At 43.9% G+C, this 71,686-nt stretch overlaps 2 protein-coding genes across 2 annotated transcripts; one reads left to right on the top strand and one right to left on the bottom strand.

Moving 5' to 3' along the window:
- Window positions 1-25,436: 25,436 nt before the first annotated feature.
- On the bottom strand, window positions 25,437-33,943 carry XAF1 (XIAP associated factor 1). Its single transcript, XM_082493332.1, has 8 exons — window positions 33,879-33,943; window positions 31,048-31,183; window positions 29,493-29,549; window positions 28,403-28,655; window positions 27,536-27,603; window positions 26,997-27,347; window positions 26,437-26,506; window positions 25,437-25,506 (listed from the first exon to the last, which is right to left on the bottom strand). Exons 1-8 carry the CDS (start codon window positions 33,908-33,910, stop codon window positions 25,478-25,480), a joined length of 996 nt encoding a protein of 331 aa, XP_082349458.1. The 5' UTR covers window positions 33,911-33,943; the 3' UTR covers window positions 25,437-25,477.
- Window positions 33,944-41,245: 7,302 nt separating this feature from the next.
- SLC13A5 (solute carrier family 13 member 5) lies at window positions 41,246-55,192 on the top strand. Its single transcript, XM_082493023.1, has 12 exons — window positions 41,246-41,352; window positions 44,107-44,235; window positions 45,123-45,259; window positions 45,703-45,917; window positions 47,900-48,071; window positions 49,241-49,363; window positions 49,928-50,140; window positions 50,914-51,035; window positions 51,322-51,440; window positions 52,630-52,791; window positions 53,999-54,136; window positions 54,869-55,192. The coding sequence occupies exons 1-12, from the start codon at window positions 41,248-41,250 to the stop codon at window positions 54,995-54,997; spliced, it is 1,764 nt and encodes a 587-aa protein (XP_082349149.1). The 5' UTR covers window positions 41,246-41,247; the 3' UTR covers window positions 54,998-55,192.
- The last annotated feature ends 16,494 nt before the right edge of the window (window positions 55,193-71,686 follow it).

A 71,686-nucleotide genomic window follows, 5' to 3' on the forward strand; every position in this document is an offset into this window, starting at 1 on the left:
GTAAGTTTATATGTTTTATTTACATACACTCACTTCTACCTGCCCATTCACATATGTGCCTACCACAGTGCATCATTGCCAAATCTGGAAGCTTAACCCCTGAGGCTCTCTATTCTGTCCCAAGGAAATTCTATAGGTTGAAAGGGTTAACTTCCTACACCTTTTTTTGCTTTTGTTTTGCAAATTCAGTAATAAAGTGTGATTCTTCTCAATATTAAGGTAACTGGTTTTGAACATGTATATCAGCAGATTTCAGCATCAGCTGAAAATTCGTTTTCCATTCATCATTCATCTTGAGGAAAAGCACTTGTGCACACTCTTTGAGCAAGTCTTGGGAAGATACGTTAGCAAGGGAAAATATATTGGTTAATTCTTCTTTCTGTGGAAATGGTCTTTCATTCTAGGGCTCTAGTAAATATTCTTAAGTACCTTGGTACACTATTCTACTGTCATTATTATTATTATTGTCCTTCCAACTCGGTCTGAAGTCAATAAGCCACCACAATAGCAGCCTTGGTGGCTGGAGTTCTTTGTTATGCAGAGAAACTCTTGCACAGGTGCAAAGACTATAAGCTTCTCATAAGCATCCAGCTACATTTCTTCATCCCTAGCACAAAGCATATGCCTTCAGAAGATGAGAAGACGGCAAATATTCCTTCTTTCTCTGACAATGATACGCTGCAGCTCCGTTGCACGCTGCATTTTAAAACATGGGACTCTCTTCACTGTCAAAAAACCTCTAAGACTGATAGCATATTTAAGACTATTAATCTTGGTTGCAATCAAACTGGTAAACTATAAAGGAGCAACTCAAGCATTATTGCAGGATAATGGTGAAAGATCCACCCCAATCGAATCGCATTGTACAAGCCATAGGACACAGTTACCAGCTCAAAGAGCTACCACCCAGCACAGGCCTCAGGGGAAAAAGGAAACAGAACCTTGGAGACCTACATGAAAAAATGCACCAGGTGAAGTCCATCCAGAAATTGCTGTTCTCTGTCTTGAGACAGAGCCCAGTACACAAGCAACCAGCCCACACTGCCTTATTCTCCCTGCCTTTCGCATTCCTCTGCACTCTTCAGCCCCATTTCCTTTTGTACCGATGACTTCAGATTTGAAAAACAGTTTATCATCAAAGTAAATTGCTTATGCATGCTTAGAGTATACTTTCAATACAATGATAACACGTACTGGTGAGTTATAGGCAGTTTTAGAAGGGAAAGGTTCCCTTAATTGTGAGAAGTAGAGTAGATTTGTATATTGCAATGATGAAGCACATTTTATTATTGGCATCTAATAGCATAACAGATTATTTCCGTAGATATATACCTCATCTGTACTTATTAATGCCAATCTGTTATGGGGCATAACGGAGTTATTAATACAGACCAAGCTCTGCTCATTCTCACAGCTATCAGTTTCAAATACATGATATGCTTTTGTGTTTAAAACAGACCAATCATCAAGTATTGCTCAGCCAGCCTCTTCCAGAGATCCATATCCCTTTGTAATAAGTAATTTAGCTAAAGAATTTTGCTTCAACTAAAATGAATGTGTGCTTGCTATGCATTTGGGAAAGGGATAGTGTTAGACAGGGTATCAGACGAAAGCAACAGCTGGAAGTACTGAAACTTGCAGAACAAAGAGTGGTGTAGTTAGCTAAGATAACCACAGAAGTGTAAAGAATAAAGAAGCCATAAGAACGACATGGTGATAAAGACTTCGAGCCTCCCTCCGATGACCACCAGGAAGACCCCTGAGGAAGCACAGCGCCTGCACCGCTGGAAGGGAGGGGGCGTGCTCGGGGGTAGGTTGCGTTTGGAAAACTCATTGATTATGCCAATTATTTTCAAAGAAAAAACATGAATAAGTATAAGGAATATGAAATAAAAACAAGCGTTTGTAAAGGGAAAAATGAGCCACGGGAGGAGAAATCCCCTGTGTAACTCCCAGCGCTGTAATAAATATTCTTTGCTCCACCGAATTTGCCCCTGACTAAAATTCAATACAGTGAGCGTGTTTCTCACACCTTCTCCCCAGAAAGCCTGCTTTTTGCAAGTGGTTAGACTCATAAGCAACTTTAAGTGACAACCCTTTGGAGCTAACAAACAATGAATTAGAGTCTTTGTGCACCACTAACACTTTAGAAATAAAATAATTCTTATTTATTCTGCCTAGCCAGTGTTTTGAAGGTCAGAGTAGTCCTTCTCCAGCTGGAGGGTATTTTACACTTCCATGGAAATAAAACTATTCTGCAAGCACCTAAACGACAGTATGCAAATTCCCTCCGCCTTCCCATTCAATACATAGGAGTGACCGCTCATTCCCACTGAAAGGTAGATGGAGACTGGGGAATCCAAAGCTTTTGCATCCTGTCTAGGAGATCATGGTTCTGTCAAATCAACTGAAAAAATGCATAAAGCCCCACGGAGAATTGCTCATAAACACCCATTTTTAGCAGCCTGGAGCTCAGGGATTTCAACTGGTAAGAGCACACCTCTGATGTACGCAGGCACAGCATCATACAGTCTTCTCTGTAAATCAAGCCCAGCTTCTTGAAGACAGGCTCCCCCAGCACACAGGCGGCTGGGCTGGCTCTGCAACACCTCGGCTCCCATCGGAGCTGGCTTTGTCACAGAAAACACTGTACCCATCACAGCCTCAACATGGTAAATATTTGATCAATTTGCAGATTTTCATTAGCATATGTTACTCACTACTGATTTTTTATTTGTAGACAGCTGCAGCACACTTGATACGGCATTTCCAAGATCTCTCGTCTTCTGCACACAGTGAGAGCTTGTCTTTGCAGCCTTCACAAGATGGTGAAAGACCACAAGTGTGCTAGCCAGAAAGAGGGAGGTCATAGCACCTGTGACAAACTTGCTGTACTAGCCATAAAAAAACATTGCTCTAACGGTTAGAACAACAAGACACAGCAGACCCAAGCTGAAGATGTAGGCATGTCTCTCATCCATTTCACCTGAAATTGTGGGGCTAAACTCCTGGCTTGGCTTCTTGCTGGAGGTTCTCCTCTCTGCAAGAAGGTGCCTTCAGACAGGCTCTGCATTCCCCTTCTGCAGCACCTTCCCAACTCCCTGCATCTAGATAATTAGCGGGGCAATGATGTTCCCTCCCGCACATCTTCAAAAGTTTACCTGGACTCACAATGTGCTTGGAGCACTTTGAGCTCTTTCTCATCCTGCCTCTCCCATACCAGAAAAGTGGCTCACTCCCACCTTTCCTCCCCCACCACCTCCCCTCATTTTCTGAATCCACTGCAGAACAGCAAAGTGCCAGGTGAGACACCCAGCCCTGTTCCCAGCCACCGCACAGATGGTGGCTAGCAGAGGACAGTACCAGGCAGCTCCTCTGGGAAGCTCTGGGACTGAGGGTGTTCACGTCTGGGAGACACTGTGGAGATGCTTGCTTGCCAGGCACAGCTTCCCCCCTGGCCCAACTGGCTGTGTCCCCACTGGGACTCTGCACTGCAGCGGTACCTCGACCCTCTTGTCCCCGCAGCACTGGTTGGTTCGCGAGTCTATCTTTTCATACAGTGATCAAGCCATAAAGCTTTATAATTATACCCTGTTATCTTGCAAATTGTGCACCTCAAGAGAGAAACTAAAATCCAATAAATGACAAGTAAAATACACTGTTTGCATCATATTAATTTGCAAGGTGGGAAGAAATTTGCTTTGGGGGGGTCTTAAATGCAAGTTGACAGAGTATTTTTTCTAAATGTGTTTCCGTATTCAGTACTGATTTCCTCTTTGGTAATAGTTTAATGATTTGTAATAAAATGTCATGGCTCCACAGACGGTTTGCAGTGTCACTTAAACTCATCTGTCCTACTGAAGGCAGGTCCCACACTGCCTAAATTAAGCTTAGTAATCTTTCAAACAAAGTTGCTTTCAGAGTTTTTTAAATGTCCTGGACTAAGTGTCCGAGATACCTTGATTTATTGCTAGACTAAACCAACATTGATTTTTTTTTTGTCGTCTGTGGAGCCAAGATGAGTGGTGCCTATAGTTCTGTACTGGGGTCTGTCAGCCACAGAGCTGTACACAGCCTCCGGGTTTGCTAAGCGAGAACAAACGCGTGCCTGCGCCCTGGGTGGGGAGGGCGATTTCTCAGGTGTTGTGTTGTTCGGGATGTGCCAGACGCTGGGGCTCTCCCACAGGAGCCAACCGGGATCAAGTTCAGCTGGCGCAGTACAGATAGACATCTGCAGGAGCTGCTGTGAGAACCTCAGCGTGCGCAAGGCACCAATGTGTCGTTAACTTGTAGGGGTTCTCTCACAGGTGGAAACCAGACTCCAACCTCAGAAGGGGAGGCCCTTTGCTACCGCTGTGCCTCGAGAGCCCTGAGTCCCCTGAGGCCAGACACAGATAATTAAAAAATGTGAAACTGATGCACAAGATCCTTGTTTGAAGGTCCTCATTCAGAAATGGCCTTAAATTGCTATACCTTAATCCTCCACAGCAGCTAAAAGCTAATTTATCTTTGAATGAAAACACCTGCAGGAGAGCTGATGTGTTTTAAAACACAGGTAGTGACCCGGCGTTGTGAGCCGGCCATGTCTCCACTCTCCCGAGAGCTCCGCTGCCATGCGGGGGTCGGGGCTGCAGCATCCACTCCAGGCTTCGCTGGGCTGCAGGAGAGGGACCCCCACCACAACGGCCAAGGCTTTGCTGAGCCGAGATCCTGCTGGCAGCCATCTCTGGCTCCCACACTCTTTTATTAAGTTATCCAGAGATACAGTTTACCTACAGGCTTGTTTCGGCAGAATATTAGAGGGAAGCTGGTCCCAAACAGGCCCTCGAACTGCCCGCCTGTGCTGAGGCCCGTGACATCGGGCCCTCACGGTGGTTCTGCTGCAGAGATGGAGTAAATCCCCACGTGCCTCTATGAGTCATGGCTTCACTTGTAACACATGCCAAATCTCTAATCCCTGCGCCCTGCTAGGCCAGTGGAAAGAAAAAAAACCCAAAACCACAAAAACCTCCACACAGAAACAGTTCTTTCCCCAGCAGAATCAGCTAGTAAAGAACATAAAGGCACGTTGAGGTTTTACAGGGCTATGCTTCAATCTTTATTGCAAAGTTTATCAATTATTGAATAATATTTATTTGAATTATTCAGCAACCTTCTTTTATTTAAACAGGCGTTTGGTAGCATGGAAACTGGAACAAACCTTTTCAATCCACAGCTCTATAATCTAAATAGATAGGCTTAGCAGAAGTAAGTCTCATTTCACAGTTAAAATTCATTTAATGGACTCATTTCATCTTCTAAATTTGTTGCCTCTCCTCAGGAATGGCATGGGACAGAATCAAAAAACTTTGGGGGAGCGCAACACCATCCCCAGCGCGCTGCAGCCCCCACAGGGGCTCAGCAGAGCGTGACGCCAGGGCGGCTGACCAGCACCCCAGCGACCAGCACCCGGCACCCCGGCAGCTTTGCAGGGAGGGCGACGGCTTTTGCCGGGCTGTGGTGGGCTCCGGGTTCCACTGCCCTTTGCGGAGCAGGGGCTGGAGCAGGGGCTGGGGGCGGCAATCCCCACCCGGGCCCAGGGGCCCACAAAGCACAGCTCTGCTCTCACTGAGGAACAGGCACAGCGCTATGGCATTGAATCGGCACATGCAGTTGTGCTTTCCAGCCCGAAAGGCAAACACTTCGATCGCTCCATCTGTGATCTCACAGATGCTTTATCCACCGCATGAGGCACAGACTCATCCCACTCACACATGCAGGATGATTCACACACTGAAATTTGAAAACCAAGGATAAGCCCTTACAGGACCGTGACAAAAGGCATCCCATCTTCCCTGTCAGTGTTTAAACTTCAGCAGCTGAGTCTCATTAGGACACCTGCGAATGGCACTCCCCTCTGAAAGGCCGGTGCACGTCCCTCACAACCCGCCCAAAGTGCTGCAGTGGGCTGGGAGGTCCCGAGGGTTGGCCCCGGGATGACACCGCAGCGTGTGCGTGCGTGGCAAGTCTTACCTTACTTGCAAAGCAATCAAACCATTTTAATTACCTCAATACTGTTTGTGTGCAGCAATAAAACAGACCCGTTAAAGCTGAATCATTAATCATTTGAGCTAAATCAATAAATAATTATATGTGCCATACCACTGTGCTTACAAACAGAACCTTCCAGACCTCCACTACTGGAAATAAACAATAACTACACATACACGTGCAAGAAAGAGGGAAAACAGCTGTTCCTCAGAAAAACTATGTTCTTTCCTAAGTGCTTCATAGTGAGATTTGGGAAGTTCCTGAGCTGAAAACTGATAATTATTCTTAAAATCATTACAGGCTTTTGAAAATTTTATTACACCCATAGCAGATTCATAATTACCTCATCTGGTACTATTTCTGCACCATAATTTTAAACACCACCCGGACATGCACAAAGGTATGCAAACATTACCAAAACAATCGCCGCACACCGGGTGGCAGAGACGCAGGGCTCAACCTGTTCAGGAGTTTTATGCAACAACGTTCCTGCAATAATCTAAAAGTTTTGAGAGAAGGAGGAACAAAATGTAAACATCCAGTCACCGCCATCATTAAACACCATTTTAATACCCGTGACAGCTCGGAGAAATGCCTGCTTAATTATCTCCTAATTAGGAGCCCTCCCCACTCCCTCACCTCTGAGTTCCATTCCTCCTGTTCAGAGGAAGCCACGAGACAGCCCTTCCCAGGGACGTGATGAGCGGCACTACCAGCAGCAAAGCCCACAAGCTGTTTTTCTTTTCTGCTCATGCAAGAGCGTCATCAGACACAGTTTGATTGGTGCCACGGCCCCAGCCCACGCCGGAGACAGCAGCCAGGACGGGCCCTCACCAAGTAACTCCGGCAAGGAGCTTTGCCACCTCTGCCTTGAGCCAGCCGCTCCCCACTGCCCCACGCACGGCACCGCCAGCACGGCAGATGGCCGCAGAGCCAGCGGCCACCCCAAGCACTCCAGCAAGGAGACGGGTGCAGAGGAGGGAACGCAGGGGAGACAGTAAGGGCTGGGAGTTGGAAGGACCTGCCTGCGCTGTGCATATCCCCGGGCTGCTCTCATCTTCCGGAAGAGAGGTAAATATCAGCTACACACAATGCACCGCATAGCCTCCACGTACAGCCTGGGATGGGGGAACATACCCCCCCACTCGTGACGGGCAGGGAGTCAGTGATCAGAGTGCTTTTATTCCGCCATGCTCTTTCATGGGTCCTAATACACTATATGAAGACAAATGGAAAAATGTGGACTAATGACTTGGACGTGCGCTTACTACTGCTGTCTCCGAGGCTTTCTGAAAAGGTCAGGGGTAGTATCTGAACTTGTAAAAGACTGAGCATGTCTGAGTGCTGGGGACTATTTACAGAGAACTAATTGGCATTTCCAAGGGCACGAAACAAATTATTTCAATAATTATGGAGATTTATTTCAACTGGGGATATAGCAAATGTTGTAAATTCACCAGGGTGTGGACCCTTGTGCTGGCTTGCGGGGCTAAGGCTCTCCAGTGCACAGGAACAGTACATCACCCCCTCTGCAAGCACAAACAGGGCCCAAGCCAAAGGCACTGTCTCTGCAACGCTGCAGCACCAATGCGGTCACTCATCCTCTGCAGGGAGACAGCAGGCACCAAGGCCAGGAGTCCCACCACCAACAGCAGAGGGCCTGTCACACACCAAAGTGAGCTTTGAGGCTCAGGCCACACAGTCTGATGCTTGCTAAACTGTCCTGTGGACCACAGTCTCACCTTCCCCGTTTTCATCATGCACAGGTTCTCACAGCTTTTTGAAAACAAATACCAGTTTTGGACTGCAGAAGGTGTTAGTATGCCTCTGCTCCAGCTTCAGAGGTGTGGGTTGGTGGGCATAAATTAAGGTTCATCGGACATTTCTCCTGGATTTCCCAGAAATGTTTCCAACACTCATGCCTGGCTTCCCACAGTCCTTCAGACTCCCAACGCTCATGGACTCAGAGGACCATGAGCAGCTCCGGGCCCTCCATCAGCTTGCTAACCGTATAAAACAAGGCTGATCACACATGAGAGCAGAGCAAGGTGTCCAGCGACAGCCTGAGGAGAGGAGACCACTCAGTGCCCATTACAGCCAGGGCAGGTTACAGCATGGCGGCACAGGCACTGCTCACACTTCCCTCAGGGATGCGGTCCCACCCCGTTGCTGGTGCAAGCTGAGGGGTCCCAGATGTCTCCCTGGGAGCTCACATGGCACAGTGCTCACCAGAGCAAACATCGCTCCACTGAGGTCTGCACTTAAGCGAGCCCAGGCTCTCCCAGAGCAGAGCACCCAGTTGGGTCCCCCAGTAAAGGGCCAAATGCTGATGGTCTGAGCATGTTAGATGCACACTGCTTATCCAGCACTTTCAGAGGCCTCCAGATAGCGTCAAATGGTACCAGGAGTTACACCCATGCAGGATCTACCCTCAAAGTAGATTAAAAAGCAGAAGCTGTGAGGAAGCAATAGGTTTGCATTCTTTTTCATTTTCATCCGTTGTTGAAGGCTGAAAAATATGTGGGTTTGAGATTTCCTTTAAACTACAAAGAGTTGAAACAGCATTAGGAAAAGGAATTATGAAAGCCTCAGATAACTGGGAGCTAGAGCTTTAAGAAGAAACACCAAGTTCGCAAGATTTTGAATAAAAATTTCAAGACATGGCAGCACTGCTGCTTTAATGTCTTCCTATTCTCAGAACTGAGCCATAAGTGTATCCTTCACCATGGTGCTACCCTGAGACAGGGAGTTACAACCAGGCACCAGCATCTCAGCTCTTATAAATCGCCTCTGCATTTTACCTGTTTTTTCAGTCTCTTCAGAACTAGAAGTCTTCCTTTCTAGAGGAACCTTGCTCTATTTTCAGCATATGCTTTCAGGACTGAAATTCTTGCACAGGATTAAAAAAAAACAACCAACAACAAAAGAAGAAATAATGCTCCTCTAATAAAACCTACATGAGATAATACAATTTTTATAGTGCATGAAAATAACAAAGATACAAGCTTTTGTAGAAATCAATAAATCTCCTATTTCAAAAGCTTCTGTGCAAATAATATTTCCTTCAACTAATACAATACATTGAACTGAAAACTTTAATATAATTGCATCAATAGAGCAGTCACATTCCTCCAAACAGCTACTCTGAAGATGGGATTTTTAAAGCATGGTTCATAAATATAGGAACAGAGAACAAAATAGCTTCTTTTTTTGATAATTAAACAGTTAGCAGCTAAATTGCATTGTAATTGATTGGAAAATTGCTTTTTTAATGAGATTTAGTCACTAGGAAATGGCTTTTTTCTTCAATATGCCCAATGTGTATTGGGTCATTTAAAGAGCAAATTGCCTTACTGGCCTCCTATTTAGACAATCTAGATTCAACTTTCTGTAAGAAAAGACACACCACCCAATAGAGGAGTCTCAGCCTCTCCAGACCTTGGAGCAGGTGTTAGCCCCAGGGATTGCTGTGTCTGGGCAGCAGAGACCTGAAGAGCGCAGCCACAGCTCTGCGTACAAAGGAAGAGCCGTTACTAGAGCTTACCCACACAGAAAATAAAATGCACACCCTGCAAGCTCTGCTTTCTGCTCCAGCCCATTGCTGCGGACAGGAGCAGGGGGCGATGCTCCATCCCCAGCTGCTGCTGCGGCAGAGACACGAGCCCTGCTGCCATGTGCCTCCTGCTCCTCCGCCTCTGCAACTGAAGAAGTCAGAAAGAACAATCCTCTCCCAACTGGAATCTACAGAAAAAAGACCCTAAACTTCAGGAACATAGGATTTCACACTGTTTTGCTATAATACTAGCTAAACTCCCTTCCAAATGGCAGTGCTGAGGTCCCCAAAATCAGCTCTGAGGCAGTGAAATACTGATGGGTGAGCACAGGCAGATGGCACAACCAGCTTCCCTGCTCTGGCTGCCCATCATTGGTCCCCTCAGGAGCACTGGACCAACTCATGAGCCTTCTTTATCTGTCCTATATCTCTCTTGTCCTCAACTCCTTCAAAGCTCAGCAGGTGATGTTCAAAATCAGAAACTGATTAGCATGGAATGGTTTGGGTTGGAAAGGACCTTAAAGATCACCTTATTCCAACCCCCTGCCCTCGACAGGGACATCTCCCACTAGACCAGGCTGCTCCAAGCCCCGTCCAACCTGGCCTTGAACACCTCCAGGGATGTGGCAGCCACAGCTTCTCAGGGCACCCTGCGCCAGGGGCTCACCACCCTCACAGTCAAGAATGTCTTCCTCAGATCTCATCTAAATCTCCCCTCATTCAATTTAAAACTGTTCCCCCTCATCCCATCGCTCCCCTCCCTGATCCAGAGTCCCTCCTCAGCTCTCCTGGAGCCCCTTTAGGCACTGGAAGGGGCTCTGAGGTCTCCCCAGAGCCTTCTCTTCTCCAGGCTGAACACCCCCAACTCTCCCAGCCTGTCCTCCCAGCAGAGGGGCTCCAGCCCTCACAGCATCTCTGTGGTCTCCTCTGGCCCCTCTCCAACAGGTCCATGTCCTTCTGCTGTTTGGACCCCCTGAGCTGGAGGCAGCACTGCAGCTCCCAGAGGGGAGCACAGCAGAGGGGCACAACCCCCTCCCTCACCCTGCTGGCCACGCTGCTGGGGATGCAGCCCGGGATGTGGGTGGCTTCTGGGCTGCCAGCACAAATTGCTGGCTCATGTTGAGCTTCTCAGCAACCAACACATCAGAGTCCTTCTTCTCAGGGCTGCTCTCATTCCATTTTTTTTGATATTACAGTTTATTAATGTTGTAGCTCATAGAAGTTCCTTTATATAAGCCTTTGCACAAAATAAAGACAGTCCTTCCTCAAAAAGCCTGTATAACCTAAATAGACAAGACAGACAAAGCATGGTAGAAAGTACTGAACTATCTTTTTTAAGGATGTATTATTTTAGACCTAAGATACTACTATGATTAGTACAAGGTAAAAAAAAAAATAAGAGCAGCCTTTCTTCAAAACTAGAAAGTGTATTAAAAATAATAATTTTCAAGGATATACTCAGGAAACAGTGCAAAAGAAATATTGTCCAGCTGTGTGAAGAGCACTGGGTAAGTATATATTGAAAATAAATTATTATTTGACAACCCTTTAGTTAAAGGAATTTTCCAAATGCTTCAGGAACAAGATTTCGATAAATCCTGATTATTGTGAACAACCTATTATATACAACAACAAATGCAGTATACTGTTAAGTCAGATTTTTGTTTCATTTCCAAGATCTCTATTAGTGTGACTTGGATTGCAATATAAACAGCAGTGATTGCAAGCTTTTGTTGCTACCATAGCAACAGACAAAATTAAAAGGGCAAACTACAAAGCTGAAGTTGCATCATAGTTACAGCTTCTAATTGCATGATAGTAAAATGATGCGTACAGGATGGCAGCAGTAGAATCAGAATGGTTTAGGTTGGAAGGGACCTTAAAGATCATCGAGTTCCAACCCCCTGCCACAGATATACCTGCAGATATCTGTGAAGCAGGTTTGCTTGCAGATATCAAAGTCGTTTAGGTCAGGTTCTGAAATCAAGGACCAGTATCAGCTCTTGTGTTCCTACCAGTTTTCTCTCTGTGTGTGTCTCTCTCTGTACAGTTTTAAATATCTGGGGAATGGGGGTAGACTTAAAAACAAGAATTCAATGCAATCTTATGGAGATTTAGGCAATTTCTCCAGTTTTCAAATTTGGAACTCAGTCATGACTATTACTCACCACTTCTGTTCTAGATTTTAAAAAGTGGCAGAGAACACTCCCCCCTCTCCCCCCGAAAAAATCCAAAATGGAAAACACATGCCGTCATGGCCTAATCTTGCAGCATAAGATGCAAATACACTCAAATAAAACCCATTGCCAGAGTCTTCATCAAAAAGCATGAGAACTTAATTTCTGTAAAATGCTCCAAGTAAGGTCGTATTTTAAGTACATTTTTATCCTGTTTTCTGGCTTTGGCACAAAAAATATGAGCTGAAAGCCTGGATCTGTTGCGTTCCTCCAACTGACCTCGGAAAATACATGCAAGATTGGTGTGTCTCAGCTCTAGGTCTCAGCTCTCCACTTCTACAAGAGGTTGAAAACGTTTTCCTTTATTCCCCACCTTTTTCCTGCCTTTTGTATTTGGATGAGCTCTTCAGAGCATTGTTTTCATCCTGTGTTTACACACTGCTGAACATGAAGGGGCCATCAGCACAGCTGGGGGGGAAGGCATAATACTCATACAAATAATAAAGAGAAACAAAAATTCACTGTCTTCAGCCTTCCAGTAGAACAGAGACACATGTTTCAAGGAGCCAGTTACACCACTTACACACACAGAGATAACGTTGGTAAGAAGTAAAAGGGGGAAGCAGGTAGCATGTTGAGATTATTTCACCCTAGTGTTCAATCAAGCTAACTCAAGAGTGTCTTTGAAAATTGGGTCTTGGAAGCACAGGCTAAAGGTGGAGCTTACATCTTTAAACGTGCCTGTAATCGGGCATCAAAACCATTTAACATTTCCAGTACTAGATAGAGCAAAAAAATGTGTATTAGCAGCACATACAAAGATATTTAATGATACATTATTGCCCTCTGGTGAGTGTCAAGCTATGGAAATTCAAAGACATTCTCTGCGCTATAAAGGGCAACTGTAAAGTGAACTTTTAAACTTCAGTTAATTTAATGGCAATTTCCTTTATCAGCTGTCTGCTGGAGAAGAAATGAGGGCCAAAGGCTGAACTGGCCCATTCTGATGGATCATCTGCTTTTGCAGAAGGACAAGGCACTTGGCTATGTTAAGTGCCAGAAAGCTGAATTTGAGTCCACAATTAATTGTCACACTTGTCTGGCTTTCAAGAACTGGCCGGGGACCTTCAGATTTGTGATTTCATCGCCTTACAGAAAATCTGACCTGTGAACACACTTTAGTAAAACTTAGTAGGCGAATTCTTGGTTGATATGGTAAGATGTAGCTTTATCTTAAGGCTAAATGGAAGTGCTCTCAAACACTTAAAAAAACAATTTGAAGTTGTCATGAAAAAGTTCTGCTTTACCTGGTGTGTTGCTTTAATTCAGAGGACAGAAAATGTCACAGCAGCGTTGGTGGCCGCATGGCCAGTGTGACTGCACTCCCACCACCCACAGGGCAGACATCCCTCTGCAGGACCTCGGCACAGGTGGACATCAGGGCTTTTGCCTGCTGATACCCCTGCCCTCGGCCCTAGAGCACCATTTCTGGAGACAGTGGGGCAGCACACCCACTTCCCCTGGTGCTGCTGTGCTGAGCTTCCAATTCCGATCTGAACAAGCAAATAATGTTTTCTGGAATTAAACTACAGAGCTCTAACTTCAGCCCTTTTCTTTTCATTAGCCCTTTGTTACAATGACAATGGGAGGAAAATAATACTGCCTAAAGGTACCCCCGCCATGAGTGACAGCAGACACAGTAATGTGCATAATTACAATATTCATAAGAAATTTTTCATGATAATTAACAAAGACAACTGTCTTCTTTTGTTCTGATTACCTGAAGATGTGTTAAAAGTAGGTTTGCATAATTAATTATCAAATGTGAGGTTCCTTACAAATCCTTGGAGGTTATTTCAGGGAGCTCGTTCAAGGAAGTCATCTCCATAATAAACATTATCTGTCACTTCTGAGCTTATAAATTAATTATGGCAATGTAAAGAGAAATACAGCTTGAGCATCAAGCGGAAGATAAAGCCCGGGAACTATTATTAGCAATGAAAAAGCAAATTGCAGGAAGGCAAGAAGCTTCTTTGCCAATTTAGAGGACTTCTACAAGGCCACGTGGCAGTCAGCCCCCGGAGCCCGAGGCAGCTCAGGCAGCATTTGGCCACGCTGCAGCAGGAGCGCGTTCAGACCAAAACCTTTTCGTACAGTCCTCAGTGCAAGTGAAACAGCGTGTGTGCCCAGCCCGACCCCTGGCACTGGGATGTCCATCACCTGTGCCCAAGCGATGGGCAGCCCATTGCTGCCCACAGACCTGCATACCAACTGCATCATTTATTTTTATAAGTGAATAAAGCAAATATAAATAAAAAGAATATGTAAAAGGATTTTTGAAAAGAATAAAAATATTAAATATAAACTAGACCAACTAGCCTTTATGGACAAATATGCAAAGTTTACAAAATAAACTTAATACTAGAATGAAATCTGTCATTTCTAGGCACTTACATGAAGGGGTTTTATTAAATCTAATCTGCTCTATATGAATACAGTCCAATAGTCATCTGTCCTTTCTTTTGAACTTCTGTCCTTATTGTGACCTTCTGGACAAAGCTCTAGGATGGTTTCCATCTCTCCAGACTCTCAGACATTTTATTAATGTTGACGCCTCAACAGCTTCCTCTATGACAAGGTCTCCATAGTGTCTCCTACGTCAGGACTCATTTACATCTCCCTGGCTGGGATGCTCCTAATCCATAGCCCAGCCTGAGCAAACATCACTCTGCAGATCACCACAGTGTGATGAGAAATTATGTGCAATCCAGCGATGTGATGCTAATATTAAACTAAATAGATTATTACACAGAGAGACAAAAAGTGGGAAGATTCATGTAAGCGAAAACAGAAATGGGTGAGAAGTTTCTTTTCACAAATTAACTGATTAGGAAGTGCCAGCATTTTTTACCTCTATTACAACCGGAAGCAGGGAGAGCTGTGAAATAATCCCCACCAACAGTGTGAGAGGACAAACTGGTTATCCTCACATTTTAAATAATAATTAATGGAAGAAAAGCAGAAGAGATGGCCTCTTCCATCTGCCTCATTCCTGCATAGGCTCCTTCATAAAACAGAAGAAGGGATTCCCCCCCCGTCCCACCCCCCATCAAAATGTAAACTACAAATGTAAATAAACTCATTGGAACTAATTGCAACTGGAATATTAAAAGCTAATAAACCAGCAAGCTACCCCATCCCTCTCACTTCCAGCTGGGGAGTTTGATACTGAAAGATCACAAACTGTTGCTCTACAAAGTGTCCTCAGCACAGCAAGAACAGCTCATCAGACAAAAGGCCGTAAATGTCCATCCACACACCCGCTGCTCATCGTGGTGTCTGGGCTGACTCCCTGCGTCCCCCCTCTGCTTTAGGACATGAGCACCGCTGGCACACAGCTGTCCTCCCAGCTGTGATGGCACTTCCCAAGCCAGGTCCCTGCCAGCAGCAGGAAGGTACAAGCCCACAGGGTCACTGCCCCCACAGAGGCAGCTCGGTGGCCCCACAGACACCATGGTGGCTTCCAAAACTTCAAGCAGCCATGGGACAAGAGTCCCATTTTTTAATTAGAAGTAGTCCGTAATAAACAGTTTAAACTCCTACTGTAGACAATCATCCTTTGGTAAAGTGTATTTAATACAAGGTTCTACTTATCACAATTAATATTTCTTTGACTTTTAAAATAAAACTTTAAAGAAAAATATATAAAGAAGATGCAATTACACAACCTATAATAAAACACACATGCATAAAGGTATGTCATAAAAGCAACATAAAGCAGATTTATTCCAACATTTTAAAAGTTCAAACTCTCAATAGGGCTCAGGCTTTTGAAAAATTCAATCTATTTCCAATGTTTCTACCAGCCATGTTATATGTACTTAAATAATGTCCACAGTAATGAAGCACAAAATCTCCATGCAGGATGAGCAACTTGATATTGTTCATTTTATTTGAATGTTTCTATGAAATTATTTGCATACTTCCATATATTTTTCTATTTGTTAATGCCATAAAAATAAATGCTTAAATAAAAATATATTTGCCATTCATCAATTTTTAGTGCCGTTTATTGCTTCTCCAATGAAATATTCAATACAGGATTCATTTTTATGTGTTATGATGTGTGTTTATATTTATCTGCTTGGTACTGCATGAAAAAAATGTGTAGGCAACTCAGTTTAAAATCCTATTTTGTCACATTTAATTGCCCTCTCCAGACTGAAAATACATGCCTACAGGTTTTGATATCTCAGAAAATATGCTTTTATATATATATTATATATTTTCACTATGCATCAGTGATTGAGAAAGTAATTTAAGGAAGTCTAATTGGTATTTAAAATAAAGTGTCTTCTGCAACAGACTTTGGAAAAATATTCTACACACCCTTCCTCAATGAAGTCTGGCAAAATACTTCTGCTTAAAATGAATGATTTTTGCCCTTTGATTTACAGCTACCCTGTCTGAAAAACCTGAGATTAAGCCATCCTCCCTTGATGTTATGTTGTTGCTGTCTCAGTGAACCAGTCTGAACAACTTCCTTGCTTTGATGCGTAAAGCAGCATATAGAAAACCCCTTCTGAGGATCCCAGCTAGGCACAGCCCCAGCGTCACCCACAGGTTTGTGCTCTCAGCCAGGTAAACACTCCTCCTCACACGGAGCAGCTGAACCTTTCACCAAAACCTGGGAGAGCACGAAATACACCAGCCTTTGCCAGCCTGGGCGCCAGAGAGGGAACGGGTCCCACCAGCCATCCCCGCCATCCTCACTGTCTGCAGTGGAACCAGCTCCCTGCTCGCCTGAGCACAGAGCCCAGCAGTCACCAACATGCGGAGGTCACTGGTGTCATCTCACCTTTCTCGCACACCTCCAGTCAGAGAAGCACTGGCAAAACCACCTCATTTCTACCCTGCAGCGAGTGCAACCTGTGTAAAGGAAGTCCTTCACCATCACTTAAAGTCTCGCTGTAAACAGTGTCTGTCTTAGTCACATAAAGCTCTTAGTGCTCCCCAGAAATAAAACATCTCGGCTTCTGAAAAACACTGCCATCCCTCGCCAGAGCTTGGACTTTCACACCAGTATCTGCGGATGGTACGCCAATGAAGACACCACTCATCTGGTTACTGCTCATGCAATGAGACACATTAAAACCAACTTTTCACTGAGTCTTGAGGATTTCAAAGAACAAAGGTGGAAAAAACTTTCACGGCCTTTGAAGTAACCATTTAAAGTCTACTCCTCCACCCATAAGGCTTCTGTGCAACAGACAATGTTTCTTCTCAGGACTAGAGATCAGTGTCTTACAGAGCACTCCACCTCTTCCCCACTGATTTTCTTTAATTTGCATTGCCCTCCCCCTCCACCCACCACAAGGCTTCCTGCACAAAACCAAGGCACATCATTAGAACGTGCCAGTGTCATGACTAATTTCAGGGATAAGCAATTATTATGATTACTCTTGGCCTGTGATGTTTTTCTAAGTAGCACTGGAAAAAAAGCCTACCTTTTACTTGAAAAACAGTTTTTCAACCAAATTAACAGGTCACAAAAAGGCATAATAGGCTCTCTATTCAAAAATGACAGCAGAGAAAACTTATGCAGCACACAATTTGAATTCATGCAAATGTTGAAAACCTTTTCTGTAACAGCTCTTATGAGCAAATCCCACTCAAGTCTACATGTGTTTTTCTTCATGCCCCCAAAGCAGCACGGCTCAGTGTTACAGACCAAGAAAGGGCATGTTTGCAAGCACAGGAAACACGTGTTCTCAGTGCCTGGTGTCAGCACCAGAAGCTGACAGAAGCTGCTTTCCCAAATTAGTACTCACAAGTTTGCCTAGCTGGAAAACTGAATTTTCACCTAAACATATATTGCACACAGAGAGCTGTTTTTCACTGCAGTTTTCTGTCACTCACACTAAAGTAATTCTCAAACTGGCAAAACCAGCCTTATTGTCAACTAAAAAACCCTCCCAATCACTTTTTATGTGTTAGCTGGGAATTCAAGCTTTTTGCACAAAAATACAAGTTAGTTGAGCTGTAGCCTCTAATCTGAGTAAGGGGTTTTCTTTCCCAGCTCACCTTGAAGAGCTCAGTAATTAGAGGGAAAGAAAAAGATGGCTAAGGTTCTCCAAGCTAATGACAGCTATTAAATATAGCAAGTTTCATTGCATCACAGCAGAAGCCCTATGGGTGTTTATGCGGTACCTGCAGTTCATCCTGCCAAGAAGCAGCACAGGTTAACAGTGCCCCATGCCTGTTCGCGGCTCTCATTGCGCCCCACGCGCACCCACACGCTCAGCACCAACCTCTGCTGCCGTCATGAGCCACAACCAACTCTGCAGTCCAGTTTGCTGCTGCTCCACCAGTGCCCTCGCAGCCAGGTCCAAGTCAGCCCCAAGAGGCACGCGGCAGGGTGGCCAGCAGCGACCGTCCCGGGGCACGGACACACCACCCACAGGGCAGCATCCATGTGGTCTCACTGTCCAGCGCACGCCGCTCAGGTGGCCCCATCTGCATTATCCAGAGCCCGCTTTTTGTCAAGCTGTTTAAGAAAGAAGGAACAAAAAGAAGAAAGTTTATTTCAGTCTTGCTTTAAGACAATCCCTGTGCAGCTGCAACCACCTCTCCATAACAGCCCAAGGTGAGAACCAGCCCAGCGCTGATCTGTGCACCAGCCACTCTTACTAACCATTACAAATTACTTCTCAAAGAGCAATTTTCACTCCTCACCTTCACCTCTACTCAGTGTTTCCTTTAACACCCACACCAGCTCTCCACATTTGCAAGTCATTATAGAAAACATATTCCCTGTTCCTGAAAAGCACTTTTAATATGTTGATAGTGCTGGCACCGAGCTCCAAGCTCTGCACAGCAGGCAAGTTACTTCTGTGGAAAATTCCCTATGGTGCAGTGTAATCTGACCTATTGCAATGACAACCAACTTTCAAGAAGTTCGAGCCTTAGGGATAAGTAACTTCTGGCTGGTAAAGGCAGAACAAACTCTAAAAATCAAGAAGAGATATGAAAATCGTATTTGGTAGAAAAAGTAATTTTGGGCACAGCAAATGGACTACTAGAAACAAGTCCAGTCACCACCTTTCTCCTCTGAGGGGATGTCTAGAAGTACTAGAGAGAACTGTGCCCCAGTCAAAATTTGATACAGCAGTTTATGGTGTTATAGCCCCATCCTCCCCCTCTGTGATCTCCAAATATAACACAACGCATAAAATCTCATTTCCTCACACTGCCTCCAGTCATGGGAAACCAGTTTTTGATATCTCGTGCAGGCCTGTGGGACTAGCAGCATCCATTTCACAGAAAGAAAAAAAGGTGACACTTTTGTGTTGAAAGAGCAGAGCAGGAAGATGCCCACCCAGCACCTGCCGGGGCAAGTCTTGCTGTTGCCTGCGTGTCTGGCCATCGGCTCACTGGGACCACCACAGACACCAGCACTCAAACTACCCACTGCTGTTTCTAGCTTAGGGATCTTCCAACAAGCTGAATCTGTGGCTCTTCAGCTCACACACCCACAGTAATTAATCTCTGATAGCACAGACCATAGAAAGAGAAGCCAAGACAGAAATAGCAGAGGTCATCTAGTCCCTAAGATGGCTTTTCATTTTCCTGTAACGCTTCAGTCAGAAAGCCCCCAGCCTGCTCTCCATTAGCAACACCAGCACCCCGCTCCTGAACGCAGATCATACTCACTCAGCAAGCACCTCCCCTCTGCAGCAGTGCCAAAGGAACACATCCTCCCCTCTCTTCCCTTTTATACCTCCCGTCTCTGCAGGGTGAGCAGTGGCCACAGCTGAGCCCAGCCAGGACCAGCCTCCACCCACACCTGCAAATACCCCCTGTGGGCTCTAACCCTCCACCCGCGAACAGCAATGGGCTGGTGCCTCCTGCTCCCTGACACTGCCTGTGAAATTCCACAAGAAGAATGAGGATGCTTCCATTTGTTTCACAGCGCAGAGTTAAACCTCCAGTGTTTCTTGTATTTCAGGTTGGTCTTTATCAGTATATTACAGCTTTCCTAATCACATGGATTCAATTTTTCAAAAATACTCATACTAAAATACTAAGCAGCAGCATCTCCCCATCTGTGTGATCACCATTTATTGCTGCCACATGTTGCATGCAAATCCCAGCCACAAAATTCTCACCTGCATCAGCCCTCCCCAGAAACCGAGTGCGAAAGATTCACACCACCTGGTCCCCCAGGCTCCTACCGCACTGTCAGCCCCAGAGCAAATTGCTGTCAGAAGTAAAAGAAATGCCTATGTTTCTAAACAATGAGGTAATGGAAATCTTAACAATGAGAAAAATATGGGTAACATGAAGAGAGTTCAGAAGTTGAGACAGATGCTTGAAAGAGGTTCTTGTTTTAAATCCTATCTCAGTTAAAGGAAAACTGTAAAGATTGGTGAAACATAACCTTTTACATTTATTCGTGCACCTATATTTATATATTTTACACAAGGATGAGAGGATGTATATATGTGTTTTCAAACATCTGTAAATATTACACACATGTAGACACACTCAGCCTACATGGGGAGAACTTGTACAGTTTATGGAGACAAGCGTTTGGAAATGAGGCATATCTCAACTGCCATTGCCCTTTCTGCCTGAACTCAGGTCCCTTGTGCATGCTTGCTGTGACATGTCTTTAATCACCTCCTGATCTGCACTTTTTTCCCTCCTGTGGTTCTTGTGCCACTGGGAAGGGTGATCATCCCTCAGCAAGGACATCCTCAGCCACCTCAGTGGACACTTTCGCAAAGCGTACGGTCGATTCATCCAACTGCAGTGACTAAAATGATTTGTGTTGTAGCCATGCGAAATGACACAAAGACTGTGACCTGACAGCGAGCTGCTTTGTTGCCTTGAAAGAACTAGCGCCTCTGCTCCAGAAATGCCACTGGTGGTGGGTGTCACTGGGTGCTCTCATCCCAAACTCCCCTGTGTCCATCAGAGCCCCCTGTGAGGAGTCTCCAGCCCTCTCTGCCCTGCACTGCTGCATCAGCATCCCACCTGCAGCTGCTGCAGAACCCGTTATCTGTGTGCACAGCACCTCACAGACCAATATCCTAAATTTGCCATTAGTTCTTTGGTTAAGCACGTAACTGAATGAGGCTGAAGCAACGCAGAAACAGCAAAGCCACACCACTTGGCCGCTCAGCCTCTGCCAGCTGCACCACAGGGAGAACGCTGCATGGTGCACTTTGTATAACAGCTTGTGGATGAGTATGATTTGAAAAGCACCCATCAAACCTACTCTGGTCATGAAGGCTTCACACAACCATAATTACTGACACATTATCCTGTAACTGATAAATCATCTCTCATTTATTTCTTCCCTAAGAAGACACCTGCCTTGACGTGGAAAGGACTGGTCTTAGGAAATGACTGACATGAACACTTCCCTTCTTTCAAATGTTTGTAGTATTTTTGGTGTGATTCATCAGACATGCTGAGGTCTACATCTGAGCTTGTTATTGAGCCAGACACCCTTTGCAGTCTACAGAGAAACCCAGGCTCTTCCAGGTGTCCCTGCCCGTGGCAGGGGTTTGGAACTAGATGATCCTTAAGGTCCCTTCCAACCTAAACCATTCCATGATTCTATGATTCTATATTCTGCCTCATACTGAAGTAAATGTCTAAAACAGGCCAAAAGAATCACATCTCAGGGCCCTTGTTGGGTCTGAAAGGCCTGAGGTAGTTACGGCACTGCAGCCATCTCCTCTGTAGGCATCTGCAGCTCCAGGAGATTAATCTCACTGTGGTCTACTGATTTGCAAACACTGATGAGTTTCTTTCCCCATTTCTCCCTAGATCACATGTACACTGCAGCAGAATCAAACGCACTGAAAAGCCTTTTAGGAGCCAGTCACATCCTCTGATTCAGACAGAGTACCTGATTTTCCCTTTCTTTGCTCACAGAGGTGAACACTTACACAGCAGGTACCATCACGGCACGTGGTTGCAGGACAGTCCCCAGTCCGCTCGCTGGAGTAATCCAGACAGTGATTACTGCCTTCGCGGGACCCAGACGCCGTCGTGACACACGCAGGCTGCACTGAGGCTCAGTCTCAGGGAAACTCCGAGAAGGGCTGAGCGTATCTTTAGTGCAATCAGCCACTGCAGAACTCACCACAGACCTCCGGCTGCCTCTCTCACACTGATGACTACAAGTGCAACTTCCCAACAGCCAGTTTGAACATTTTTCCACTAACTATCTCCACGGTCTTGCCAGGCCTTCACAATCATCATTTACAGCCACTGCCATTATACTTCATGGTACAGAAATGAAATGCTACCTTTTTACAAAGCCAAGATAATGTTATTGAAATTTTCTTTTAAAATCAAGCTGTTGGCCTGACTGACTGGCGTGTTTATCAACCTGCTCCCCACCAGCACCTTGTAAGGGGCCTGCATCAATGAGTTTGCATTAAATCCAAGAAGGAATCTGCCAGCAACACTTCAAGAAGGAAATGGCGTGACACATAAGGATGCACAGCTATATATAAGGCTGCTTTCCTTTTAACATGTTCTTCTGTCTCCCAGGGAACAAGATTGTTCTTGACAGCTGTTAATAAAAACTGATCTAAGTAGCTGCCCGCTTCTGCACACATCCAGGCGAAGACAGCATCCAGGCCTGCGGACTATGGGAGATGTGTCTTTCCAAAATCAAAGAAATACACAGCTCTGAAATTACCAGCAGTCACCCGATTCATTTACTTTTAACACTCAATCTCCCCCGCTGTTTACTTGCACTTTCACTGCATTACTTTCTGAATTGCTGGGAAAATGTTCATATACCAGAGGAGATGACCAGTCCTGGTCATCTATATAATGGTTTGGTTTTGTGGTTTTTTTTCTACATAATCAAAAAAGTAGTTGGGCTGAAGTTTCTCCCAAGTTGTATCCCAATGTAACTCAATTCAAGCAACCCAGAAAGCCCTTCAACAGCAAATGAAGGACTTTCAATCATGAGGTATGATGCAAGTTACACAGTTGGGTATAGTTTGTAAAAAAATATGCTGCTTACTTTTTCTTTAAACATGCCGAAGTGTTATGGGGGCCTTATGTTGGCTCTTAACAGCTGACATTTACCCTCTGGATTATTGAAAATCTACATCCCATAGAAGATAGTGATAAGTACTGAGATCCCGCATTGTCCTTTGCAACAGAACCACTGAGAAGCAGCAGTGGGCAAATCCAAAAACAGGTCATTCAGCTTGTCCTCATCAGCTCACTGCAGGGTATACGGTCAGTTTAATTTCTTCATTTAGTTCCTTCTGCTTCCCGTAACACTTGCTTTCAAATCACAACAGTACATGGGAGTAGGATATGCCAGCTGGCTTTGCAATTTTTTGTACACACGTAACTCCTGCCTTTGAAGGAGATTAACCTTCAGTCAAGATTAAGGTACACACAGTGTAGTGGAGGAGACGCCACCAGCATACAGCACCATGGAACGGGACAAACACAAGGTGCGCTTCACTCTGGTACCTCATAGATTTGCATTAAAGTTTTCACTAAGGAAAAAGATTGTTTAAAAAAAAATGTGTGCAGAGGCATGTAGGTAAGCTTTTACCAGGGAAGGAGGGTCATACAGAAATGGATTGCCTCATGGCACTGCTAAAGAATAAAAATGCATCTTAAGTTCAGGGTAAATCACTGAAATCCCAGTGTATTTGAAACATCAGCAGTGTTTCGGGAGTATGATGCCATGATGCCATATTGTCTGAGTACCTGCCCTGGTGAGGTTGAGCTTCCTTTTCTTACTCAGAATTATACTTTTAATCATTTAAAATCATAATCATTTTCTGCTTGGAAAATACAACCTATCTATTTTTTTTTTAAGAAACAGACAACAACAAAACAAATCCTCATTACCAAGCAGAATGATTGCAAACTTATTTTTATGGTTTCTCTGGCATCTTCCAATTCTTTCTCCAGGGCAAATCTCGGCCAAGCTCCTACAAACGTTCCCGTGGAACAGAGAAAGGTACATCCATCCTTTATCGCCATCTAGTGACCAAAGCTCTTGCCGCCGTCACACCAAACTGGACCACAAATCTGGGGAATTTTGAAACCCACGAAAGCGAAAGGAAGGTTGTCGCTCATCCTTAACTCTGTGCTACCCGATCCACATCCCTTACGGACCCTCAGACCTCAGGTATGCAGTAAATGTAGGGCACTGCTGCTGTCATACCGTCCTTTGTCCCTGTCTGTCTGTGAGTCCTTCACCTTCTCTCTAAAGCGCAGCAATTTAGAAAGAGGTCACACTACAAAAATAAACAGCTTTTTGTCCCCAGGGAGCTCAGCGAGTTGGGAACGGGGGTGACCTTGCTGGACAGGGTGAGCACAGCACCTCCAGGAACAGGGCAACATTCCACGTGGCTGTGACAGCCATCTCCTCACCCTGGGACAAGGAAGCAGTCATATTGGTTTTAGGTATTTTCAAGGCCCTTCAGGGAGGCATTAGGCTCACTTTTTCAGGGGCTCACAAGTGGCCCTCCTGCTGAGACAAACTGCCAGCGGCCGGCACTTGCACCGGCACAGCGGGCACACAGGGTGCCACGGGGAACCCCAGGAGCGCTCCAGCCCTCTGACACTTGGCTGCAGGTCTCTTTGTCCAGATGCCACTGCCTTGAACCCAGCGGGGCGCCGCAGCCCTTAGTCGCCAAGTGGTGGCAGCGCTGGGACCGATGGGGGACGGCAGTGGTTCCACACACACCGGGAGCCGCCCAGTGGGCACTGCGCTCTTCAGCACCCAAACGAACGCAGCGGTGCCTCAGCGCAAAGGGAGTACCTCTTTGTCATAAGCCAGGCCTTCCCTCCCCACACACACACCAAAAACAAAGGCGTTGTAAGGACAAAGCTGGCCTTGTGCTCTAATGCGAGTTTTGTGACACTTTTCAGCCACAGCCACTTCGGTTCCTGTCCCTCAGCACAAGGTGTGACCCCGTGGCTGTCCTGTGTTGTCGGAGCGCGGGTTAGTCTGCAGCTCTCCGGTGATAACATGTCGTAGCCTTTATTGATGTAAGATGCCAAGCAGCAAAGGCTGCTTCACAAATGTTCACAAACATTAGCATAAAGCATCCACTCACCCTTCATGTCTAACTTTTCCACCATTGGGCTCTATCAGTTTCCATTTGTGTGTCAGAAGATGAGCACCCTCAGTTATCCTTGGCTGTGTCTGCAGTCTCCCGAGACTCAGCTGTTCGTGCTAGCCCCAGGTTCAGTGGTTTACTGAAGTGGAGGAGAGCAGGATTTAATGTTTTTTAATTTCACTGGGCCGGGCCCTGAAAAATGCTAAGGTCTCGGCTCTCAGGAAGGGGAATTGGTGGCACTCAGCATGACAAGGAATTCCAAATTCCTTATTTCCTTGTGTCCACCAGAACAAACATTTCAAAATAAGCTCTTCTCCTTGCTGAAGTGGGTGGGAAAAGTACATTCCTAAGGCAAGCTTACACAGAAATATTTGAAATTACAACAGCTATTGAGCCCCCATCACTTTTACAGTTGTCTGGTGAAACCTTTTAAATGCCTCTCTCAATAAGGAATAAAATCTGAGTCACTCTTTGTTCTCGATCCAGAGTAGCAAATCGCTTTTATTTGTCAATAAACCTACGGCATTTTCAGTGCCTTTTGCTAAAGCGGAGCTGAAGCTTCAATCTGAAGACACGCCTCTATTCCAGATTTAATCATGAGCGCTGTAGAAAGAATCTTCTGTAAAACAAACAAAGCCCAGTTATAAGTGATTTTAAAGTTTCGGTTTTATGGCCTTCCTATGTCATCACTCAGTTGAACTATATAAAAAAAACACAATGCAAGTCAAATAATCCATGTAATTAACCGTGTACTTACTTTTATTTCAAGGCTAGAGTCCTGTAATTCAAAACTAGACAAACCCCCTATTTCTCACTTGGGTGCTTTCTCTCTTTAATTTACCAGGAGAAGAAAGTTTTACAGGGAGAAGTAATACCTCATTTACTGAACCAGGTAGAAAAAGGAAAGCTTGAGGATAACTGCTTTCAGTTTTACTTAATTAATTGGACTGAGAGGAAACAATACTGCTTAGGAACTGAAAAGCAGAGGGGGAGGTTAGAAAAGAGAGAAGTGCTAAGATTCACAGTCTGTCTGGGACAGGGTGAGGAAAGAGACTTACCACCTGTGGATCAGCACAACCTCAACTGGAGGTATTGTCTGGAATAATTATATCAATGCTTCTACTGAATATGTAATTTTTACTATGGAGAAAAAATTCTACTTCTTGTCTTCTGAAACTATTCTTTAAGTCTCCATTCAGTGTTGGAGCAGACAGACGTGGGATAGAACATCTGTTCTGTGAAACCTTTTGTGCTGCACTCTGCTTACAGCAGGGAAGGTACTGGACTGTTCATAGTAGCACAATTTGAGCGGCACAATACATTACTCTGAGTCAAGAGAGTGAAAACATACTGGCTCTGAAGCAATGCTTGCTTAACGCAACCTCATGGGAAACGACTGCATGTGGAATCTAAAGAGCTTTGTGACATACTGAGTAGTAGCTTTTCAAGATGCACTTCCTTTGCAAAATATCCCATTGTTCCTATTAACCCAATGTAGAATAATCCTGAATGATGAATTCTATTCTAAATTTTTGAAATTCTGCAGTACCTTTTTCTTCATAGCTTGATTTTTGTTTCATCCTAGCATTTTTCAAAGATGTCAAACGTAGACATTTGATCTAGAAAAATAATAACAGTCATATCAGAGGCAAATTTAACATTATATTCAAAATCCAGTCATATTCAGTAGGGGGGCAACTGGGTACCTTTGTTGGGATGGGAAATTATCTAGAGCTCTGATACAGCTGAGAGATAATCATACTATTCGTTTAGCAGGAACAATATTAGCCTTCAGCTAATAAGTACAGTTGCTGAAGACTTTCCAGGACTGGAGCTTAAAATTAATGGCTTGAGTCATGGTTATTATTTTCCTAAAACTCAAGCAGACTAGAGGCAATGGATCTCGTTTGGGTAGATGTGAGCACAAATAGTCAGTGGAATTAACAAATTCCACGCTTTATAGAGAGAGTGTACCTATGGCCAGCATTTCAAGAAGCTGTGGAATCCAGAAATGGGCACTGAGACCCCAGGCAGAGTGGAGATACATAGTGACTCTGTAGGTATGGCCCTTTGCATGTAGGAAGCAGAGTTCAACGTGTCACTTCTCACCTCATGTTTCCGAAGGGTTGGAAGTGGCAGAAGAATGTTGCAATGGGCACAGGTCACCAGCACATCAAAAGATTGGGTGTCTTTAAGATCTTGAGGTGATGTGGAAAGTCCGCCTCTTGTGGGAGAGGGAAAGCCAGTCTTTTTCTTCTTTGGGCATTTAAGCAAGGTTTTGGAGGTCAATGGCTGATCCCTTTCTTTTGCTTTGGGACGGACATCTTTCCACACCGTTTCAGTCTCAGAACAGGAAGAGGAAGCCAGGGAGGAAGAAGACTGTGATGGATCACTGCTGAGTTCTGAAGCTGACTGGCCAGCAAGAACTTTTGTCAGCTTATTGGCTGCACTGCATTCATTCTGTTAAAAGAGAGTATGCATAATGAGGTGAAGATTGGCATTACACTCAGCTGTGTGGTATGTTGTGATTTGTGACAGGTGAGTCATGGGGAGGGACAGCGGACACCACCTCACAGTGATGCTTCAGCTGCATACTGGCTGAAAATTAAGCACAGACCATTCTCTTGCTCATTTTCAAATGTGCTTACCAGATGTTGAGAGTACTGGTCATCTGGGAATGACTTATTGCACTTCTGACAAAGATTGCCACCAGTACCTTCAGAAGGGAAAAAAAAAGAAGAAAAACACAGTACTGACACTAGTTATCTGGACAGGCTGCTCAGATCTACTTATGGTCACCGGTTCTAGAGAAAAACTGAATGCTGATTCCACTGGCCAAGAAGGAATTAGAGCTGTGACTACATTTTGCTTTTGGCACCACTCAAAAACAATCCACCATCCCTTCTCGCATACTTCAGGATATTTGAAGCTCCACTCCAGCCCCATGTTTTGCAGCTTAAGATGCTTCTTCATTCCTACCCTGGCCTAGCTAATTATATTGCTAGGGGGTTTTGCTCTCTCTAGTTTATTTTGCCAACAACTGCACCTACTGATGCCTGTTCTTTTCTGGAATCATTGACAGGATTCATGATTTTTTTGTCTTGACATACTCTGTCCAATACCATAGGCCTAATAAAGCTGCTCTCAACTTCAAGAAATCAAAGCATGCATCACTGTCTTTTATATATGAAGTAGGAAGAAATTCTAAATCATATTTTCTCCTGTGCGACAAATTGAAAGAGGAAGAAGTTCCACTTATTTTCTGACAAAAGGAATTTCACTTCCAGGATATAAGGGAAGCATAAAAGAACATGGCCAATGAGCTACCACTCAGTGGAACTACTCTGGCTTTACAATAACCAGTATAAGAGAAAGCAACACCTGGCCCTTTCACTGCAGTTGGTTAAACAGTCCCCTCCAGTCTGGATTACTGAGAATTGTGGAGAAGGCAGGAGAATTTTCATTGAGATTTAACAGAGTTGACCCAGTTCATTACAATGAGGAATTTTGCTTACCAGTGGGGCAAATAAGTGTTGCATTAGTGGGTGCTTCACTGGTTCCAAAGTTCACATCCTTATGATAGGACAGACCACTGTTCTGACAAATATCTTTGTGCTTTTTCTGGTCTTTGTACATGATGTATTTGTTACATTCCCAACACCGCTCTGTTCGGCTGGCACAGATGTTCAGGTGTTCCTGCAGTTTGTTGAAGGGCATTTCAAGCTCACAGATCTTGCATTTCATTGCTCGTCCGTGGCATTCCGTGGTCTGCACATGAATAGAGGAAATTATTGCAAATTTTATATCAATACTAAAAGAGGGCATTGGGTGAGAGCAATGAGTGAATGCTGAAGAATGCCCTCCTTAAGGTGTATCTAAACAACCAAATGCAGGCTTAACTGTGTTAGGAGTTCGCCCATCTAGGCTATCTTTAATTTAGGATGATTTAGGCAATATAAGGCAAAACAGGAATCATTCGCAGTGAAGATGTTCTGTATCAGTACAGGTTAGCAACAGAGCACAAGCCCACCTAGGAAATTCCAATACTTCAACTATGACCACCAGGGGAAGCCTGTCATGCCTTCAATGCTTTGGTTCCTTGAAATGGTTAGACTACAGCTAGCATGGACAGGCTGCTCTCACTTCCCAGCGTCTGCCAATTAATTCTTTTGCCCATCTTCTCCTTAGCTGTTTCCTTGGCCTGGCACTCATGCAGTTCCCATGCAAGGCTCCCGTGTGAGAGATGACTCTCGCTTTGTACAACCTCTCCTTTGAAAAAGCAGGTAATCTGAGTGTGGGGGCAGGACGGAAATGTCTTGGAGACCCTCTCAAAGAGTATCAGCCTGAGGTGCCAAAGATGAGAAAGCAATAGATTATCTCCTGGAACAGACTGTCCTATCACAACTGGATGAGCAACCACCATGGGATATACTTATTTGCAAGGGGGAACAGGTATGCCAAAACACTGCAACTGTTGAGAGGTTTAAGTTTCTTTATGGTCCAGGCAGGAGTCAGGGATTTACATGTTTTTGTTGTCGAAGCCATTAGTGAGGCTGGTCAAAGGGATCAGCCTAGAAGGTAGAAAGTACTGCACTCCAAACATACCTCATGATGCTCCAACTTGTATTGCTGCATGCTTTGGTGGCAAAGATTACATCTGACCTGCAAGCAAAACATACACCAGTTCACTGGGAGTATAGGATGATGGTTAGTGCTTTCGTATGTCAATACAGCTTCAAGCTGCTGACATGATCTTCCTGTCATTTTCATCCCAATCATCCACAAGCTGGTGGTGAATTTTTTTCTCTGTCAGGCCTGAGCTGTTTTGATGAGATTTTGAGGAAAACAGATATCTGATGATTCTGCAGGAAGCTGTCATTCTGTGCAGGGGGCCAGTTGTCAAAGGAGCCCATGTGAAATGCAAAGTGTGATGTGAAATAAAGAGCGTGTATTCAAATTTTTGACTGAGGTTTAACTTAAAAGTATAGGTCTGATATTCAGCTAGTCTAAATTATAATAGCCTCTCTGAAAACACAGGAGGTATGCTCGTTTTCTATAGGCTTGCCACGAGAGCTACTCGTGTTCTGTTAAATAACTGAAATCAATGGAATCACCAAAACAATGAAAGCAGTAAAACAGACTAAAAAGTCACACCTGTGTATTCATGCTTCAACATAGTACCTCTAGCTACAGGGTTCTTAATGCTATACTAAAAATGCTATTGCCTCACTATATGAAGACCTGATAAAATTACTCTGCTAGTCCAGTTTTGTTAAAAATGTGCATTGATGTAATAGCTTTGTACAAGCAAGGTTTATGTCAGATCAGGTACTGTCCATCTTCCTTTAATCAAATCATTTAACTTGCATGCTTTGGCGAATTCACAAGCACTAGGAGTGTGTATCCATACTTGATCTGTAATTTGTATTTCTGAGGAAACTGAGATACCACAGTGGAAGCTTTAGTCTCTTACGATGAGTGTGCAATAAGATCAAAAGGTGCTGTAACCAGGCATGAAGGGTCATAGCGGGTCCTTACAGATTTTCTGGTCAAACAATTACAGAAGTCCAAATCTAGTTAATATAGAGCACAGTACCATGAACATACGTCGTGGTTTAACCCCAGCCAGCAACTAGAACCATGCAGCCACTCGCTCACCCCCACCTCCTTTTCACCCCACCAAGAAGGGGAGGGGGAAAGACAGAAAAAAAGAGGGGAAAGGGAGAAAAGAAACTGGTGGGTTGAGATAAAGACAGTTTAATAGAAATAACAACAGAAAAGGAAAAATAACAATAATAATAATGACATGGGTCACTTTGGTGAATTGGCACCCTCCTGAGCAGTGATTGTGGATTCCTGCCCCCGGCTAACCCCCAGATATATATACCGAGCATGACATCTACGGTATGGAATATTTCATTGGCCATTCCATCATTCTGCCTATTCCTCTATCGGAAGCTGAAAAAAAGTCCTTGAACAGTGTAAATATCACTCAGCAACAACTAAAACCAACAGATATTATTGACATTCTTTTAACAGCAATCATTAGACAGAAAATTAACTCTTTCCTAGCTGAAACCAAGACAACATACCACTTCAGCGCTGGCAGAGCTTTTTGCTATTTTCAAGAAAACCCTGAAGAACGTGTCGTATTCCTCACCTGCTTGTGTGCTTCTGTTTGATGGTCTTTCATATCCTTTTGGGCAACTGGTTCATCACATTCTGGACAGAGAGTGAGAAACCGCAAGCAGTGGGCCTCATGGAGGGAGAAATTGGCAGCAGACACATCTCGTTTACTACAGAGCATATAAATGGGAAAGAGAGATGAGTAAATGAACTGGTGTGGTGGGTTGATCCTGGCAAGCAGCAAAGCACCCACACAGCTGCTCACTCACCACCACCCCACCACGCACACAGTGGGACGGGACAGGGCGGGAAATAGGAAGAGCAGAAGTGAGAAAACTTGTAGGTTGAGATGAAGACAGTTTAATACTTGAAGGAAAGGGGGGGGAGGTGGGAGGGAATAAGTGAAGCAAATGACATCACTCACCTCCCACAGGCATACCTATACCCAACCAGTCTTTGAACAATAGCCAGCTTGGAAGCAAAAAAACCTCAAACCCCAATCCTGTTGTTCTTCCTGTAATGCAGGTTTTATTCCTAAGCGTGAGTTTGTACAGTATGGAGTATCTCTGGTCAGTTTGGGTCAGCTGTCCCAGCTGTGTCTTCTCCCAAACTTTTGCTCAGCCCCAGCCTACTCACTGGGGGAGGGGGGCAAAGTGGGTAAACAAGAGAAAACCTTGACTGTATGCAAGCACCCTTCAGCAAAAGCCAAAGCATCGGTGTATTATCAACACTGTTTTAGTCACAAATACAAAACACAGCACCAGAGGGGCCGCTGTGAAGAAAATTAACACCATCACAGCCAGACCCAGTACAACTGACTATAATTCAAGTAGTTTGTCCTTAAAAACTAGAAATAAGTAGTTGGCTTTCTGATTCACCTTAATGAGACATTTAGAGACTGGTTTCTGTTACACATTCTGTTCTGCCATGTTAACAGGTATGCTTCTGAAAGGGACAGGGCAGCTTCTGGTGGCTCCTGGTATATTTGTCCAACAATTGTTTCAGGAAAAGCTCTGGCTGTTGTTTACGTTGTTTACAGATGTGGAAAGAAAAGACAGGCCCCTCCTCTTGGTGTCATCTAAGGCATCACAAAATTTACAGCTCTTTGGCTCCCAGCAGATCAATTTAAGGTAGCCCAGCCAAGCAGCTGCTCTGTTCAGATGAAGGCTACCTCTGAGCTGAGATTCACAGATGTCACCATGCTGAGTGGGTTCAGGAAGAGCCACTTAAGTTTATCTGGGAAATCACTTATTTGATTTTAATAACTGACATGTTCACAGCATTAGTGACAAGAATTGAGATACCGTTCAACAGAGCTTGGGTCAGACCTGCTGAAGAAGCTTCCAGGTGCAAACCTTAAGCAGTGTAAAACTGCCATTGCTCCCCTTGAAACAGCCTCCAGATGAGTGATGTGCACACCAGCTGATTTTCTGACTTCATGTGCTAGCACGACCTGAGATCCTGATCCCATGGGACCTGTCTTAGGAAGTCAGCCTCACTGCCCTCACTTCAGGCTCAGAGACCTTAGTGCGCCAGGCAGCAGGAAGTGAGCTGAATCCCTGTTGTTTCAAAGCCTGCAGTGGGCCCTGTGGCAGGAGGTGCTGATGCCTGACACAAGAGAGTGATGGTCATTAGGACATGGCAGCTGGAGGTAAGCCCATGCAGCCTTTCTGGCCTACAAGAGTGGGAAGACTGCCTGAAAGGACATGTACACTGCCAGCTTTGCTACTTCGAGGAGATGTGTGAGACAGAACAGCTGATGCCATTTGGGCATTCTGCACTAGTCTTTGTTCCAAACTCTGACATCATGTCTGGGCCACAGAACCAGTTTGCCCAACATCAGTCTGCTGGTCACTCAATGTGGAGGGAATGACCAGGATGAGGTCACATAAATTACGAACAGCCCAGCACCAAGACAAAGCAGCCACAGCAAAAAAGCCTTTGGACAGTTAACTCTTTAATTTTCTTGGAGAAGGTAAGTTGCCTCAAGGAAATCTGCTTTAGACACAAGAAGAAGCTTCTCATGATTATGATGGGTAAGCAACGGAATGGATTTCCTGCGGGAATACATCATCTCTGTCACCAGAGTTTTTAAGAATTGGTTAGAGGCATCTATCAAAAGTTTTAGGCAAAGTAGGTCTGCCAGGAGTCTGATAAGTGTGCAGCAACTGCTTTATTCAAAGCATTCCCTAGAACCCTTTAGAACATAATATGCAGGCTCTCTTTGTGCAAGGCTAAGCATTGGTTCTTCTTTGTGACCAAATAAAATTGAGGCTAAGCTCATGTTTAACGTTTCTAAGGTTGACTTTTTTTTTTAATTGCAGTGCTTCGTAGTCTTTGTTCACATGGTTGGCCCAATGGCCTCACTACTAGTTGAGACACACCAAGCTATGCTAGCCTCATGGCCCCTTTTAGCCTTCTATCCTATAAGAGATGGCCAATTACACTGAAAAAAATGCTCATTTTATCACTTAACTGCAAACATAGCAACAGAAAGAAACATCAGCCACGAGGGAAAATTGAGGCAGCTGCTGGGTGTGGCATGGTCCGTGCACTGACTCCGCTGCCAGATACTGCAAAATTAACCACAGTGATATTACGTAAAAGAGAACACGCAGCATGGGAGAGGGCTATGGAAGAAACTTCTCCACAGCAAAGTAGCAATAAAGTAGCAACCTGGAAATGTGAAAATGCATACAAAACATTTTTGTTTACGACTGAATGGCTAGCATAGACCTGTCCTGCTTTATGGTTCTTCCTCTTATCCCCCTGTTACAGGAGACCTAGATAACACTAAGGAAAATCCTAGAAAACTCTTGAAATCCCTGCACTTTGTAGGGGTGGAGAGACAGAAAGATCTCTTACCAATTTTTGCAGAACAGGCTCTCTTCTGACATGATTTTTCTTTTTATTCTGCTGGATATCTTTTCTTCTAAGAGCAGAGAGGGGAAAAAAAAAAACGAAACTGAAAGCCTCTGTTGCAGTAACTCCACCCCAAACAGCCGCTGAGCCAAAAATTCTTTAAAGGAGCAACAGCAGCGTTGCCAGACAAGTATTAGTTTTTAGTGTAAATTCCACATACAGATTAGTGTGCTGGTCCTTAGAGGAACTGTGGGATGTAAGTTTCCTTCTTTCCCAAATAAGTCTAATTTACAGTAGCTGGTTTGTGCAGCAGGCAAGGCTGCACCCAGAGCTGCCAGAAGCAGTTGTGGGCAGAGGGATTCCTCTGCCCCCCTGCAGCAGGGCACAGACCCCCTGTCGTGGTTTAACCCCAGGCAGCAGCTAAGCCCGCAGCCACTCGCTCACTCCCCCCTGTTGGGCTGCAGGAGAGAATCAGAAGGGCTGAAAGTGAGAAAACTCGTGGGTTGAGAAAAAGACAGTTCAATAGATAAAGCGAAAGCCATGCACACAAGGAAAGCAAAGCAAGGAATTCATTCCCTGTTCCCCACAGCAGGCGGGTGTTCAGCCAACCCCCGGACAGCCAGGCGCCATCACACATAACGGTGACTCAGGCAACCGAACACCATCACTCAGAACGTGCCCCATTCCCTCTTCTTCCCCAGCTTCATACACTGAGCATGACATCACATGGGTTTGGACCGGCGCTGTGGTCAGTTTATACACTGAGCACGACATCACACGTATGGTCAATTGCGGTTGGCTGTCCCGGCTGTGTCCCCCCCAGCCCATCGCGGGCACCGTGAGGAGCAGAAAGGCCGCAACACTGTGCAGGTGCTGCTCAGCAGTAATGAAAACATCCCTGTGCTGTCAACACCTTTTCCAGCACCAATCCAAAGCATAGCACCATACCAGCTACCGTGAAGAAAATGAACCATATCCCAGCCAAACCCAGCGCCCCTGGCTGGGCTCTACCCCCCAGCGCCCCGCCATGCCCACGCTCACCCGCCTACTGCGGCCACCCGCCAAGGCACCCAGCGAGCCCCCCGCTCCCTGAGGAGGGAGGCAGTGGGGGAGCAGGCCGGCCGCCAGCGCCTCAGTGAGGGCCAGAGGCAGCAGGATGCTGTCCGGGCCACTGCTTCCCCCAGAGGGCCGCAGGGAGCCCTCTGGCCACCACCCCCCCTCCACACCTCCGGTGGCAACGGCTGTGGGGAGCCCTCAGGCCCCATCACCCTGTCCTGCCCAGTGGAATGTGCAGGCAGCATGGCGGCCCTGCCTGTGAACTCACCTTGGATGGTATGTTACTGACAACCCGTAATACTGTGGTGTACCCAGCCGCAGCCTGGCAGGAGCCAGCTGTTGGGGAGAAGCAGACCCTCGAGCGCCGCACTCCAAACCCAGACAGACTGCGGGCGGGAAGTGGCTCTGTGGCACGGCCCTGCACCCCGCCACGGCCGGTGACCGCTGGGCCACAGCGCTGGTCCCGCTGATGTCACCAGAGCCATTGTTCTGCCGGCCAGTCTCCGGTCTGCGGGCACAGGGCTGGTGGGCACTGGGCAGCGAGGGCACGGGCTCCTGAGGCCCCTCCACTTCTGGCACGGTGGTCCAGTAAGTATCCGCCTTGGCCTCCCCAGCGTAACGCTGTCCCACTCAGGCAAAACCAGCCAGCTGGTGGAGAGAGACCTGAGAATAATGAGTGTTTATCTGGATTTTGTAACACAAATTATGTAATGAAGCAGAGAAAAGGCTTTTGAACAAATATGTTAATGAGATGGCAGCCAAGGGAGAAGTTACAGTGTTGCCAATTCCAAATCACATTTTTTAATGTGGTTTTCTTTTGCGGTTTTGGGGTGTTTATTTTTTTTTCATTTGTAGTCATTAGCCTGCACAGCATCTGAATGTGCTTTAGGGCTTCATGCAAACTGTACGGGAAATACCAATTCTAGGTCAAGAAAGCCTGATCAGCAACACACACTAATTGAGAAAACCCCACTGACTCAAAATTCATAATGAGGGCTTTTATGTAGAAAGTTTTTGGGCACAGGGATTGTACTGAAAGGACTGTTCGTTCAGAGTCTCAAAAGCTTTTCTTGGAAAAATATCAGATGCTCCACTGGGAACTTAGTTGAAAGATACTCCTAAAGCAACACACTGGACTGGCAGTGGCTGGAAAGTACTGATTGGAGGGAAAACAGAAAGTAATGAAACAGTGATTTTCTCTGAATGCCAGTAATAGCTCTTTCCATTTCAATTCTGTGTAAACCTTTCAGTGCATAACATTACTGTACAAGACCTCTTCTAGGCATCTTTTTAAGTCAAGCATCACATAGAGGTAAGTTCTGGGCTGGTTGTTTTTCAAATGTGATTTTCAAAAGCCTGCATAGAAGACACTTCTTTTACTGCTAAGTCCTAGAATCTCTCAGGGTCAGTTGTTTTCATTTTTGTTTCTCGGTGTCAAGTATGAAAGGTCTTACAGTCCTTGTTTAATATAATTTTGTTAAAACTTTTGTTCCTCTGGGTGTTGCATGGAGCCTCAACATAAAAGAACTTTTTAAAAAGAATGTGAGGAGAGTTTTTGTCTTGAGAGGGAATAGCAGCTATCTAGGTCAAATGGACTGCTTTTAAACAGGCAAACTGTACTTGTGCGCTTGGACAGCATTTGAATTAGATGTGGAAAATATGTATATCTGTAATTAAGTTAATCAACTGCTACCTCTAAAGCCTCTTTAACACAGATCATTCCTATCTAGCAATAACAGGAGTAACTGGGAAGATTGGCTTGTAATAAATAAGGTATGTCATTAAAGCAACTCCTTGGGAATGACCTAAACTATACTAAAATCTTTATTTTCCAATTTTTCCACCTGAACTGATGACCCTGGAATTCCTACCTTCTGGGAGGACTTGATTTCTAGTTCTTTTCTACTAACCCAAACAATGCAGGTCAGCCTTTGTTAACTCGTCTTCAGCAGCGTCCCACTTCTGAGCAGAACTCTTTACAGTGGCTCATTTCATTGAATCTGGTATCTGAAGTACAAAAGGGAAGATTGCAAGACTCTATGTGTGGTTTGACAAGGCTGTCAAGCTCATCTATAAATTTGCTCTCTTGAAAGGTGCGGCTGTTCCTGTCCCAGCTGTTGCTGTTCCCAGCCATAAGTGGCCCAGTCTCTTGAGCTGGCTCTGGTGCTCTCTGAACACTTCATTGAACCTATTCAGCTCACTACTAACCCAGCAGAAAAACGTTCTGCTTTCTTTGCCAAGGTAAACTCCAATGAGCCTCAGAGCCACCAGCTGAGAAACGGCAAGAAAGCCAGAGCAGGTCAGTGGCAGTGAGCCATGAGATGGGCTTGGCTCTGCTACTGCATCGTACCCTTGGTCCTTGATGTGCTTTAAAATACCTGTGTTTATTAGGGTACAACAGCAGCAAATGGGAGCAGTAGTGTCTAGTAACCAGGGAAAGGGATTCAGGTACAAGAGACCTGATTCAACTCCTGGTTCCACTTCATGTCACCACCCATGCCTAAGCCTCCTTGTAACACAAAGATTTTAGTTCCTTTGTAAAGTGAGTTGAAACTTTACTACCAAAAAGAACAAGAGCAGCATATTATTCAATGTTGGGGCATCAAAATTTAGCACAAAGTCTAGCTACAGTCTCCCGCTTCTAAATGGTGTCTGCATCCAAAAGCTAATTTTACCTACTGTCTTTAAAGCAGTAGTTAAAGACCATGAAACCACACATCTCATACATATTTGTAAATACCGCTCTGGTCTCCACTATGTTCAGAGCAGTACTGACTGGAGGAAAGGATTTTTTTCTTGAAGGCCTGCAGTTAGTGCTCAATTAGCATGAGCTGAATTTCAGGCTGTGGGAGGTTTTTTCTGAATGCTGTCTTTGAACCATCTAAAACTACTCCTGCTGGAGGTTTTGCAAGCACCATGGGCTCTCTGCAGCTTCCTTTTGCCTGATTGTCAGACTAGTTCTGTAAAGCAAGCAGCCAAAGCTTTGTCCGCCTTCTCCTTGGCACAGTGAAGAAGCAGCTCATAGGCAAATTCGGTGAAAGAGCTGCGATTCCTGTAGCACTCATATCCAGCCACTGCCAAACACATCTGAGTTGTAAGCATAGATTGAGGGAGACAGCTGGAAGACTTGCCAAATTGAACATGCTCCTCTGTGCTTCTCTGTTGGTGTATGCTGATCCATCCGAGAGCAACGACTGGCCTTGGTCTGCATCGTAAACTGCTCTCTTCCCCCATTTCATCCAATTACGCTCCCCCCTTCCTGCACCTTGACTATGCATTGCACAGCTTTTCCACCTCCTTACCTGAATGTAGGTATCTTCTCTCTTGTCCTTACTCAGTATTCTTCTTCCTGCCCATGCTGTCGGTGTTTGTGATGATATGTGAATATGTGGTTCTAACATCTGGATTCAGTGAACTTCTTGGCCTCCTGGTTCTTACAGTAGAGCATGAATTGACACATGTAAGCCTCCAATGGTTTTTAAAATAGGTATGTTAAGTATGAAGTGTGCAGTGGCAGTATGGCTTGAGCAAGGGGGTAACAAAGTCAGAATTTACCTTTCAAGATTACAGGTTCAGTTCAGTGCAGGACTTGGTCCTTGCTGCTCTGCAACAGCCAGCTGCTTTGCTTGGTTTTAGCTGAATTCCTAGCAGACTTCCACAGGAACTGTAGTTGGCACTAAGTTGATTTCTTCTCAGCAGAGTCAGCACAGACATTTTTCATGAACAAATACTTCCCACATACTCCAACAAACCAACCTGCTTTCCTTCGGAAGCATACCTCTAGTAAAGGAGCCTACTTTTGCAAAAAAAAAAGTAAAGAAATAAAAGTTGCTCATTTCCATGGTCACACTTAAGATTTTTCCCAGCTTTTGCTTTAGTCAAAGTGCTGGGAATGATCAGCCTTTAAATTTAGGTTTCTAAACTCAGTTTATCAGTGGTGGTCTTGATTAATGAAAAGATTGCAGTTGCTTAGTTTGAAACCTGGGTCTCATATAAAAACATGCTCAGATAAAGGAGGTTTAGAATGCTTTCTTTCAAATCTGAGCTCAGTTTTGTTCCTAGATCTCCATTCAACTGGTATTGACCAGGCAACTCCACTGAAGAACTGGGAATTGTGTATTTTATCTCCAAGGGTCAGATACTTGCTGATCCTGATTGACATTTCTCTGTTTTCTCTCCTTTGCTCCTTCCTTTCTGCTCTATAATCTCTTGGGAGGTCTGCACTGTCTTCTCATCCCTGTCCCAAGTCAGCTGTTCTGAAGAACCCTAGGGAACATTGTGTTTCTCGCATCCTGACCCTTCTCCTCCCAAAGGTACACCTTTCTGCTTGACAGTTGCTATACAAACAGCAGAAGAGGGTACTCCACTATCTTTCAATCTGACTTATTGTTCAGATGCTTGTTCTTTCCTGTGAATCCTTTATCTTGTTCCATATCATAGAACGTACTCTGCATGGCACACCGAAGGCAAGTTTGCAATCATTTTGCACAATAAGGAAATATTGATCCCCTTCTCTGTATTTGACAAAAGAGGACACTGAGGCATGGACTGGCTAATTGAATTGCCCACAGGAGTCTCTGATCTCATTCCCAGGTACAGCAAGCAGGTCTCCTTTCACAGGATTAGTCCATCTAAAGGTATCAACACATGTTCATGGCCTTTCCCTTTATTTTCTATTTTCTCCACTGCATCTCATTTAAACAAGAAGACAGCAAATCATATTTACAATGGTCTACCAAAGTGAACCTTAGTACAACTCCTTTAGAGTTAACTCTTTGCATTTTCTTATTCAAGCGCTTGTAATCCTTTTTCTTTGTTGACTAGGGACCATTTTTTCATTGGACACCGGCCACAGGAATGCAAGTTTTGGCCGATTCCCCGCTTTCTACTAGGCTTTGAGCTGGTGTGAAGTTTCCTCTCTGTTGGTAAGTTACCCAGCGGGACTGCTGCTAAAGGTTTGTAGATTTGGAATCTTTCCAGATCCGGTTGGCTACTATTTTCCTTAGTGGACATTCACTGCTTTTACAAACAGAACAGTAACATTGGAGTGTCTTGTTTCGAACTTCTGTCACTCAAGTTCCTCTGGTCAGCAGAGGACAAATCCTGCAAGCTGTAGTCAGAGCTCCCTCATTACTTGCTGTGGAATCTGAAAATCTTTATTTCTGTGAGTAACTGCTTGGTAAGACTGTACTAAGAGTCTGCAGGATCAAATTGTCAATATATGATTTATGTTGCCTTCAATTTCAGGTGGCTATTGATATCCCAGGAGCAGAATATAAAATACCAACAAATTATTTGTCTTCAGTTTAGTTTTCAGTCCCTCCAGTTGTTCCTTTCTGCCACCTCAGTGCTTGGTGCCCTTTCAGTAGTGCCACCACTTCTGATTCGGATTCTGCAGCTACACTGTAGACCAAATCATTGAAATGAACAACATTAAAAAGAACCTTTCAAGTTAACCTTTCTGGGTTATTTTTAACCCAGATTGCAGACACGCAATCCCTCACAAAATAATAGGCAGTGAAACACAGCCACGCATGCTTGCACAGACCTTTGTTTTGGGGAGACTCCCACTGTGGCTTTAACTCTCCATTTCCCTAAAGGAGCTCAGTCCTTCCTCAGCACTGTGTAAATGGGGAGAGCTGATGCTCCCTTGGCGTCCTCAGCACCTCCTCACAGTCCAGCACCTGAGAGAAGCCGTGTGTCCGTTGCACACGATATGCGTTAGGAGAACCTGTGCTCACTGGCAACTTTTTGTAGGCACTCCGGGCGGGGAGATTTCTCTTAGCACATTCTCACAGCTGGCGGGACATCCTGACAGACGTCCAGCCGCTCTCCTTGGTGGCGGCGGGTCTGCAGGAGCGCCCGCACAGAGGGGGATCTGAGCACCGGGGCAATGGGAGAGGCCCCACGTCGCGTCCTGGCGCCCGTGGGACGGAGCGGGGCGGCGGGTTCGGAGCCGGCGCGGGTCAGGCAGAGCCAATCTCCCTCTGTCGGACACGGGCCGCGGGCAGCGCGTTCCGCCGGGGGGCGGCACGGCAGGGCCGGCGGCGGGGCAGGGCCGCTGGGCGGGCGCCAGACCGGCGGTTCTCCCGCTCCTCACCCCTACCCGCGCCGCTGCCCGGCGGCCCGGCCCCGTCCGGGCGGGAGGGAGCCCGCGTCCCCTCAGGGCGGCAGCGGCCCGGCGTCCCGCCAGGGCGCGGGCGGGTCGCGTCGCCCCCCGCCATGTCCCTCCCGCCGCGGCCCCGCCGCCCCGTACTTAAGGCGGCAGCGGCGCGCGCTGCTCCTGCTCGCGCCCTAACCCTGTGTCCCCACAGAGATGGCCTCGACGTGCTTGCGGCCGCTGCTGAGGTACCGGTCCTTCACCATACTCTTCCTCACGCCGCTGCTGCTGCTGCCTCTGCCGGTGGCTGTGCCGACGCGGGTAAGTGCCTGCGGGGCCCACGCGGGGAACGGAGCCCCCCCACCCCTGGTCCGGCCCCGCCACCCGCCGGCGCCCACCCCCTGCCCCCGGGCCGGGCCCCGCTGCCCCGAGCCCTTGTCTCAGCCCCGCAGGGCGCCCTCCGGGCTCTCTGGGCACCCAGCCTGCTCGCCCGCCTCGCGCGAGGCCGTGGCCCAGCCGCCCTGTGCAGCACTCGCCACCCGGCGCGCCCTCGCCACGGCGGCCGGCAGTGCCCGGTCCCTGCCACGGCAGTTCCGCCACCCCGGGGACCGAAGCGGACCCCTCCTGCCACCTCCTCCCGAGGCGTGTCCGTGCGGCTCCAGCAGCCGCTCGGCCCCGACCGCCCGAGCTGCGCTGCGGGGTCGCTCCCGAGCGGTCCTCGGGCGCTCGCACGGGAGCTCTGTGCCGGTCTCTGTTCGCCCGGAGGCTGGTGCCACTGCCAGGACTGGGGCTCCCGTGGACCCAACCCGTCGTGCAAATTGCACGCAATTCTTCTTGGGCCAAAGATAAATATATGCATAACTGACCTGCACATTTAGGATTGTGCCTTGCACTGCCTGGTAAGGATGGCAGTGGACTGAAAGATAGGAGTTCTGGGTTCTGCAGCTCACTCTGCTGCTGAGGCCCCGAGATACTTCGTGGCGTGTTGCTGAGTGGGGTTCTTCGTCAGGGGCGCAGTCAGCAGCCGTGCGTTGTGTGATACGCAGTGATCCACAAGGGTTGCAAATGTAATATCCTCCAATTCATGGTGGCGACAGCACAACTCCTTTGCTTTCAGTGGAGTTATACCAGCATAAAATTGGAATAACCCTGTGAAGAGTTTGGTCTTTAATGTCTTGTAGCCTTCTTGGCAAAATGTGAAAGCTCAGTTTACAGTATTTTAGCCAACTAGAGCTCTAGAGGCTATTCTTATGTTAAAAACAGTCTTTCTTCTGAGTGACCTGTATTGCTGAGTGTATTTTAGAGGAAAATGCTGTGCATATTTATAAACAGAACTGCCAGCTCTTCTGGTTTACTTGTCTAGGTAATACCAGCCCTACCTTTCAGTTGAATGCTGGTGGTTTATAGAAAGAGGAATTCCTGGCTGTTAGGCACTACTTTGATCAATACTAGGAAAGATAATTTCCCTAAACAAATAAGTATGTCTTCAGTTTTCCGGTATTTGTAGTAATACTGTGTCATCAGTCTAATCTGGGAAATTACATTATTTCACAATGGGAGAGTAACATTTCTGTCAGTGACTGTGTCTTCAGCTCTCAGTGAGAAGGCAGATCACTGTGTTTCCTGTCAAGTGTCCAGAGGTGCCAAAGGAACGTTCTGTGTCTGTTCCCATAAATCATGGGTGGATATAGGTATAGATACAGGTTTAATTTCAGACCTTTGGTTGTTTGAATTGGCTGTGGTTGTTGGAGTTAATTTATAAGCATGGTTGTATTTTTGAACTTCACATAAATTATTTACTCTTCACTCTACAAAACCAGTGTTTATTCTGTACTGTGAATTTTATTCACTTTGAGTTGTTTATCTGTCTTTCATACTGGCAACAGATTAACCACAGTCAGTTCTAGCACTTAGTTACTGTGGTACAGCATAAATTGTATCATGAGGTGACCTCATATTTATTAAGGGAAGAGACTTAAATAGGATCTATCTGATATCTTTTGGTCTCTGAAGACATATTCTTTTCAAAACGTGCTGTAAGTAATCTCCTGGAAACCTGAAGAAAAAAAAAAGGTCAAATTACTTACAAAGGCTGTTTTCTGGTTCTTAAGCTTCTCAACAAAATGAAGGAAAACACACACCTATTTATAAATATCACCCTATGGCAATTTTTATGTGTCACTGTAGCAACATTTATTTTTGCAATAAAGTCCCATTTGTTGTATTAGAATGAAATCCTATAAACACATACTCTAAATATGAGCAAATTCTGAACTACGGAACACTGACTTAAGCTTTAAAACACTGTTTACTGTTGGCTAATGAATGCTTGCTTCTCCTAACAATTTTGGAAGTACAAACGAAGGGAGTGTAGGTTACAGAAATGCCTGATCAACAGTATGAAAAGACATGTTACAACATTTGTAATCCAGGGAATCCCCGTAGTAGGTAAGCACAGTATGATTTGGGAAATTAATTAAATACCTCTAACATGCTTAGTCACCAAAATGAGGTAAAAGAGTTTTACTTTAAGAGTTCCTTTTAAAAGTTCAGAACTTTTAAATCATTCAGTGAAATAGTTTCTGGGCTCAGGTGTGCTACTGGACACACCTCAAAGATTCGTTAATTTCAGACAAGTTAATCATCCACACTGGGAAATTTGGCCATCCATTTAAAAATAATTAACTCAAAATAGAAGTGCCCAAATCTACAAACACTCTTAAAAAGTCTTGTCTCCTAGATGTGAAATCTGCTTCCCTCAACTGCCAAGAGGTAATTGCACATTGCAAACTGTGTACTTACCTACTTGTGGAAGATTTCTTTTTCTCACACTCTGCATTTTGTGGGGGCACATTAGAACAACCACTGTGGTCGAAAAGGTCTTTTTATGCAAGGAACTTCAGAATAAGGTTTAAAAGTGCAAGTTTAAATCCTTGTCTCTCTGCTACCTATTTCAGCCTAACTTGTTAAGCTACAGACAATGGAGTGTTTGAGCCCCTTATAAGAGCTACCAATGTGTTTCTTATCATTAGGTATAGTTTTCTATGCTTAAATGTGTCTTCCATTTCGTTGCAGGAGGCCAAATGCGCATATATCATCATCATCATGGCTATATACTGGTGCACTGAAGTGATCCCACTGGCTGTTACCTCACTTATACCTGTGGTATTTTTCCCTCTGCTTGGAGTTCGAAGCTCTAAATCAGTAAGGAGCAGTTCTTGCTCAATCCAGATCTGATACAGGGATATCCATTGCTCTGATCCACTATCAATATTTAGCAAACAAGCCTGATAGGAAAGCACTTCACTTATGTGGTAATGTTTTTTAACATACTGAGCAGTGTTCGGGGTTCCTGTATGGACAATGCTGAACTAAATACACATTTGCCCAAAATGTTAAGGGTGTGGGGCTTGAGGTGGCAGAGGGGAAGGTCTGTTTCTGGGCATGGATCCTGCTGCAGAAGCATGCCACTAGTGCTAGCAGCTTATGTGTCCATAACCCATCCCATGAGAGAGCAGTGCTGACATGTCTTCTGGGAGATTTCAAAATCCATGGGACAAACTTCTTCTGACAGGGTAGATAGCATGATTCCAGCAAATACACTGTATGCCCTCCAAAGCTCATTCTGGCTGTTTGTGCTCACGCTTTAGTCCAAGGGAGAGAGGCTGTATATAGGTACTGTAGCGTGGGTTCACTACTGGCCAACAAGCTGGTAGGGACAGGTATGGTTGCTAAAGGTGCCAAGAAATCCATTTTGGAGCTCAGCATTTCTAGTGCCTACACAATACTTTGAGCCCCTAACAATGTTTTAGGTAACTGCTGTCATTTTGTACTTTACTAACTCCTAATGAATCAAAAAGAAGGTTCATGATGCACAGAGAACCCCTGCATGAGACAGTTCAGCACTTGGAACGGAGGATCAAGGGTTCAGGAAACTGGAGATACCTCTGAGGCTGCAACTGCTCCTTCTGACAACGTTGGGATGGGACTTGGTGCAGTAAATGGCTTTGAGAGGATGGAAGGCAACATGTACTAGTGAAGCTAACAAGGGGCGACATTTAGGCCCCTGACCTACCTTCTCTGTCTTTCAGGTGTGCTCGCAGTACCTCAATGACACAAACATGCTTTTCATTGGAGGGCTGATTGTTGCAATTTCTGTTGAACAGTGGAATCTTCACAAAAGGATTGCGCTGAGGGTCCTGCTGATTCTTGGGGTGAAACCTGCACTGTAAGAGTATTACATTACTTCGTCCTTGCCTGTGTCAATTTAGCAGAGGCCTAGGGATAGTGTTTAACAGTCAGCAGAGAAGGGAACCTTCAAGAATCTCTTTAGCTGCACTTTTACAGAGTTTCCAGAGGTGGAGTCTGGCAGCAGGAACAGTTTTTTTTTTTTTAAGCCAGAACCAGCATCTGGCTAAATTCTAGATGCTTGCCACTGGGGACAAAATGATGACAGACTTAATTATGCACAGACTAAGGACCTAATGGCTTTCTGGGATTCCTTCAGTGAAGGTAGCAGAGCTGTCCTAGAAGGGAATCTGGCCCTGCTTTGTATTACTGGACTCTGCACACATCCCTGCCTGGGCTCTACTGTCTAAATTACAGTGACTACAAAGACTAGCAGCGCCTGTTTTCTTTCATCCTTTCTCCTCTGCCTGTTTCTCCCTTTAGCCTCATGCTGGGATTTATGATAGTCACTGCCTTCCTGTCCATGTGGATAAGTAACACAGCCACCACTGCTATGATGGTTCCCATTGTCCAGGCTGTCCTGGATCAAATGGACAACACAGAGTATGATGTGACCATGATGGAACAAGCAACTGGGCAAACAAATACAGTGATTGAGCTGGAGGAAAAAAATACATCAGATCCTGCTTCAGTGCATGGTAAGGGCCTACTCAGCAGTGAGTTGATCCTACGGAGCTTGCTACACTCAGAGTCCCTGACCTAGAAGGAGTTCTCTGTACCTTTTCCAAGGAAAGAGGGTGGTAACCTGACTGAAAATCCCTAAATGCATGACATTTAGGTTTTACAAAGTGGCCTCCAATTTTGGTGGCTGCCATTTTGTTATGCTTAGTGCTAAATCCCATGCAGATTGTTATGTTCTTTCCTTCAAGCTGGGGTCATTCTCCCATAGTTTCCCTAGACTCAACTGCCTGCTCAGGGAAGTGAAAAGCATATCCTGTGGGAAATATCATCCAAGCCCCCAGCATCCCACTTTCTAAATCTTGTGATTACGAGTGGGGATTCAGCTTCTAAGCCACTTAGGAATGTTTGAAAAATTTTGTGCAAATACAACCTATTTTGGTTCTGGAGTAATAAATATCTCTTTATTGACCAGATTGTACATGGAAGTGGGGAGAAGAAAGAGGAATACTTAAAAAGCTACATGGGAAATAGGAGCTGGTGTCATTTGACTCACAATAGACAAACTACTCTTTGGAACACTTTAAAGTGTGATCTTACCCTGATGCTTGACTCCACAAGGTCCTTCTGTTGATGCTGTGGTTCTGCAGTAGGTTTCACTTGACTTGAATGATGCACAAAAACTCAGTCCCTCTGATTTCACTGCTCTGCTGCTACAGAGGGCTATATTATTAAATACCATTAAAGATCAGATCTGCCATCCCTTTCTCTTTCAGAGGAGGAAGGATTGTTTTGAGGATTTTCATGGAGGTGTGTTTTCCCTGAATTAGCAAGTTGAATTGCCACGATCCTCTGTGTGACTGTGTGCAAGAACGAGTGCAAATGTTGGTAGTGCATACTGTGTCCCACACTGCAAGCCTTCTGCCTGGGACACACCATGCCCATTTTCTGGCTTACATGGCCATGGAAGACACAGTGTAGAAGAAGGGTGTTTATGTGTGCCGGACATTGCCCTGTTATGAGATTGACTCATAACTGCCATATTTGTTTGGACCTTGGAGGCATAGTTTAGGTACAGCTGTGAGCTCTGCTTTTTTGGTTGCTTCGTTTCTTACCTCACTTTTGAAGGGAGAGTGCACTATGATTGTGCAAAGCTCAGACACCATTTTTATGTAAGATGCGCAAGGCCACAAGAATGCCACTTGGTCACAGAGTGCTCTGTAAGGTTGCTCATTTCTAGCTTCCAAACAGTTGTATTAAAGATAAGTTTTCATATTTGCAAATGCTCTTCTTAATGTTGATTCTTAACTCCCAAAACTGGACTTCTGCGGTACGACCAGTAATAATAATTTTGCTGGTTTTCTGTCTGCTTAGAAGGATCTGCTTGGCTTTGCTGGCTAATATATTTTAATGGGTAGTGAAGGTAATAAATGTGTGTAAAAAATACCCTTTTGGTATTGTTGAATTGGTTGTAATTTCCATAAATTTGTTGTCCTGCTCCATTAGTCCAGTCAGACTTCAAGATTAGACTGTTAACCTCAGAGTACGATGGCCATAGCAGCAAAATTTCACAACTGATGTGAACTGATGTAACATATTGATCTTAACAGTTATGCCAGGAAAGAATTTGGGTTTGGGCGGGGTTTTTTTTCTGCCCATATTCACAGCCGTTAAAGCTAGTTGGGTTCTTACTGTGGTATTGGAATGGTTCCAGTGACTACAATATCTGGCTGGTGGAAAGCCTCTGTGTGAAACAAGAAATTGCTGCTCAGAAACTGTGACACCAATATGGACAACAGCATCCTTGGATCATGTAGACCCAGATTGTCAACCTCTCTCTTCAGCTCCTCATGAACATGAGTCCAGAGTATGTAGGAACATATCTGTGTTTTCTTTGAATTAAAATAAATGGCATACACAGACTGGAAGCACTGAGCCTGCAGACCCTGAACTCTCTGCCTCCCTAACTTTACCTGAGGCAAGTCATGTTCTTTGTGTCTAGTCATAAGCAATGGACAAGTCCCTGATGACCCCAGATCTTCTGAGGAAAAGAAAATGAGGAAACGTATATGTAAAGGAATGACACTTTGTATATGCTATGCTGCCAGCATTGGAGGAACTGCAACACTCACTGGAACAGGACCAAACATCGTATTGAAAGGCCAGATGAATCAGTAAGTCATTTGTGCTGTTTCTTTTACTTATGCTGTCTTACTGTTTGTGTGACCAACTGACTAGTCTTGGATGACAGTTTCAGTTGCAAACTGTAAGCAATAACCAGTTGATGAACCAAGAGCAAGGAATGTGTATGAAGCAATGGGCCTCATTTTTCTGCCTCAGCCTTTTCTAGGCAGCTATGTGCTGGTATTATAGGTCTCCTGAGAAACGTGGAAATACTTGCTGGTAATCGGCAGACAGCTGGTTGATCATGAGATACTGGTTCTTCTGCCACCTCTTTTTCAACTGAAACGCATCACGTTAGCAGAGGAACTGCAGTGAAGAGCATCAGAAGAATATACGACTAACTCTTCTCATGTGCGCACTGAAGAGAGCTAAAAATAGTTTAGGCTCTCCTATATTATTCCTCCATGCTGTGGCTGTGGAAGCTGTACAGATACTGTTGTAAGGGAAAGAAGTTACCCACAAAATACTCTCTTTGCTAAACTGAGTTTGGGAATTGATTTAAATGCAACCTAATCTACAGTGGAAATTTTGCAGGCTTCACAACAGTCCCTCAACATTGCTTTCTTCTGTTTGGTATACTTCAGCCTCAGCTGCCACATTACCTGTTGGTTTTAACACTCAGCTGGAAATTTGCTGTTAGTATTTTTCCTGCAGTCATTATTTGTGGACAAAGGGAAGAACGAAAATTGCAGTTCTTAAAACACTGGCATCATTCTTTTAAGCCAGTTAATAATTTTGTCTTCTATAGAGCAGAAGTGCAGCTATTAATTTCAGGAAAGACAATTCTTGCTCTCAGAATGAATGCGAAGGAAGAAAGAACGTCCTGTCTTGGGATAAACGAGCAAGCATGTTGCAAGTGAAAGTTACCTAGAATGTGTGGGAGACCTTTCAGTAGCGCTTGTCTTACTAAGACCTAAAATATCAACATGAGCTCCTATATGCATTAAAGTAATATATAGGGAAAACAGAGGATCATGTAAGTGCTGCTCTGAAATCCAGGCTGCCTTCCTTTTGACTTCAGTTAGGCTATGGATGTTTCCTACGATTACTTGCAACGGTTGTCCTAGATTTACAAGTATAATTGTCAGTAGTACATATTGAAGGGAGAGCAGGTTACTAAATGTTTTGACATTCATATAGAAAGTGTTTTTCTTTTCAGGTTATACCCCAACAATAATGATATTGTGAATTTTGCTTCCTGGTTTGGGTTTGCATTTCCAAACATGATTCTGATGTTGGTACTAGCTTGGCTTTGGCTACAGTGCTCCTTCATTGGACTCAAGTGAGTATTTAACTACATGACATTGTGTAAATTCCTCAGCTAATGCAGATCAGCTTATTGAGAAATCTGGATAAAACAAATGGACTGACAAGTTGTTAATTTTGTAGCAGAGAGCAGTTCCATTTCACAGCAACTTTTGAGGTCTAGAAATCTTTTGTGTTCATGGAGTTGCACTAAGGCAAAAGCTCTATACATTCTTAATGATCAGACAGAATTGCCTTTTTATCTTTCAATTTCACATCTGAGAATTTCAACCCTAGCAGAGCTAGCATATCTGTTTTGCTACCTTTGATTCAAAACTAGGTTTTTCATCCCAGGTTGCTCCAAATTGGACAGATACCTACTTCCATTCATAGACCCCATTCTTCTGTGAGAACTAGCATGTCCCCATTAAATGCTTTGACGCTGTTGCTGTTTATTTGTTCCTGGTCTCTGCTGTAGTCTGTGTCTGTCCCCAGGAGTGACAGCTTCAGAGTGGCAAGCATGTTAAATCCTTCTAATATGTTAATACTTACAGTATTTTCTTCTCCTAATACAGTATTTTCTTCTCCTTTTTCCTTAAAGCTTTAAAAAAAGCTGGGGCTGTGGGACAGAGAGGACTGCTAAAGAAAAAGCTGCATACAATGTGCTGAAGGCAGAAATGAAGAAATTAGGCCCTATCTCGTACGCTGAATTCAATGTCCTCCTAATGTTTGTTTTGCTGGTTGTCTTGTGGTTTTCCAGACACCCAGGCTTTGTAAAAGGCTGGGCCACCAGGCTCTTCCCAAGAGGAGAAAAGTAAGTTTTTAGTTTTTTTTTTATTGTGTACCCTCTTGGTCATGAATCAGATTCCCTTGCTCTTACATTCAATTTTGAGTGCAGTTATTCATTCTAACCTTATCTGAATTCCCATGTTTGCTGGGCTTAATCCTGTCGCTTGTGCGTGAGGTCACCAATTGATCTGTTGTTTGACAGTTTGTACTGCAATGAAGGCTGGAGACTGGGACATGGAGCAAGCTGAACCTCCTAAAAGAAGAGAAAATTCTGTAATGCTGGTCTCAGTTACACTGATGTACACATTAGTATTTTGTTTGTATGAGCTCCAATCAGTTGTGGTGTCATTTGAATATTTGGTAATATCACCTCTAAACAATAGCTTAGAACTAACTGGGAGATTGATTTGGTGCTTTGAATGGCTTCTTCAGATAATGTCTGTGGCATATTGAGAACATAAAATGCACGATGGGACTATCATTTGGGCCATTTCTTTACACATCTTTCTTTGAGATGCCATTGTTGAATCTTGGCTTCACCACAGAGAAGGAACCCTGCTCCCAGGAGCCATTGTCATCTGTGACTGGTTATTAATGCATATTGTAGCTTGTTTATTTTATTCCTGTGTTTGTGTTGTGGCAGGTCTAAGAGACCTCAGTCATGAACTAATGACCCGTTTTGCTAGTGTACAATCCCCAAAGAGGATGACAAAGAGCCGTGACCGCAATGCTGGAAGGCAGCCATCTTCTAGGAGAAAGATGTCTGTTTTCTGAGCTATATTCTCTTTTCTTATTTAGGTATATCACTGATTCTGCTCCTGCTGTGTTTGTTGCCCTGCTACTGTTTATCCTTCCTGCTCAAAAACCCAAATTCACAGGCTGGAATCCAAGCACGTCGGACCCTGAACAGACTGAAGAAGGTATTTAAAAGAGGAATGGTAACATTGGGAAGCAGTTAGTCAGCTCCAGCTAACATGGCAGAAATGTGTACTGGATTTGCATGCAGTTCTTCAGGATATCTCACCTCCCTCGCTTCTTGGGCTGGGCTGGGGCACGCTGCCTGCTCACATGTATTAGCCTTACCGTGTGCAGGTTTCTCAGTAATACTCATCTGCCTGTTGGGCCTTTCCCTAGTGTCTTACAGAGCAGGAGACAAAATGTCTTCACTCTCCTAAAACATGTTCTGCTTTTCATTTCTCACTTTAGATATAAAAAAGCCATTTTTATCAGCCCCGCTGCTCGACTGGAATGTGGTTCAGAGGAAGATGCCCTGGAGCATTGTGCTGCTACTGGGAGGAGGCTTTGCTTTGGCTGATGCAAGCGCAGTATGTCCTGACATCTGTTTTTCTCTGACGCAAAGAACTCTGGTTTGTTATCTGGTCCTGTATTACTGGGCAGGCACACAAAGGCAAACCCAGTAGAGATGTTCAGATCTGGAGGCAGATCCAAATCAGCAAAAAATGGGAGGAGATGTGAATGTCTGTGCCTCTTTTTCAGGAATTTGTGTGCTCTGACCAAATTTCTTCAAATTATCTTACCTCTCGGAGGCTGCCGGGTGGTTTGGGGTCTTCACTGGACAGACCAGAAAAGCAGCCTTTCTTATTTCTGTTATCATCCTGATCCCAGCCCTGGCTAGAAAAACAGAAATATAGATAACACTTGTCAGATTTTCAGAACCATTTGAGATTTGTTTAAAGGATGTATTTTTTCAGTTTTATCCCAAACAACTACTGAAATAGTCAGGAAAAAATGCCCCTCTACTCCACTCTCGTGAGACCCCACCTGGAGTACTGCATCCAGCTCTGGAGTCCCCAACATAAGAAGGACATGGACCTGCCGGAGTGTGTCCAGAGGAGAGCCACGAGGATGATCCAAGGGCTGGAGCACCTCTCCTATGAGGAGAGGCTGAAAGAGTTGGGGCTGTTCAGCCTGGAGAAGAGAAGGCTCTGGGGAGATCTTATTGCGGCCTTCCAGTCCCTAAAGGGGGCCTACAGGAGAGCTGGGGAAGGACTTTTTACTCGGGCATGTAGCGAAAGGATGAGGGAGAATAGCTTTAAACTGGAAGAGGGCAGGTTCAGATTGAACATTAGGAAGAAGTTTTTCACTGTGAGGGTGGTGAGGCACTGGAACAGGTTGCCCAGAGAGGTTGTTGAGGCCCCATCCCTGGAGGTGTTCAAGGCCAGGCTGAGCGTGGCCTTGGGCAACCTGGTCTAGTGGGAGGTGTCCCTGTCTATGGCACAGGGGTTGGAACTCGATGATCTTCAAGGTCCCTTCCAACCTAAGCCATTCTATGATTCTATATCTTCCAAAATTGTGTACAGTGGGGTTTCTTGAACTTCTTGTCAGTGGCTGTTGCCAGGCAATATACTGATCATTGTACTTTCCCAGATGGTGTTTCTATAATTCAGGAGTCATTTAGCATTATTTGGTAAGAACGTTACACATAACGTAAGTTCCCTGTTCATGAGCTAGGCATTCTAATCCTCACTGAAAGCCATGTTTTTTTCTTGTCAGAACTCTGGGCTCTCAGCTTGGCTGGGTCATCAAATGATTCCACTAGGATCTATCCCACCGTGGGCCATTGCAACAGTACTTTCACTTATTATAGCTGTCTTCACCGAATGCACCAGTAATGTTGCCACAGCCACGCTCTTCCTACCTGTCTTTTCATCCATGGTAAGATTACTTCCATCCTGTTACCCTATCAACTGGGAGGCCGAAGTTAAACTGACAGTGTCTAGTGGCGAAGCAATATCATATTTTTTTGCTTGAATGTTGCTCCAATGTTGATCTGAAAGCCAGTAATGAAACAGTCCATCTGACAGTATACCATAGTGGACCACGATTTTAGCTAGCGTTCACTGCTATGTTTATATCGTCAAGTGTAGATAGAAAGTGGGAATGCAAACTGTCTCCAGTCTGCCCTCCCTCTATGCTTGGAGCCTGAGAACCAGCTTCTTGGGGGAAGAAGCTAATTCTGGATGCCTATCCCATGGCACTCTCACTGAAAAGGAAGCCAGTTCAAACCTCCTGTAATGTGTGTCCCTTGGCCCTGGAGAAACTGAAGTGAGAGTCACTTTTTTAGAACAGATCAACAGACATTAGTTACTTCTGGTCATTTTGTATTTGAACCATCAACTCAGAACAGGAGAAACACACGCACAAAAAAACCAAAACAAAATAAAATCCAGCACTTTCTATTATCCCTTCAAATGGTTCCTTCATCTTCATGGTTTTATGCTAGAATACAGAAAGTGGTGGGCCTGGTTATTAGAAATGTGTCATTTTCCATAGGAAGCCAGACCAATTTTAAAACTTACGGAGGAAAACCTGGTAAGTTTTGCTGCCTTTTCTGAGCGGAATTGAAATTGTAGCATAAAGTAAAAAATAGGTTACTTTGTTCTTTAATTTAGAAAGTACAACCACTTTATTCTAGACCATTTCATGAAAGTAAAATTATCCCAATGAAGGTGCTGAGCTGTTAGTGCCTTAAATTGGCACCTAAGTTCTGAGTCCCACAGAGTTTATGTAATGTGGAGTGTTACTCCACATGCCTAGTAATTATAATCTCATTCCCGTGTTACCCTGGCAAAAGTGTAGTCCAAGGTCAAAGAAAAGATCGTTGGATAAATTTGACCAGAACTCCAAATTATACCATAGAGCAAAAGAAACAACAAGAAAGAATCAAGCGTTGTTTTTAAAAATTGTGGGAGAGGAAACAAGAGCAAAGTTATCTTTAAGCACGTGTGGATTTCAGAATAAAATGCTTGTAAATTACTCTGGTGATATACCAGGAAACAAAATGAGCCTGTATGTCTCAATGGTCTGGGAAATAGTCTTTATGCTTTTCTTTTGGAACACCATTCTCTCCGTTTCATTGCAGGCTGCATCTGTCAAGATCCATCCTTTGTACGTTATGCTGCCTTGTACTCTTAGTGCTTCCTTTGCCTTCATGCTACCTGTTGCAACACCACCCAATGCGATAGTGTTTTCCTATGGCCACATCCGTGTTCTGGATATGGTAAGATGATAATTACCTGGTCTCTTATCTGAAGCTCTCTATTACCTTTATCCTGAAATATGGTGAGAGTTTAATTTTCTTAGCTGAGTATTTCCAAACTACCAGGAACCTCTTGTAGGCTGTAACTACCACCTTATGCCCCTCTCTTATGCAGTGTTAATACTGCAATAAAGATTTGCATCTCTGAAGTAACAGTACCTTTCTCACAGGCTTTGGCAGACATATAGCCCAGCCCAATTGAAATTAGAAACCGAGAAGTCATAAGTCTCTTAAACACTGAAGAGCTAAAATGCAGTCAGTGCTTTCCAGTCTTCTGGGGCTTTGGTGAGTGTAGCTGAAGCCTTGTTTCTGCTGTAGCTGAGAGCAGAAGGTGACAATCAGTTGCCCTAGACTCTGGTCCTCTGATTGCCTGCCAGACCACACAGTGCCAGGTTCTGTCCCAAACACCCAAACATTATTGGTTTTCTAACTGGAGACTTGAAGGGGGAAGAAGCTCTTCTTTAACTAATAAGAGTAACTTGTTGTACATGCCTTAAAGCTCCCAGACTAGTTATATAGCAAAGTGTTCGAGGGCTTTGCACAGTGTGTTCCCTGGTATTTCCACCTAAGCAAGAACATAAGGCAGTGGGTACAATGGCTATTTCTGTGATTTATTTGACCATGTGTCTATCTTGTGTATGTACAAATAGGCTGTTGTTTGTTTATTGTTGGTTTGGACTTTTGTCCTCACAGGTTAGATCTGGAATAGTGATGAACATCATTGGAGTCTTCTGTGTCACACTGGCCATCAACACATGGGGAAGATCTATGTTTGAGCTGGACACATTCCCAACCTGGGCAAACAGCACGGTTAACCAGTGAGCAGCAAAGAATTCATGTGTTAAATAAGGAAAGGACCCTTAATATTACTCCCTGTTGCCCGAAGCCCTATACAGTCTCATCACTTCAGATCCAGTGTCAAGTGTTTGCTACATTCTGGGAGTCACAAATCAGTTCAGGCATGAAACAACTCAAATTTATTCTGGTTTTGTGTGTGGATCATAAGTATGTCCTCCAACCAATGTCAAGATTTAGATTTATTGAACTTTAAATAAAGAGAGGGCAGGCTGTTGTATCAAATGGTTTGAACTATCATATCAATGGTATGTACTTGTAAATCATTAGCATTAAACACTGCACTCGGGCAATGGGCTGAAGATGCATTAACTAGTACTTATATCCACAAGTCAGCAGCTGTACAGGGAAATCCCTGTTGTCACTTGTCTAGAGAAAGAAGGGTTATGATGTTATGTTATGTTATGTTATGTTATGTTATGTTATGTTATGTTATGTTATGTTATGTTATGTTATGTTGTGTTGTGTTGTGTTGTGTTATGTTGTGTTGTGTTGTGTTGTGTTGTGTTGTGTTGTGTTGTGTTGTGTTTTAGTCGGGCCTCAACCCTGTGGTGGAATCCCTCCAAGTCAACATCCAACACATTTTCCATTGCCTTGTTTTCACTCCCAACTCTCACTGCTTTTAGACACCCTTTTTGAGGGTTGAGATAACATAATTCCATGCTGGTCATGATTCAGCTGATGTCTTGGGCAGTGATGATTTAAGGCTGGCTTTGTGTTTCTTGCACTGTGGCACTGGCAGGGACAGGATCCTTTCCCTCTCTCGGCCACAGGATGTGGTTTTACATGCCAACCCATGTGTTGTTAGTGCCAGCCTGGAAATGCACAGTGGCCTGTAGGACTTCACACCTATTGTGAAAGTGCCTGGATTAGCTCCTGATGTGCCTTATTAATTAACTCTGGAATTTTGGAGTGGAGACAAGGCATGAGAAAGGCTCTAATTGAAGGCATTGTAAAAATTTAGGGGCTTGTGCTAGCTGACAGCAATGAGAGTTGTCTTGTGTACTTCGTAATTCAGGTCCTGTGAGAAAAGTATTTTGTAGCACCTGTTTATGTCATTTCTGAAGTAGAAGCAGTCTACAGAAGGGTTGGTGTTGGACTAGGTGTATTTTATCAGCAGTACGTGAATGCTTTTCATTCAGCCCTGGAGATGAGGTTGGGTGGGAGGTAAGGCAGCGTGTTAGAGGAGAGATCTGTGGGCATGACGCGAGTTCTGCTCCCAGACTTGCTGTGCATCCTCATTCAAGTCAGTTCACCTCTTTTTGCCTTAGTTTCCCCTCCTGAAGAAGATGTTGTGGTACCTATCTACCTCACAGGGGTGTTGTGAGGACGTAAGGGTCAAATTCTGCACCCATGGTGATTCCCCACCTCATGATAAGGAGTGCAAGGTAGAAGTTACAGCATCGTAGAATTCTGGCCAGAGTATCTGGCCTCTAGCGTAGTACCGTGTGTAGGATATTTAATAGTTTTGCTATTAACGTGAATGTTCTTTATAGAACTGGAAAAATATTCACGTTTTTGTCTTTAAAAGTGAGGAAAGTATTTATCCACAAAATGACCAGGTGCTTTTCTGAGCAGAAAACTACTTCAAGAATGATCTGATTTGATTTTTGTGCCTTTGTCTTCTGTGCTCTTTCAAGGTGCTGGGCACCGTAAACTCTCCACTGACTGTTGTTCCCAAGTGCCTCCAACAGCACCCTGTCTACCCAACCACTGCGTGTGGTGCAGCTGCATTCCTCTTCCATGGAATGGTGGAGCATGTGGGTAAACACTGCTTCACTTGCAGAGTCTGCCTAAGGAAGAGGACAGTTCTACCGCCAAGAAGTAGCTTGGTGTCAGGCATTTGTCATCACTTGAAGCTTATCACAGTATTTGGTTGAAGAAATTGAAACCGCGAACATTTAAGCACCTTCTGTGCTGTGGCAGGTATCTAAATGCATTTGAGAAAGAGACTTTTTCTGCTTTCTGATGGACTTCACAGTATGAGGACATTTCACCACTGCCAGGTTCTTCATGGTGCTTGCTCTTCACTATTGTGAGTAACATGCAGTGGAGGTTGCATGGGTGGGAAACAGTGAGCCTGCCTGTCTCCATTCATGCAGATCAAAACTCTAAAACCAGTTTCAGCTAAAAGCCGTAGGACTGACACTTCCCTGTCCCATCTGCAGAAAGGAACGTTCTGAAAGTTTCTTGAAAGGGAGAAAGTGCCTTTATCTCAACTAGGGAAGAGCTTCCCTGTGTTGCTGTGCAGGCACAAAACAAATATTATTTTCATCGATGGTCACACAGGGTGGTTTATCAACAGGAGTGTTGGCGCTGGGAGAACATACATGCAGGGTAATAAAGAATGCTGGGTTTATTATAACTGTCATGTATTTGATGTGTCACCTCTGTCCTGTTAATAGCAAGAGTTTCTGAGATGCTTTTAGGACATCCTGTGATTGATTTGTATTTAATTTAAGTGGGTGAGTTGCAGAATTACAGCCTGGGAAATAAAAAATTACTAGAACTGTCTCCTCTCAGGCATGAATTGTTTCCTGTGTAACGCAGGGGACCACTTGTTTCTGCCTTAGCTTCCACTGTAGCATGGCATTGCTGCAGTAAGACCCAGGAGGGTACACACCATAGAGAACCAGTGCAAAGCAAAGATTTGGATACTGCTTTAAGTACCTCCAGACCTTTGTATCAATGGTTCCTCCTCTTTCCTCAGCTGAGAACTCGAGTTTCCATCTTTGAAAATGCTCAGGTGGAACCAAACCAGGTGGCACACCCTACAAGCTGTCTTATTAATTTCAGAGTAAAAGATTGTAAGAATCTTAAGAAATACAAGTTTTTAAGAATTAATCTTGTACAAACTTGTGTAAACTTGTACAGTATAACAGGCTTTTCTTCAGTATCAAGCATGCATGTCGTCGTGTTCTAGTACCCTGAGTAAATATGTGTTGTTTACAATGGGTAATGCAACGACAATTGCTTTGTTAGTGGAGCTGGGTTACATCCCCTTCCAGCATTGCAGGGTAAGTATTGTGATAGATACTCGTCTCGCATGGCATTTATTTTTCTTCTCATCAAAGGGGTTTTGTATTAGTCTCAAAAGTTGTGATGGTCCTGAGGTAGTGGCATGGAGGAATCCCTTTGTGCCCCACTTCAAAACACGCTCCGCCAGAGCCAGCAGAGAACTCAGGAGGATCTTCAGTGTGGACTTTGTCAGGAGGGGTTACTCAGCCACCCTGAACTAGCAAACAGTTCCTCTTTTATCATACGTGGGCAGAGTGTGATTCCCAGTGGTTAATGGGCATGTCAGCTGCCCAGCTGGCACAACAGCAGGTACTGCTGACTATAAGGAGCTAAATTAATGCTTTCCTATTTTCTGTTCACTCTCTATAGAACATCCTTAACTTTTCCTTTCTTCTCTCAGTTTACCAAGTTGCTAATACTGTTTCTGCAAATACTGAGTGTCTCAAATCTGCAGAATCATTATATGGGCTGCTGTTGTACGGGGTTTGTTCCTGCTAGTTCGTGTATCTGTGTGAAGGCTTATTCCCACGGGGTACGGGCTGTTTGGGAATGGTTACAGATGTGTGCATGAGTTTGTGAATGACCAAACTACAGGAAAGCATACAAAGGGAAGGCAAGGGTATTTCCCGCCTGTGTCTAGATCTAGGGAACAGAAAAGAAAAACCCTTCAGCATTCTCTACATGATCTAGAAGACACCAAGCTGAAAAAAGAACGCAGGCAGAAATAGACTCAAACTTAGTGTGGATGCAAAAGTCATCCCCTTATCTCTTAAGCACGTGTACGGTCTTTGGCCTGCTGTAGGGATCTGTCTCAGACCGAAGTTCAAAGCAGAGCTATGTGATGTATCAAGTGGTTCATTCCGGCTGAGGTGTGATCTCACTTGAACTCAGTCTTTGTTTTATTCAGGTTTTGTTTTCCAGCTCAGGTGTGTTACCACTTGAAAGGGCAATAACCTGGTTGCAGCCAAAAAAAAAGATTTGCTGACAATGTGTTGGAATTGGACAGCTGGTGAAAATCAGCCCAGAAAAAAAATAGATCACTGAATCAGTCCTAGCCAAAATCCAGCGGCGATTCCTTCACACAAAAGCACCTCTTCCCTTTTAGTAATGGCATATTGTATACATTTTTACATACTGCACATCTTTTCTTCCTTAAATGTCTGTGTTAAATGTGGAAAGAAGTGGGTAGTAATAAATCCTGAACACTTGGATCAAGTGACAGATAATTTTCACAATGTTTTCCCAGTGTGGGTGAATAAACATGTGACTTCAGCACAGTGCTCGGTCTGGTTGTGTGGCTCTGAGGTCTCCAACGCTTTTGTGCATCGTAGCACCATCCCAGCAGCCTATTACTGGACACTTGCTAGGCTTGGCACGTGTCTGCGAGATTTAAAGGCAGGATGCTGGTTTTCCTCTATCCGGAAGAACCATCCCAGTGGCAGCTCTTCTGCATCAGGTCAGACCTTTGCTGGCCCCTTTGTGAAGAGTCTGCGGTATAGAGAGCTCTGCCATGCACTACAGAGCGCATCTGCTTTGCAGGATGTGGCTGAAGATGTTCCTGTCCTTGAGCAGAGCACTTGAATGTCCCTGGGCCTGATGATCTCACACAATTGTCAACTCCACAGAAGTATTTGCAGAATACCACAACTTGATAGTGCCAACTGCTACAGGTGAATATTAATGACAAAAAGCACAATCAATAATAATGTTGTAAAGAGCACAATCAATAATAATGATGTTACCCCAATATTACCCAAAGCCTAAAAATAGTTTCTTAGGAAACCTAGCCTCATAACGTGTTTTAATTTAAATAACCACAACAGAAAAGGGGAGAAATTTGTCAAACGTAGAGGGGGCTAGTTTTCCTGTTTTATTCATTACTAAGATTCATTCTTTACTAAGATTTTTTTTCTAACATTTCCTGTATAACTCTGTTCCTGTCAAGTCGGAGTTATTAGGGATAGATGTTACACCTCTTCTCACCTTACTTTATATCCTGCCAAGATCTTTCACCTGCAAAACCGGCAGGAGGCCTTTTCATCGAGACAGCCATAAAAACCCACTGCCATCAACACTCAAGGAAGAAAAAGGAAAGTTCCTGGAAGGTTGATGAGCATTTTTTGAAGACATATCTGGATAGTAGTCACCTAAAGATTGCTTATAGATTTTCTGGACTCAGCATTTTACACCACTGCCTTGTAGCTAATAAATAACAACATGAAATGACCCGTTATTGAACTCTGGTGATATAGTTTGTTTCACAGGAAGGCATGCTTTGTGAGAGGGTTTTTTGTTTGTTTTGTTGTAATGGTCAACCATCCCTTTTGTTTTTCAGACTGAGGTCTATTGAAATCCTCATGCCTAGGAGCTCTTCAGTAGGGCTGCACTGACTCCACTCTGCTGACAATCATTGTGTCTGCATTGTTAAGGCCAACTGGTTTTGTAATGCCAGCAGGTTCTGTGTATGCTAAGCTTTGCTTATACATTTATATGTACATGTGTGTGTGTCATACGCGTATATATATAAAGTGGGAGGAAGTTGTTCTGGGTGTTTCCTGTGAGTCCAGATTGCTTAAAAGTATGTGTAGATGTTAGTTGGGGAAACTGTGTGAAAAGACTTGTGAAAGTATATATTAAAGGGACACATAAAGCAAGAAGCCAGAAACTGGTTTATTAAGGCTTTTTTGGACTCTACATGAACTTTAAGAAAGTTGCTTAACTTTTCTGTTTCAGTCTGAAGTGTTGTATTTCATGCTTATCAACCTGTAAAACTAGTTAGAAATACGTCCTGGTAATTCATGCACAAAGACAAAGATTAAATGATTTGCCCATCTAATGAATAAACTATGTTGCTAAAGTCATTGAGCTCAATCAAATTGTATGAAATCTGCTGTGACTCTTGAAGTTCTACCTCTTTGAGTCATGCAGGAATCCCGACTTCTCTTGGAGGCAATAAGTAAGCCTAAAGCTGTGACAACATGGCAAGAAAGTCTTTGAACATGAACTCTAAAGCCTCAAAAAACAGAGGATAAGTAATAGGAACTCACTGTTTCAGTTTTGAATTACTTTTAGTTTTAAATGCAGACTTGTGATTTTGACAGCTTGGCTTGTGATTTTATGCAGCAATTTGCAGCGCGAAGCAATTCTGAGTCCATGCTGATAGAATATAGCGTTTCTTGTCTGTCTGTTGTTCCCTGCTTTCCCCCTTGTTGTTAAATCCCTATGCCATCTGTTGTACTTGCACATAAATATAAACCTAAAAAGTAAAGTATATTTATCAACAGACAGTTCCTTTATCTGTAGTAGATTTCTCTCAAATGCTTTGTTATTTAATCTGTGGTTTAGCTTTCCAGTCTAGTAACTGTGAACTCAATATGCTGAAAATAATATACTTCTTTCTCCTGTGATTTTGCATGGCTAGTTAGCACCCATACCTTTTTGTGGTGAAGGAGAACTTGCTTCTTCCAGAGGGACATTCTAAGGAATTTCTGTGTCCTGTGTGGAATATAGGTAGGTACAGCCCTCACCATTCAGAGGCAGAGCCAAAGGCAGGCACGGCACATTGCTCTGAGGTGATTAGGGACTGCTTAATAAGAGGGTTTGTAGCCCTTTTAAAAATAGAGCTGAATATACTGAAACTATTTTTTGCACATTTAGGTTTTTCTGGAGCACTAAGTCAATAGTTGCATGTTCATTATGGTGTAAATGTGGACTGTAGATTCTGGTCATAAGAAAATGACTATTTCTTGTGTAAGAAAAAAGGTGTTATCCTTCCCGTATATACTTCAGTACTTTATTTACCCACGTGAAATTACTTGCTAGCCTTATTTGGCACACAGCTCTTCAATGAGTTTTCATAAACTGTTCCAGGTCAGAATGTGAGCCTCATCACAGTGTTCACAAAACATTATTTTTATATGCAAACCATGTTCTTGAAAGAACTGAATGTTCCAGATACTAAAACTAGTTTGTTGTCATTTCATTTGTGAATTATTCTTTGTGAACAATAACATGGGTTTGTTCTTAGCAAATATTTTAGCAAGCCAGTTGAATATCAAATTTTCCATCAGAAACAAAGTTAACAAAATCTTTCAATTAAAGAATGATTATTTCTGGAGCAAGTAACCATTTTACTTAAATAGTTTGTCTTGGCTGTACAGTCAAAAATCAGAAACCCAGGTTTTTTTTGTGCACGTCACGAGGTATATTTATCCTTCAATTGGGGAAAACAGAATTTCCTCTGAAAAAGAGGGATGGGGATGGGGTGCAGGGCAGACACAGGACACTTTAGCTCCTCTTTGAATAACAAAAGCTGGATTAAAAACAACATAAACTTTCCTGGGAGTATCCTCCACACACACACAATGGTCTTGTGGTGCCTCATTTCAGAGCTCACCTTTGACTGTTTTCATTCATATCTGCCTACATATGTAAGTCAGATCGATACAGAGCAAATCTGAATAAGTCACTGAAGGATACTGAAAATACACGAGTTAAATCAACCCTCTGTGTTGATATTGGGGAATAACTTCACCCTTGTTTGAAGGGTGGTCAAATAAGTAAATTGTGAATTTTTTGGGAGGTGATCTTGACCCAGATCTTTGGGGGTTGTTTTTTTTTTTTTAATTTTATTTTGAGTTCACTTAAATTGATGATGATCAACATTTTGGGAGGTAATTAGGTGCAGGTGTCCTTCATGAAACACCTCTCAGGTGTTTGCTACTTTATATGTCTCACTGCAGCAGCTGTCCTCATTGTGTGGAGTTCCTCCACTCCACTTAGTAGGTTGGAGTCTGCACAATAAATAAAGGTCAGGGAGAAGTTAAGGATTCTATGCCTCCTGAGGAACATTTATGGAATGGAAATTACAAAGGGTAAGTGGTTTGGTTTGGCTTTTTTTGCTGTGACTTAATGCGCTATAACAGCAGGTGTCAAAAGATCAGAAAAAGACCCTAATAAATACTGTGAGGCATGAATGCCTGTACTTACTAATGTGCAGGTGAGAGTTCCAAGTTCATACACTTCATGAAGCATTTATAAAGCCTGTAGTCTTCACTGTAAACAGAAGACTGCGCTATAAAACGCTCCGGCAGCGAGAGTGCTGGAGCTGTTGCAGCAAACCTCCACCAGAAAGAGCCTGTAATAATGGAATCTGGAAACCTCTCAACTAAGAGATTAACCAAAGATGTATATGATGTCTGGACAGCTGTGCTAATACTTATTACTGCAATTCTTGCACTCAGAAAGTGGTGGCAAGCAATTTTAGGTATAAAGACTGTTTTGACTATTGTTCCAGAACTGGGAGTAGATTCCAGGAATACTGCGGTTCAAAGTGTGGACAGGACCTGTGTTCTTCTCCTTTCTTGTCACTTCTGAATGCTCCTGATATAGGAGATGCCTGTTCCCTGACTGGGAAAAACGATCTGTGAATAACATCTCCCCTCTACTAAACTGTTCTGCACAGGAGCTGTTAAAGATTCAGTTGGGCTGTTTGGTGGCACTTACTAACATAACTGTAGGTGAAAGATAACAGCAAAAACTGTTGCTGAACAGCTACAGTATCATGAAAGAAAATGGCAGAGTGGCTGCCACGAGTATGCTGTGATTTAAGACAAAGTTTTGCAATGATTTCTTCATCTTTCTCTCTGTTTTCCAAAATACTAAAATGAGCCTTTCTGTGCAACGAACAGAGATGATGTTTGCGTTTCCAGCAAAAGAAAATTGTATCCTCAAATACCGTTCCCACCAACACAGCCTTATTCTGTACTGTTTACTCATAGGGAAGCAGGGATGAATCTTCCACTCGGGAACTGAGCATCTGAGGAACAACTGTGGCTCCAGAGGCAAATCCTAGGGTGATGTTCAAGCTAGGTCTCCAGATAATCCAGTGTGTTTGGTAAATGGTGCTGAGAAGCAGCTCAGCTCCTGAACACTCCAGCATTTTGTTATTCAGGCTGAGGAGCTGGAGAGCATGGGGCTGCATCTCCCCTCTCACATGGTTTTAAGAAATAAAGCAAAATGATGGTGTATTTTGGTTTATTCCCTTTTGTGGAATTTGAGCTCTAAATCCTCCTTATGATGAAAGGGCTGTTGAAGATCACTTACAAAGGCCACACAGTTTGTTTGGAGATGGAGGTGGGCCCACAGATACATGAGGTGACATCCTGAACAGCTGTAAAATGGAAAAAGAGACTTTTATGTGCTGGTCTCTATCAGGTGACTGAGTCAAGGTGTCCAAGGTCTGTCCCATGGCCAGCTCAGATCATCCGAGCACAATCAACTGACTCTTTGAGTATTTTTAAGGTTCTTCCAGTCTCCCATACCTTGGAGCTAGAGGGCCAGGAATGCAGATGAGGGTCTCTGAGCCTGACTTTGACTCTGGCGGAAGCTAAAACATAGATAATTTGATGTATTAGATTCACTGAACTGGAATTTTGCAGCAAATCAATGCTTCTTACCTGGTCTCTAGGCGACTGTATTCCTCAGCCAGTTTTTGAGGTCTCTACCAGTGCAAAATCAAGGAATTTGCCTCATGGTGAGGTTAACTGCGACATCTCAGCACAGGGTGTGATCATATGGAGGTATAGTCCAGGCTTGGTCCCTTGACAGAGGAATTCAGGGACAGCAATAACAAGGCAGCGTCCACTCCATGATCAGAGTTACATCCCACTCTGGTCCCTACAGCAGACCAGTGGAAACACAGCTTTTGCAGTTACACTGCCATGTACGTATCCAAATATTTCCAGAACCTGCTGGCTGATTCCAGCCCAGTTTCCTGGATGGGGAGAGAGTCTTGGGATAATACATTCATGACGAGAAGAGACCTGGTTATGCCCTAACAACGGGAAAAGTTACAGAGAAACTCCACAAGAGAGTTTTGGCTATGCAGAAGTCATCACTAGAAATTTTGCTTATAGGAAATCTTCTTCAGTTCTAGTGCTCCCAGCATGACACTTCCAATGAATTTATTCCTATTTACTGTTCAAAATACTAGTCTTTGGAGAAGATGCACAGATGATACTGGTGCAAAGAACCTAGGAACAATACTGTGAAGGCACTGGGTGGTAAGGGAGTTGTTCCTAGAAAAGCAGGAGCTGTCACACAGCACGCTGAGGTATCTTCATAAGCTCCAAGTTACTTCACGTTACTTAAGTTTGTGTTAGACATAATTCAAACATACTTTGCTGTAGGCCTGGCATTCAAAGGTTATGGGCCTTGCCTACGAGAGGTATATTTAGATTTGCTCCCTAAGGAATTCAGCACTTTTGTTTGCCTGAATGCTGTATAATCTTGACTATAAGCACTGACAGGTTGGCTAGCGTGCTGCTACAGAGAGGGTTTATATTCTTGCCAAATATTGATGTAGGCATCAGTGAAACTGTAACTATTTGTGCACCACCTTTGCAATGACCAAGAATTAAAGTTATTTTCATCATGAGTGGGTGAGGTTGTGGGTGAGCGTACAGAATATTTAGAGTTTTACTTGCCAGCAGGAAGGAATCTCACTAAGCATATTTTCATTATTGGAGACCATGCATTTCCAGGTCTCTCTTTTTTTTTTTTTTTTTTATCTATAAAAGTAACTGCAGTGCTATTTCTAGCATAGTTAGATGTTCCCATGCAAGAATAGGATAATGTGATTTTTTTTTTTTTTTTTTTAGTTTTTCTTCTCCTCCTGACTCTCTCAAGTCAGGCAGTTGAGATGGCAATATAAAAACTAGAAATAAATTGTTTGGGTTTTCTAAGTAGCTCAAAAGATTTAGTCAACATTACTCATTTATTAACAGAATTTAAATTCCTGGGATTTCATAGCTTTGATACTTGGCTGACATGAACTGGCGGGTTTGTATAAACTTCAGCTGCTCATCCAGTTTATACTTGGGGAAAGTTAGTCTTGAGTCTGAATCACTACTGTATGTCAGTATGTATTGTCATGCATCAAAGTAGCACCTACAAGCCCAGCATTTTGAAGTCTGGTTCTCCACTTAATTAATATTACTTGGCTTTGATAGCTCTGGCTTCCCAAAGCCCCAGGTAAGTCTAAAGCTCTTTCAGATCTGAGCTTGTAGGTTGGGTTCTGTGGGGACTGAGGCAAAAAAAAGGGTTAAGTGTGGTAGAACTAATAGGGAGGAATAAGCAGCTGCAGCACTGTTTTGGCAGACGATGAAGTTGTGTGAAGCTACTCCCTAGATAAGGAGGTGCTGCTCACAGGGAAGAGAGATTCCCTTTTCGGTGGGAACGTGATCTTTTAGAGTACGTGATGGTGTAAACAAGTAAAGTAGAAAATTACTGGCCTTGTGGTATATACCTGAAAGGTGGTTGCAGCGAGGTGGGGCTTGGTCTCTTTTTTCCAAGTAACAACTGATAGGACAAGAGAAAATGGCTTCAGGTTGTGACAGGGGAGGTTTAGATTGGATATTGGGAAAAATTTCTTCACTGAAAGGGTCATCAAGCATTGGGACAGGCTGCCCAGGGAAGTGGTTGAGTTGCCATCCCTGGAGGTATTTAAGAGACATGTAGATGTAGTGCTGTGGGACATGGTTTAGCGGTAACTTGGTAGTGTTAGGTTAACAGTTGGATTTGATGATTTTAAAGGCCTCTTCTAACCATAACGATTCTATTTTCCAGCAGATGTTGGGGTGGTTGTAGTCTCCCAGCAGGATTGAGAGCCTGCGAGTGCGATGCCTCCTGGAGCTGGAGTAAGAAGGCTTTGTCAATAGGCTCCCCTCAATGGGGTGGCCTGTCGTCAGCAGCCATCAAGGTTTCCTTTGTTGCCTTGGTCTCTTATTCTTACCCACAGGCTTTCACCCTGCTCATGGCTATTCTTCAGAGACAGCTTTTCACACTCCCGTCCCATTTCTTGATGCAGAGGGCAATGTCTCTGCCCCTCCTTCCTTGCCTGTCCCTTCTGAACGGCCTGTAGCCATCGATAGCCACAGTCCAGTCATGGGTTTCCTCCTGCCATGTTTCAGTAATGGCAACCAGGTCATAGCTTTCTAGCAGCACAGTGGTTTCTAACTCCTTCTGTTTGTTGCCCATGCTGCGTGCATTGGTGTAGAGGCACTTCAGCTGGGCTGTTGGCTGTGTCACCTTCTTAGAGGAACATCTGTTAATTCCTTTGGGGTATTTCTCTGGTGTATCGCCCTTGGTTCTTAATACCTCAGGAGCCCCTGGCTCATCTCCGTAAGACTTCAGGTGTGCTGCAGTGTAGCCAGCATGTCTCGGAGCAACAGGCTGCAGGCCCTCACTACCACCCCATCCGTCTGACCTTGGCATGTCATCCCACAACTTGTCATGGGCAAACCTGATATTGTCCCACTCCCCCCCAAGCCTAGTTCATAGCTCTGTCCATGAGCCCTGCTGGCTCGTGAGCAAAGACCCTCTTCCCCCTTTCAGAAAGGTGAGCCCCATATGGGTGAACAAGTTGGATGCTCTTGCTTGCCTACTGTTAGCTTGCTTTCTCCATACCATTATGCCAGCCCCCCCTTTCAAAATTTCCAGAAAGACCTGAAGTTTTGACCTCATTCCCTACACAAGAACACAGTCTCTAAGCTGTCAAAGCAGCTCTGTGTGTTAGCCCACTGCTCATTTCTATTCCTATTTGGAAATAGCAAAAAAAAAAAAAAAAAAAAGTGCAGGATTAACAAAATCTACCCAAAAAACTCTACCTGCTAGTCTGGTATAGACAAATCCAAACAAACTAAACCTAGATATCCAAAATTTACATTTACTCACAGCACCTCTTTGTGTGGCTCATCTGGCTCTTGAGCTTTTAGGCTACACTGGAGGAAAAGGTTGCATTCTCAAGCCTCTGTCCTCAGCTGTAGTGCCAGGAAACTTCCCTATTTTTTTAAAAACAAAAATATACATTCTCACGTAAGGAATATGTTGCCGTGCCAGTTGGCAGAGTTGCTGGTCTATTCTTGTGTTTATTAAGAAAAATGCCCTCACCTGTACTCTATGTGAGCATACCTATTGGTTTCAACACCAAATAAACTATTTGTTTCTTACTTGCTGAACACAGTCAAAATGCATTATAAAATAAAGGGGATACATTTTTCATTAATTCCTGCAAATTATTTCCATATTTTTATACATAATTCTTCCTAGTGTCTTCTCTACACCCCTCTGCTCAGTGCCACAGTGCTCAGAGCCTAAAAATGAGATGGCATAGAAAGTGGACCAAACTACATCATTATTGGATTATTATTTGGAAAATTAAATAATTGTAATTGTAATCCAAAATATAATGGAAAATAAGTGAAATTATTCATATCTGCATTATAAAATACCATTACAAAATAGATAACATTCAGTTTATTGTTCTGCAAGCTTGTCTATGGATCTCGGACTTGGGAAGTTTTACATTCCCTTATTGCTGGGGAACAAGTTTGTTTCTGGCCTGTTTGGCATTCAATGGGATAAGAGTTCCCTCAGGTCAGGCCCCATATATCCTGGCTCACTGCAGAATTTTTTCCTTAGAGCACCTTAAAAAGAGCTTCAAATGGCAAGCAATACCTTTGTGAAGATGTTCCTTGCAGACCATTGTTCTCCAGTTCAATGTATATTGTTCCCGGCAAATGGCTGACCTCAAATTCATCTGCCTTCCAGATGTCCTAAGAATAGAAGACTGACATATTTTTAAAGAATTTATCAAAGAAAAACAGAAAATGCTTTCTGACAATTGACATTTAATCTTGAATTTATCTTTGCTTTCCAATGGTTGTCTGAAGCTAGAGGAGTACCATAGTCACATAAGCACACGTTCCAGCATCTGCAATAAGCCGCAGTCTTTCTGTGCCACTTCACCAAATTTACAGCTCCATTGAATGGTGTTTAACAGTCTTCGGATGAAGATTGTTTTACCATGACTGTCATAGGCCTGGCTTATGAAATGCACATTACCTGCCAGTCTCTTGACCTCAAAAAATAGAACTCAGTGAACAGTTAAGCCTTTAATTAAGTATGTTCTGACAATTGTTTCAGCCACTGATAACTATGATCTTGTTTCTATTGAATTACAATTATAACATTGGAGTAAAAAAATTGCAGACTTTGTACTGGCTTGTTATAAATATAACATAATGCATACCCTGTTCTCTGTTATTTAACCATATTTGAAGCAGGATCCTCTCCAGGATTCTGTCTTGCATTCTATGGGCAAAATACTTTAAGATGTCATTATCCAGGTCAATACAAGTTTGCACTCTATTCTAAAGCAGATGGGAAAATGTACAAATAAAAGGGGATGTCTTGGGTTCCGAGCATTCGGTATAAAATACTTACTGTTGCCCTTGATCAGTTTTCAATCATGAAGCCTTGATGGATCTTCCTGTCTTTCTGATGCAAATGCACTATATCATGGTGTCATAGATAAACCCTTTGCAACATCTCACTTCCTCAGTGTCTACCTTCAAGATCTAACAGCACTTCAGACAAGACTTTATTTTCTCCTGTGTCTAACCAAGTCTCGGTGCCTTCACATCCTAGAAGTGGCTCTATTTAATGGCTGTGTCTCTATGCCAGTTCTAGTGATGTTATATTGTACTTGTCTTCATAAACCATTCAATTTTTTAAAAAGCATTATTGCCAGTGCAGTACTAATCAATGTGACTAAAAATGCCAGAATCTAGCCTATGGGTTCTAATATTCTCTGAAACCCACGAGTGTAAAACTTAAGCTTAAATAAGTGAAAGGTATATTCAGCTAAAAATTACATTTTTGTTACTTACAAGTATCCAGTGTGGAAAACACTACAGGTGACTGGGAGAGACAACTTTAAAAGATAATGGTTTCCGCCCTTAAGTCCTCAGGCGCAGCTCTGATTTAAGTCATAGACATGAACATGTGAGATCTTTATCTACAGGACATATTTTGCTATCAATTTGAAATTGAATCTCCAAGTACTCCAAAGAACCAAGTTTCTTTATAATCTCAAATATTAAAGCAGAGACCTTTTTTTTTGGCAAGATAGAGGATGCTTCACTTAATATTAAAAAAATCCAAAGTTCTGTATGGCAGTTGGAAAAAGAGTTGAAATCCAGACATTGAGATCCAACATTTTATGATAGTAAAAATATTATGTTATTTCGTGGACCTGGAAAAAACTTTGGGTATCCTGGTGTCTGTGGTTTTCCTAAATATAGTATTTACAAAGACATGTCACAAACTTGACATGTCACAAACTTGATTTTATTGTCACTTAGCTACTATTTGTAATTACTACGGCAGCCATGCGTCATTTTTTTAATGCAGTTTTCAACAACTTTCAATAGCTCAATTTGCTTAAGCTAGAAAAATATTATCTAATTATTATTATCTAATCTTTTTATCTGTGTTTTATATATAAATCCTCTATAATTTTAGCATACTCTGTCAAAATGTATCAGAAATAAATAAGGTTCCAGCAACAGCTTTTAGACAGACAACAGCAAAGATGGCAGCCTAGTCTCTACAAAAAGAGAAACTGAGGCAGCGATGCGGTCCTGGTTTGGCAACAATATGGAAAATTCCTGGCTCACAGTCATATATGTTAACACTTATACCCTGAAAGTTTGACTCAACTGATATTTAAAAGAAAAAAAAAAAAAAAAATCCAACTTTTCCTAGAGAATGTTCTTAGTTATTATACTATGATTTTGACTTCCAATTTAGTTCCTGGTTTTGATGGCCAAGAATTGAGATGTTTGACTTAACTCTGGCAAATCTACATAGTAATTTATCCCTGTGACCAACCCTTTTTCAGGATTCTCTGCTCTGAAGTCAGTCTTGGGAGAGAAATCACATTCTGGAATAGCAACACAGACACGTGGGTTCTGTTTGATCTCTGCTTTTAGCCCAAAGTCTGTGTTTACTGGGGAGTGACTTATGTTTTGATATAGTAATGGTAGTATTCCACAACCACTAAAACCTTGTCTAAAAAAAGCAACTCTATTTTATTAAGAAAAACTATGCATAAATCCTTTTTAGAGGGTTTTGTAACGCAATTCCCATGGAAAAAAAATCATACTGCAAAGGAAAAGATAGTATTATAGAAAATTGCTAACCAAGATGCTGAAAATAGTTCAACAGATAAAAATAGCAAGTCACTTAAAAAAAAATAAAAAAGAAAAAGTAAAAAAAAAAAAAATCAGTCAGGTTCCAGGTAAGTCTGTATACAGTGTACTGTTGCACCAGTGCCTAATAATACAATTGTCGTAGCAGTGAACCCAAGCCAGCTTGACAGTGCTAAACCATTGGGGCTTTTGTTTCAACCAAGTTCTGAAAACATCGTACGTAACTCCAGGCAGAACTGCAACTTCTGGAGCAGATGTGCAGCCCCAGAGGCCGGGCTCCTCTCCAGGGTGCTGATGCAACAGCGCAGCTCGGCTCCGGACTCTTGGAGTATTTATTAACTGGTTTAACTCCGACACATTTTTTTTTTTAATGAATGAAGAATTAAGTGCAGAGCTTTGAGAAGCTCAACATGAGCCAGCAATGCACAATTGAAGCCCAGAAGGCCAACCATATCCTGGGCTGCATCAGAAGAAGCGTGGCCAGCAGGTCAAAGGAGGGGATTCTGCCCTTCTACTCTGCTCTGGGGAGACTCCACCTGGGGTACTGCATCCAGCTCTGGACCCCCCTATGTAGAAAAGACAT

Source organism: Vanellus vanellus (assembly GCF_965231255.1).
Source record: "Vanellus vanellus genome assembly, chromosome: 19".
Classification (NCBI taxonomy): domain Eukaryota; kingdom Metazoa; phylum Chordata; class Aves; order Charadriiformes; family Charadriidae; genus Vanellus; species Vanellus vanellus.

Excerpts from the sequence above, each read along its gene's own strand:
- SLC13A5 (XM_082493023.1), top strand. The coding sequence starts at position 41,248 with ATGGCCTCGACGTGCTTGCGGCCGCTGCTGAGGTACCGGTCCTTCACC. Across the intron at positions 49,364-49,927 it reads TGCTCCTTCATTGGACTCAA|CTTTAAAAAAAGCTGGGGCT; the intron begins GTGAGTATTTAA and ends TTTTCCTTAAAG. Across the intron at positions 52,792-53,998 it reads TACCTGTCTTTTCATCCATG|GCTGCATCTGTCAAGATCCA; the intron begins GTAAGATTACTT and ends GTTTCATTGCAG.
- XAF1 (XM_082493332.1), bottom strand. The coding sequence starts at position 33,910 with ATGTCAGAAGAGAGCCTGTTCTGCAAAAATTG. Across the intron at positions 28,656-29,492 it reads ACAAGTTGGAGCATCATGAG|ACCACGGAATGCCACGGACG; the intron begins GTATGTTTGGAG and ends ATTCATGTGCAG. Across the intron at positions 27,604-28,402 it reads AACACTTATTTGCCCCACTG|GTACTGGTGGCAATCTTTGT; the intron begins GTAAGCAAAATT and ends TCCCTTCTGAAG.